General features: G+C 34.6%; 4 protein-coding genes across 4 annotated transcripts; 1 reads left to right on the plus strand and 3 right to left on the minus strand.

Annotated features, from left to right (window-relative positions):
- Positions 1 to 24,353: 24,353 nt before the first annotated feature.
- Positions 24,354 to 26,773, minus strand: K441DRAFT_543388 (uncharacterized protein; the record flags this gene model as incomplete). The annotated part of the gene is made up of 3 exons (XM_067642732.1): positions 24,354 to 25,470; positions 25,737 to 26,676; positions 26,722 to 26,773. The coding sequence occupies 3 exons, from the start codon at positions 26,771 to 26,773 to the stop codon at positions 24,354 to 24,356; spliced, it is 2,109 nt and encodes a 702-aa protein (XP_067507726.1).
- A 715-nt stretch (positions 26,774 to 27,488) lies between these two features.
- On the minus strand, positions 27,489 to 28,241 carry K441DRAFT_316063 (uncharacterized protein). Its single transcript, XM_067641137.1, has 2 exons — positions 28,134 to 28,241; positions 27,489 to 28,083 (listed from the first exon to the last, which is right to left on the minus strand). The coding sequence occupies exons 1-2, from the start codon at positions 28,205 to 28,207 to the stop codon at positions 27,657 to 27,659; spliced, it is 501 nt and encodes a 166-aa protein (XP_067507727.1). The 5' UTR covers positions 28,208 to 28,241; the 3' UTR covers positions 27,489 to 27,656.
- A 14,341-nt stretch (positions 28,242 to 42,582) lies between these two features.
- On the plus strand, positions 42,583 to 43,599 carry K441DRAFT_684819 (S1/P1 nuclease; the record flags this gene model as incomplete). Its single annotated transcript, XM_067651821.1, has 2 exons — positions 42,583 to 42,820; positions 42,887 to 43,599. 2 exons carry the CDS (start codon positions 42,583 to 42,585, stop codon positions 43,597 to 43,599), a joined length of 951 nt encoding a protein of 316 aa, XP_067507728.1.
- A 23,261-nt stretch (positions 43,600 to 66,860) lies between these two features.
- Positions 66,861 to 68,677, minus strand: K441DRAFT_316133 (uncharacterized protein). The gene is made up of 4 exons (XM_067641138.1): positions 67,895 to 68,677; positions 67,605 to 67,835; positions 67,106 to 67,429; positions 66,861 to 67,033 (listed from the first exon to the last, which is right to left on the minus strand). The coding sequence occupies exons 1-4, from the start codon at positions 68,408 to 68,410 to the stop codon at positions 66,947 to 66,949; spliced, it is 1,158 nt and encodes a 385-aa protein (XP_067507729.1). The 5' UTR covers positions 68,411 to 68,677; the 3' UTR covers positions 66,861 to 66,946.
- Positions 68,678 to 72,089: the final 3,412 nt, after the last annotated feature.

Raw genomic sequence — 72,089 nt, forward strand, 5'->3', positions numbered from 1 at the left:
GATTTAGTTAAACGCAGTAATTATATTAAGTTTAGTAAAGTACTTAGCACAATAAAGTGCGTTAAGTATCTCGCGGATTAATAGCAGTAGGTATTAATTCTTAATAGTAACTGTGTTTAGGCCTTGGTAGTTATAGTAGATTTATATACTACCGCCAGGCTTAGCAGCGAGGAGAAGTAGTATAGTAGCTAGTAAGGTTAATTCGCGAATAAAACCCTTATCTAGCATCTTATTAATCCACTTCTTTATATACCTAAGTTTAGCAGGTAAGAGTGGTCTATTTTTATAGTACGGGGCCTGGTTTCCGGGGGTGATCTTAATTTTATAGTCCTATAGTTGGTAAGGGGGCAGCTTATCTACATTTTTAGAGAGGAAGTGCTTAATATATTTACTCAACTCCTTTAATAGGCATTATAGAATATCTTTACGGGTTAATCCTAGTTTGCTTTTTAGGAATTTTTTAATATTAATATTAACTATCTTCCGATATAAAAGCTTGGGTTTAGTTTTTATATTTATCTTAAGAAAGTTATAGAAATAGGGGGGGAGCACTTTACGGGCTTCCTTTATTGTATAGTCGCCTTCTACTAGCCAGCGAAAAGACCTTTCTAATAGGTTTAGTACTTCTATTAGGCCTATAGGCAGCTCTTTAAGCAGCTATTAGTGCTTATCTTATTTAACCAGTTCTACTAGCTCCGCTATATAGATCCTTATTACCTTTATATCTTTTTATTTATAAAACTGGGTAAAATTAATAGCATAAGTGCATTTAATATCGTCTAGGTTAGGGTATATCTAGTTCTCTAGTGCTACAGCTAGGCTAGCATAGCTCGGTTGGCCCAGGGGGGCGAAAATAAGGCGGTAGCCCTATACGGTACGCGCGGGAGACAGGTGTAAGGTTGGGCGTTACGGTGGCGCGGTTTCTATTATCCGGGTTTTAGTAGTTCTATAGCTAGTCCTTGCTATAACGCGAGCTATAGTGTGCGTATATAGCATATAGCTTAGTTTTAGGTGTTAGGCTAGGCGGCTAGGGTTTAAATAGTGCCTAGGTTAGGGTTAGATTCTTAGTAGTGGCGGCGTAAAGCGGACCTTCTTCCTTAGTCTCGGCGGGGCTGGCTAGCCCGTTATTTTAGTCTTAAGTACTAGGGTAGTCCAGTCTTCTACTATCTTATTTCTTTGCAGCTGTATAGGCTCCCCTTTATCAGGAACGTCTTCTACTATTAGGGCTTTGTATATAGTCCTAGGCACTAGGCTTAGTAGTGCTAAGTATCTATATAGGGCGTCCCTACTAACGTTAGTTATCCCCTACGGGAGGCAGTGCCTAGAGTAGTAGTCTAAGTTAAAGTGGATCTTAAGTTTCCTAAAGCTAGGACAGGGCTTATGCTTCTAAAGCCAGGGCATACCTAGGATAATTAGGGTAGTAGGTGAGAGTTTAGTAATAAAAAAGAGCATAGCTTTAGTATAGAGGCCGATTAATATTTAGGCGGTAAAGTAGTCCATAATAAGTAAAGTTAGGATACTATCTACAAGGCACAGTGGCCTAGGTGCTAGTAGCTTCTTAATTATAACGTTATACTTTCTTATAATAGACTCTACATTAGTAAATACTATTATAGTACTACCAGAGTTCACTAGGCTTACTATATTAATATAAACTTGGGGGTATAGGTTATATAATAAGGAGAGTTGGGTTTAGATAAGGATTGATTTCTTATTACTATTTGCTAATTTAAGATTAAGTAGCAGTTTACTAATAGAAAGGACTAATTAATCTAGTAATAGGGACCTAATCTTCTTATCTTCCTCCTTATATGGTTTAGACCCTTAGATATAACTTAGTCTAAGGGTTTACCTTTTAACGACTAGGGTACGGGGCTGTCTTAGTAGGGCAGTCTAGTGTCCGTCTAGCTAGCAGTGTCGGTCTTAGTTTTGGTTAGGGTATAGAAAGACAATACCTTGCCAATGACGTAGCTATATTCGTATTCGCTAGCGCAAAGTCGCTAATACTAGGCGTTATTAATGGGTTAGGCTCCTATATAGGGCATGGTTTAGAGTAACTAAGCCATAGGGTTAAAGGGGGGGGGGTCATCCGCCGTGGCCATAATAGGCTCCGTAGTTACCACGTCTATAATGGACTCTACGGTCGCCGCATCCGCGGTTATTAGTTCGCGTTATTTAATAGGGTGGCATTAGGACTAGGTTTACTATTTTAGCGGGGTTATAGGCATCCTTTTAGTGGCTAGGTAGGCTATAGGTAAGGTATAGTCTATTATTAACGCGGCACTTGCGCTCCATATCTAAGATTCTATTAAGGTCCATAGGTTCTCTAGTTACTACTAGGGTTAAAGTTAACATAGGGGCAGGGGCTTAGGCAGGTAGGCGGTAGTTAGCGTTCTTTTTAAGGTTGGCTTAATATATATGGTTTATAAGGTTTTTAGCAAATATATCTATCTACTTACTCCAACCTATATAGTTACTGTTATTAATTTTATAGGCAAGTCCAAGTACTAGCTCTTCTATCTTTAGAGAGATAAACTTTTAGAGTAGGTCTACCTTCTATTCGTCTGTCTTCTTAGCGCGGACTATTAGCTTACTAAGCTCTCCCTTCTAGGACTAGTAATTACGCTCGCCCTAGGGGAAATGGTTAAGCTTATTCTTTACGACCTAGGTTATATTAAGGACCTTATAGTAGGCAGTAAGGTCTTTAAGCATATCTTCCTTAATAGGCCATTTCCACGTAGATGTGTTGTTTAGGTTCTTATGTATAAGCTCTAGGCCCTACTTAATAAACTTATAGGCCTTATCCTTTAGTATATCCGAGATGTAAAGGATCTAGGACTAAACTGTATTAAAGTAGTCCTAGTCCTAGTTAAAGACTCCCTTAATCTTAATATGCCAGGTCTTAAAATTAGCTTATTGTTCTAGCGGGGTACCTTTTCCGCTAAATATTAGCAGGTCTTTAGATCTCCGTTTTTTCTGCTAGGTTACTACCGTTATTATAGGGGTTAATTGTTTTAGAATGGTAATAGTCTTTACCTAGGAGTTAATAGTTCCTATCTAGGAAGCGATAAGGGTACTAAGGTTTTCGTTAGCTTTTTTATTAGCGGTATTTGTATTATATATATACTATAGTCCTGCTTTAATATTGCTAAGGAACTCATTGGTATAGTTAATAAGGGTAAGGTAAGCTTTACTAGGCTTAAAGGTCTTAGGGTATAGTAGGAAGCGGCGGATTATCTACGCGATATTAGGGTATGTCTCTATAAAGAGGTCTATAAAAATGTCGCGGGGGTTTTAGGTTTCGGCTATTTCGGCGTCGTTAGTGTTACCTATCTAGGCACTAGGTAAAAACTAAGGATCGTTCTAGGACTATGCTGGGGATATATTAGTTTTAGCAGGGGCGCGTATAGGTCGCGATTACTCTAAGGCGGAGGTTAATTGGCTAGGGTACGGGGAATCAGTAATTGCGATAGGGCGTAAATTAAAGATACCACAAACTGTTACAGTGCTATAATAAAGTAGACTAAATAACTACGTTATGGTATAAAGAGGGGAAGAAGGTGGAAAGGGGGTATTATATATAAATAGTAGGGCCGGCCGCCAAGTCGCTAGTAGTGGGCTAGCTAATAGTAGGAAATAGTACGAGATAGTATGAAACAGTATGCGTCAGGTTAGTGCCGTAACAATTAGTAAAGAAAGTATAAAAGAGAATAAAAAGGTATTATAATACTAAGAGATCTAAGGGACTAGATTTTAAGGAGGGTGATAAAGTATAGCTACTATACAAATTTTTTAAAAGTTAATAACTAAGTAAGAAGTTAGACTACGTTAGACTAAGACCTTTTAAAATTACGTAGAGGATTTTACTAGTTATATTTAAGTTAAACCTATTAGCTAAGATAAAGATCTACCCTATATAGTATATCGCGATGCTAGAACTAGCATATAGGAATATTAAGCTATTAGTTTATAAGGTAGATATATATAGAGGATAAAAGGAAGACAAATAGCAAGTTTTAAAAATTGTTAATTATAAGGATATTAACGATAAAATATAGTATAAGGTTAAGTAGATAGGCTACACTAAAACTACTTAAGAGCTACTAGAGAATCTAAAAAACGCTATAGGAAAGGTATAGGAGTATTAGAAGAAATTAGGTTAGATAGTATTAATAAAGAAAGATTGTTAAAGAATAAGTTACCTAAAGGGGACCTAAGAAGAGCAGTTGCCGAACTACTTAAATCTATTTCCTTCTTAGATAGAAGAGAATCTATTTTTTTATTACTAAGTTCCTATAAACCTTATTTTATAAGTTTTTACTTCTTAAGACGGATTAACTAAGCGGACGCAGCGAGATAAGACTTAAGGGCCCGTTACTAAGTATCGGCCGCCTCTTATTTAGCATTATAAGAATAATATAATTCCGCTAGGGTAATAGATAGTTTATTATCTAGCTATATAGTAATAGATTAAATATAAAACCCTAAGATAAATTAATTAGGGAACTAGACAACTATTAAAAGTAATAGGTTGTGTATATTTAGCATTAGAAACAAAGCGAACGTTATAGGATAAATAAATATTTACTTTAGTGCACTCTAAGTAAAAGGACAGTTATTAAAAAGATAGACTCGCTAACGCAATATAAACTAACCCCTTTTTTAAATAATAAGAACACGGAGATAGTATAATCTCACTAAGAGATAATATTATAGTAATAGTGCGAATATAATAAATAGTTAAAGAGAAAAAAAGAGCTTTAGATATAATAAGTAACAATATTAACTAAATTAATTAGACGGATATTACACCTTTAGTAAACGACTTAGAGATATTTAGAATCTTTAAGGACAAAGATAAAGAGGAGGGAGATAGTGTTATAGACGCTTTAAATACAATATTATAACTACTTAGAGAGGAGTTAAAAGAAGCTAGTTAGTTAATTTAGGCATAGTCTAGAATAGAGCCGATAAAGCTATATAATAAGAAATGGTAACTAAGGTTATATAATGTAATCTATATAATTTATAAGATCTATAGGATTTATAATAGAGTAAGTAAAGCACACGTACCTTATATATAAAGGGGATTTCTTAGGAGTACGGTTATATATTTAAAGGACTACAGTCCCTACCTAAATAGTTCTCTCCTTTGTAGTGAATCTTAGAATATAATTAAAGTTAATATATTAGGCAACCACTCCACTAGTTATTATTACGTTGTTAACTTCTTATTTACCTACACACCCAGCCTATTAATAAGTCTACTGTAGTTCCTGCTATAAGGCTTCGTTATAAATAGTAAGCGATATAAAAACGCGCTTTAGATAGAATCAGTGTGTTCGACAGGCAAGCCGCTCGACGAGCGCGCCTGCGATTGATTGATTAATAAGCAATCAATCGCAACCAGGAATTCTCATCAAGTAATCAATCGCAACCATGAATTCTCATCAAGCGCCTGCGATTGATTGATATAAAATCTCACCAATAGAGGGGTGGTTCGTGATAGACTTTTGGTGTTAAGGTGTCCGGTTTTAATAAGGTGTGCAGTATTAATCTAATTAGATCGCTTAGGAATGCAGCAATTAAATACGCTAAGATTAATAGGTTTAGCGTAGTCTATAGAACGCGTTTTATTAGCTGTATTTACTTACGCCTGTCCCTATAGAGTTTTTTAATTGTCTTCTAACCTCCATTACCTTAACCACCTCCAATACTATGCCTCTTAATCCCTTCCAACGAGCCAAACGAAGGCCTAGAACCTCGCCCTTACCCTCAGTAGAGCTCTATGCGGAGCCTTGGCAGAGCTTCATGCAGAGCTTCAAGGGATCTTCGTAGAAAGCCTCTGGCAGAGCTTCGTGCAGAGCTTTCTAGCAGAGCTTTCTGGCAGAGCCTTTAGTAGAGCTCCGTGCAGAGCCCGTGTAGAGCTCCATGCGGAGCCCCATGCGGAGAGGGTCCAGTAAAGATTTGGTAGCTAGGGAAATTAATTATAGGGCCTACCTTTAAGCTAGAATTATTATAGATTAGTAGACTCTTAGTTAAATATAGCACGGGCTAAAACTGAGTCAGAGGCTCTACCAAAGGCTCTGCTAGAAAGCTCTGCGCGAAGCTCTGCCAGAGGCTCTCTACGAAGCTCCCTCAAAGCTCTACACGGAGCTCTGCTAAGGCTCCGCATAGAGCTCTACCAAAGGCTCTGCACGAAGCTCTGCCAAGGCTCCACGTAGAGCTCTACTTACCGTCTTTATTATCATTAAATTTAACACCATTAATACGTAATTCCCTTATTCTAATTAACAACGCGCAATAGACCTCTTTTCTATACTAGCAATAAGCTCTAAGTGCCAGCGTAAGTTTAGCTCTGCTAACGTAATTACTAATAACCGAAACCGCCTGGCTAATAAGATAATTAAGGCGCTAGAGCTTTAGAAGAGCTGGTTAAATAAAAGGCATATAGAAAAGGATAAGGATAAATAAGAAGTATAGGAAGGACTTATTTTTAGAGTGTATATTTATTATATAAGGCGAAGCTCTGCTAAAAAAATGTTTAGTACCTAGATTCTTTATCACGGATTACCCAATGGGGTAATTCTTAGCAATCAATCGCAATCACTTCAATCAATTAGCTAATTCTCATCAGTCGATCAATCGCAACCAGGATTTTGGCCAATCAATCGCAACCAGGGGCCCCTGCCTGCGATTGATTGCCTGTCGAACACACTGGATAGAATAGAATAAGTCCTATTACTTAAAATCTACTCTTAATATTTTACTTTAAGAAGACTAACGTGCGTATACGTGGGTAAATATTAAGAAACTTATCCTTATTAATATAAAAGACTCTTTAATAGGCGAGCTCCCTAACCTTATATCCATACGCTATCTTAAGAGAAGAAAAGCAGCCAATATTAAGAGGCTATAGGAGATAGGACGTATGCGTAGGTATATAGAGACTAATAATCTTATTCTCTATACAGTACTAGTTAAACTTAGGTATAGCGTAGCTACTATAGCTATTAAGGGTAAGTAAATAATAGACTCCTATTATATAAGGCGTTATATATCTATTAAAGTACTTTAGCCACTTAAATCTAAGCTTATTAGTCGTCTAGCTATTATTACTTAGCGCGATTACCTAGTTAGTAGGTAGACTGCAATACTAGCTTATTTAGTGGAGCTTTTTAGACAGGATAATAATGGGTAGGATAGACTAGCTAGACGTATTAATAGCTTTAATTACCGTTACCTAGTTGCGATTACTAGGCTATACAATAACTACTTAACTAATAGTGTTAAAGCTTGTAATAACCTTTAATATAGTAGCAACGCCTATTATAAATTTAGTCTAATTAAAGTTGTAGTTATCTTAGTTAAGGATGCTGTATGCCTAACGCGTTTTCTATATAAGCTTAAACCACGCGTTAATCGTAATAGGATCCTTATATTATGCGCGCTATAAGTAGAATTTCCTATTCTACTTTATTTAAAGCTCTAACTAGGTCTTAATAAAGCGCAATACCTAGCACTTACTAATAGGTTAAGGCGGAGGATTTTAGCTATATGCGGTAAGTAGAGCGTCTACTATTTATTATACGTTAATAATTTAGGGGGGAAATCCTCATTAATTAAGGTTTAGGATCTACTAAACAAGAGACTACTCTTTAGTAGAGAGTAGCTTCCGTTTCTTTGCATTAGCTATAGCTTAAGGTAGAGCACCTATAAGGCGGTCTTAAAGAGTAGAAAGAGGAGTATTATATAGCTTTATAGCGCTAAAGACATATTAAATTTATTTCTTTTAAATAGCAGCAATATCTAGAGATAGTCTTCCTTCTTTTTAAAGCGATTAAGATTGTAGTATTAGGTCTATAGCTAGTTAAACGCGCTAAGACGCGTTAATTTTGGTAGGGCTATTAGATAACTAATATTACCAGATAACTAATAGAACACGTTAAGAAAGGGTGCGGCGCCTACTAAGAAAATCTGGAAATTTAGACCCTAGCGTAGCTAGGGGCCCGAGCGCAGCTAGGCTAGTGTTACGGGATACCCCTATAACACCTTATACACGTCTACCTATTTCCACCAACTTAGCAACCAGAGACTGACTACGAGACGGCAATCTAATAGCAATCTGCGGCAATCTAACGGCAATCTGCCGCATTTTACTATATTCTACTAAGTTCTACTAAGTTCTACTAAGTTCTATAAATCCTGCCAAGTTCTGCTAAAACTACTACCTAAGTTCTATTCTACTTTATATATATATTAACTAAGCAACTAAGTCTATAATATATACCCTTTCTTTTTATTTTCTTAACTTTTTTCCTTATATAACGTCTTAACCTTATTATATAGTTTATATATATAGCTTAATAATATCTACCTCATTATATATTATTGTTACTTATACTTACTCTATAATACTATATTATATTAACTACCTATACTACTATTAAAATATAAAACGTACCTAAAGCTCCTATAACAGTAGCTAATATACTTACTATACTTAAAGAGCAAATGGTAGGTTTATAGATATCCTTTATAAACGCTTTTACAGAATAAAAGGCCTAATACTAATAATTAATTAAAGCTCTCTAAGAAGAAATCTATATCCTTAAGATACCTATACTAGGACCCTAAGACCGAATGCTATCTCTAAAGGCCTATATATAAAACGCGACGTATAAGGGAACTAGGAGTTCCTAAGGTTAATATAGTAGAAAAAGGCTTAACTTGGCATAATTAGTTAATGGAGGATACTATCTATATTTAACATATTATAAATAGCTATCCCCCTACTAGAGTAGCTACTTATAGTTTTATCTAGCGCCATCTAGTTAGGACTTTACTAAATTAAGGTAAAGCCCCTAATTAGTCTAATTTTAACTATAGCTTGGACTAAATATACCTTATTATTCTAACTTAGGTCTACTTAGGCTCCGTATAAGGTAATAAGTCCTTATCTACTCTAATTATTACTAGATCGTTGCTATTTATAATAAAGCCCCCCTTTTTACGGATTTTAACCCTAAAATCCTTAATATAGCTCTTTAAGAATTAAGCTTTCTTAGCTAAGGAACTAGGGACTAGTGGCTTAGCACTATTTTATATAATAGTTCTAAAATATAAAAAATTTTAAACTCTTTAGTCACTCCCTTATTAATCTTAATAACTTACTCTTAGGCTTTATCCTACTTTTTAGTCTAATTTACTCCTCTCTAGCCCTTTATAAGCTCTTTTAGTCCTTACTAATAATTCTACTAATAATTCTACTAATAATTCTAACCCTTATAGTCCTAAATATTCTAACTAACTTTAATTAGCAATAGTCTACTCCTTTTTTCGTTTCTTTTCTCTTCTTTATTTAGGACCTACTTACCTAAGTCTATTATCCTTTAGCCTAATATAGTAGTAATAGGAAAGAGTTATACCTAAATTTATAATAATAAATTAAAATAGACCCTAACAACTAATAGTTACTATAATTATTTCTCTACAGTGATGTGCACGACTAGCTTCACCCCCCTCCCTTAGCGAGTTGCAGATTCGGTACGCGCATCCAATTTCGCCTGGTTGCCACCAGCTGTACATAGTAATTGTAGCGAAGCCGTATGCTTGGCTACAAGAACATTACTTCTGGCGGCCTTCCGCAGTGTCGTGATCTTCGTCAAATATCGTGAGGTTTCCACCCGTACGATATTGCCAAATTTCGTCAACCTCTCTGCAGAGACAGCGTTGTATTCGTGTTTTGGCGGGCACAATGGGAGGGCATAGCTAAGGGGAAGAAAAGGAAGCGTCGTCTTCAATTTGATTCTCCTGGCCAACNAAGGCGATTCTCCAGGGCAACCAAAAAGGTCCTTGCGTGCAGCCACAGCCGTTCGCTACAATTACGATGTACAGCTGGTGGCAACCAGGCGAAATTGGATGCGCGTACCGAATCTGCAACTCGCTAAGGGAGGGGGGTGAAGCTGGTCGTGCACATCACTATAAGTTCCTAAAGTAGCTTAAATAGTTCTAGAATAGGGAGGTTTAACAGTTTAATATAGTTTATTCTATCTCTACTACAGCCGGTTTTAATTCGGCTTAATTTATTTCTAATTTTTACTATCGCAGATACTTTAGAGATAGTTCGCTTTATTATAGCTAGGTTAGTTCCTATTAAATCTAAATTATACCTTTTTAGTTAAGTGTTACACTTATTAAACTAACTAGTCCTATAAAATCCTAAACACTTATTTAACTAATCTATTAAATTTTAGAAGCTCGCTTAGGACCTAAATTTAGCTATTAATTAAGAAAATGCGGACTAAATTAAGACTCTTTAAGGTGACGTAAATAGTGCTTATATAGTTTTAATAAAGGCGCTTTATATATAAGTGATTTCTTCTAATCCTTTTAGTTTCCTATTAACCTTAATAGCTACTATATTCTTAAAAATAATAATCTTACGGCCTATATAGGCACTTATTACTTTAATAGGTCTAGTAAAGAACTTCTACGTTATAATTGCTTTATTAGGGCCGCTTTAGCTAAATACGGTATTACTAAGGCATCTTTTAGCTCTATTGCCTTTAGTGCCTTATTTACTACTCCCACGCCCTATTTATTCTTATTTAGTAGTAAACGGTGTTATAAAGCTATACCTAAACGCAAGTAGGTTAAAATTAACCTTAATTTTTCTAAAGAGGACCTTCCTGGAGTTAATAAGGTAATTATAACTAAGGTGCCCCGTTTTAGTACTATAAAGATCTATTCTAGCCCTTTGGCTAGATTTAGCTCTACTACTACTAAGAAGTCTTATACTATCTTTTTTAACCCTATTACTCCTACTAAGCCTAATAAGTTAACCTTTACTCTATAAAAAGATATTCTAGCTCTTATCCTATTCTTTCTATAAAAACTAGCCCTAACTTCTTCTAATAGAGTCCTATCTATCTAGTTAAATAGTATATTTAATTTACTAAAATAAAACTTAGAACGTCTCTAGGAAGCTCTTACCACTATAAGTTTTATTAATATCCTTTAGTTGTTCTTAATGCTAACTAGTCTATTTTAGGTATAATATACTCTAGTTACTCTTTTTAAGGTTATTATAGAGCTTAATAATTATACTAACCTCCTTTAGCGCCTTTCTTATAACGTTAAGGACCTAGGGGCCCGGCTTAATTTTCTTAAAGGGAGTATAACTAGTATTAACACTACTTTATGCTATATTATTAACTATTTCGATAATATAGAGCTTATTAGCAGCACTCTAACCTCTATAGCCCCTCCTACGCCTTAAGCTAATCCCCTTAGCCATTTTAAGCCAGTTAGTAGCGATATAACTTCTCCTAATACTTTAGGAAATCTAAAGTGTAATCCTAGTACTAATATAGCTTATTCTTCTTTAGTTAGGGATAATTTAGCTAATAGCTTTAGTTTAGCGGGATTTGGTACTAGCGCTTTATAAGTAGTCCTTTTTTAACCCTTTTTAGCTAGGTTAATATCTTATAGGTCCCTTTAAGCGGCGGCCTTCTTTAGTTTAGTTTCTTTTATTATATTTAGGTTAGTTAACGAAAAATAGTAATAGGTTAGCCCTTTTCTTTTATACTCCTTACCTAGGTAGGTATAAACTGGCTCTTTTAGCTATAGGTTACTATTAGTGCTCCCTAAACCAAATTTTACTATATTAGTTCCAATTCGTTCCTAATTATATTATTATCCTAGTTAGATTAATTAAGTCCTTTTATGGTCTTACTAAAACCTATAAAACCCTATTTAGGGGGAAATTAAAAAAGAGTTACTATTTAGCACCCTTTTTCTTCTTCAGGGGCCGTCCTAGTTTATTATAGTTTTTACTTTTAAGGTCTAAGTTATAGGTAGTCCGTAGCCTATTTTATCCTAAAGTGCGCTTATAAGCTTTTACTATAGTTTCTAATAGGTTTTTAGCTAGTTTTTATATAGTGTCTTTTAGACTATATCCTTTCTAATATACTTAATACCTTATATTTCTATTTTCGTCTTTTATTTAGCCTAAAATAGCCTTAATATACTATTATTCTAATTTGGGTATATCTATAAAATAAGGTATAAGCTATTATCTCCTACTAACTATATCTAGTATATATTTTTCTAAGAGGGACATATAGAACACATTATAGGTATTTTAATTTTCTAGTAATTTAAGCTAATATACCTATATATTAATTACCCTTATAACCTTAAAGAGTCCAAAGTTTTTATAATCTAGCTTTTCCTTAGGTCTACTTATCTATATATACTTACCCGCTAGCTATATATAGTCTCCTTCCTTAAATTCTATAGGTTTATGACCTATATTATAGTATTTTGCTTAGAATTCTTAAGCCTTAACTAAGGATTGCCTTAATTTATCGTAAATTATCTTTAATTTATTGGCCAATTCTTTAGCATACTTTAATATACTACCTCTATAGGCTTCTCTTAGACCCTTATCTCTAAATAGCGTTTTAGCCTTATTTACCTAAAATAGGGTTATTTCTATAGAGGCGTGGATTAAGTTATTATAAGTAAACTCCGCCGTAGTAAGGAGACTGGCTTAATTTATCTATTTAAAGTTATAGAATGCCCTAAGGTACTACTCTATAGTTTAATTTTACCTTTTTATCTACCTATCTATCTAAAGGTAAAACGTAGTAAATAAGTTTTACTTGTAACGGGACTAGCCCAGTTATAGTAGGAACGTCTCGGTAAAACACTTAACAGATAAATTCTAACACTTTATCTAAATTCTGCCGAATTCTACTAGCTTAATTAACTTCTGCTAAGTTCTGCCAGATCTATTAAATTTTACTAAAGTCCATTAAAGACCGCGTGCGTATATACGCATGCATTAACCACTAAGCCTCTAACTATTTAATTATATAATTCTCTTATTATTTCTTTCTCTTCTTTACGTAACGTCTTGTTCTTAGTAAGAGCTATATACCCTTAGATTTAGATAGAATTTATATTATTCCTTTAAATCTTCCCTAAAGTTTCTTCGCGCCCTTATATTATATTATATTAAAAAAACTACTATTAAAATGGTAAACAAACTTGAACCCCTTACGTTAACTATAAGTATTATAGCCCTAGTTAGGGAATAGTTAACTATAATATAACAGTCCTTTATAGATACTTTAGCCTAATAGCGAGCGATATTAGAAGCTTAATAGGAGCAATAAATAGGAGCAATCCACGAAGAACTCCGTAACCTTAAAGTATTTATATTAGAGACCCTAATAGCAATACCTATAAACAAAATTAAAATAATTATATATGTTAGGAATAAAGGTAAGTGGTCACCACATAAGGCAAATTGCCATCACGTATGGCAAGTTGCCGTTACGTGCGGCAAGTTGCCGTCACATGTCGCCGCGGCACTAGCGTGGCGAGGAGCCTTAAGCTCCTCGCCCTCCCTTATAAAGATAGAAAAAGAACAATTATTATACTATCTACGAACTATAGCTACGTAATATTACCTTGTATAACCAACACTAATTAGTGGTTAATATTACTGTTATACTATAGAGCAGCTAGGTATTCCACTAAGAAGAGATAAGCCACTATACTAGTACTACTTATGCTAAAGGGAGCTGTCTTTTAAGGTTAGAACTGGTCCTAAACCTTAAATAAAACTCTTCTATAAATTTAAGGATTTAAAGGCCAGAACTAGTCCTAAGCCTTTTTAAGATTACGGATTTTTGCGTCTATTACGCAGAATAATACGCTTTATAAGTCTTTGCAATTTAAGGCTAGAACTAGTCCTAAGCCCTATAATCGTAAATATATATTATAAACGCGTACTAAACGATAAACGCGTACTAAATAATAAGTATATATTATAAACGCGTACTAAACAACAATCCCTATACTAATAACACTTCCCTCCCTCTAAAAATATGGCTACGCCTACTTTAAATAACTAGGAAGACTCNTTACCACTAGGGGTAGCTTTATACGCGAAACTTATTAATAAAAATTAGGATAAATTTACCTTTAATATAATAACTTATACCATAAAACAAGTTAATGGCTTTCTCCTACACTATACTAATTTATAGCTGTGGGAATATTTTAGGGAGGATTTTATAGGATGGACCGCTAATACCTAGGCACTTAGTAATTTTAATATTGTTTAGGATTTTTAAGACTTCCTCTATAGAAATAGGGTATATATTGCTAAGAACGGTAACCTAATTACTAGTAATATTTAGGCCGTTATTACTAGTATAAAAGAACTAGTATAGACGGAAGCTAAGATTATATATTAACTATAGAAACCTAGAACTAACCTATATTCTTTAAAAGGCAACTTTAATTTAGAACAAACCCCCTAAAACGCTACCCTCCCACCTAAAGATACTCTCCTACCTAGAGGTACTCTTCCTCTACCTTTGCTGCCTTTAGCTCCTCTACTCTAGCTAACCGGTAACCCTTTACTATAAGAAGTTACGAATCTAATAAAGGTATATTTAGACAAAGAGAAGAAGTTTAAAGGAGAATTATATAATATACTTAGAGCAAAACTATAGGTTTTCTATAACTGTTATAATAAGGTTAGAATTTAATACCACTAATACTACTACGCTTTCTCTATTATGTTAAAAGAACGGGTAGTAATATTCTATTATAACTATATTATAGGTAAAAACTATAGCTTTAATATAATACTTTAGCTTACTAAAGCTCACTTTAAGACTAATAAGAATCGCCAACTTTATATATTTAAATAGCGGGAAACTACGTTTTAGAAAGTTATTACTTCTAACCCAATAAAGACTTATTTAGAGTACCTTTAACTACTCTTTAATAAACTCTAGAAAATCTAACGTGGCCTTATTAAAACTTACTAAAATAAGAACAGCCTAAGGGACCAGGTTATTTTAGCATGCTATAGCGTTCCTAAGTGTAACTTAGCGCTATATAAACCTATAAATACGTTTAAAGAAGTATATACTAAGCTACGCTCCGCTATAGGTACTATAATATAAATATAAGAATCTTAACAGTTCTATACTAAAAACCCTACCTAACTAAGTATTCCTAACTAATACGATTATAACTAGACTAATTAAATATATAGTGGCCGTAGTAGGGAATATAGAAGAGGGTATAATTAACGTTAACTATAAGGTAATTATAGAGGTCCTTATAGAGGTTTATTTTAAAGTAATTATTAAAAAAAGTACTATATTTATAAGAAGCCAAATTACTAATTAACTAGATACTTCCTTAATAAGTAAAAAGAGGTATATAATAAGTTTCGTTAGAGTATAAAAAACGTTAGAAATTATAAGGTTACTATAGCCTACTTCTAAAGCTTCCTAGTTTAATATAAAGGCGTAAAAGATCTTAAAGGTAAGGTTAATAAGGTTAAATAGCTCCTTATAGATATAGAAATTAAGGACTACTCTCTTAACTAATACTTTACTAAGTATAGTAAGGTAGATAGCATATAAACCATCGCCGTTCTTAATAACTAATCTACGCTCCATTCTATTATGAAATTAAATATCTTTAATAAGCTAAAGGAGAGTTCCGCGTTTTCCTTTAACGACAAATACTTAATAAACATCTTTTATAGTATTATACCAGATACTAGGGCCGTAGGAGTATCTATAGTAGGAGAACCTTAAGTTTAAGCTCTCTAATAACTTAATACTTCTATCTAGATTAACTAATTAATGGCAGGCTAATATATAATACGTTTTAGCAAGGGTACTATAATCTCTTTCGGCATAATTAGGGTCTAAACCCCCTTAGGATACATTACTTTCTATATTATTCCTATAAACACTCTATTTCTATTTTATATTAAAGATATAAATAAATTAGGCGTTAGGCTTAATAACCTTAAAAATATACTTATTTAGGGAGACAATTAAGTGCCTATTATACGCAAGTAGGGCCACCCCTAGTTGCTCCTTTATTAACTAGAAAAGAGTATTATATAAAGCCACTTAACTAAGTTAGAATTACGCCAACTACACTATCGTTTTGGCCACCTATCTATTTATTAATTACTTAGGGTCCTTTAGCAAGCAGGCTATAAAGTTAAGGTTAAGGTAATTAAGCATTTTATAAAGTATAACTATTACTACTAAATAAACCAGAAGTCCCCTAGCCGATTTAAGTTTACCCTTAAAAATAACTACAACTTTAACTTCTATATTATTATTAACGTTATATATCTTAGCGGTAAGCCAGTACTCTAAGTTATTAACTTCTTAACCTCCTTCTAAGCCGCGCGTTTTTTAAAAGATATATTAGCCAGAAATATATAGGATACCCTTTAATTATACTAGATTAATGTCTATTTAGGACCCCCTAATTAAATCGTCTATAATGTAGAAAAGAACTTCTTATCTATAGAGTTTTAATAATAAATAAAGGCAATAGTAATTAAGGTTAAGGAAGTCCCTATTAAGGTATATAATAGTATTAAAAAAGTAGAACAATATTATACGCTATTACGCCGCGTATATAAGATTATCTCTTTAGAACTAAAGGACGCTAATAAAGAACTTACCTTATAAATAGCTATTAAAGCTATTAATAATTCCGCTAGCCTGGATAAACTTATACCTATATTACTAGTCTTTAGCGCCTACCTTTAAATAACTAACAATTTTCTATTATCTCCCTTTATTATATAATAAGCTAAGGCTATTCATAAGGCAATAAAGGAGGTATAATGTCTCTACGCTATATACTAGGTTAACAATATACTAGGAATAAGAAATAGCCTAAATATCTTAACTACGCTTAATCTACCACTCTAGTCTAAGGTACGCGTATAGCGTAAAAAGGGAGAATAGTTAGGCCTATATTAACTTATTATAATTAATAGTTAAACTTATACTATTTAGATGCCTTATAGACCCACTTAATTCCGTTTAACTATTATTAAGCCTTACTATAAAGATAACAGTTCTAAGCCTTTACAGGATGCTATAAAAAACGCCCTAAAAGAGAACCACGATTAACGTGCTCTAAAAGGCGACTATAATCCTAATATAATTATAGTAGATACACCGCAGCTATAACGCAGTAGAGGCCGCCTAAAGGGATCACAGAATTACTAATATCTTATTAATTTTAAAGAGCAATTTGTTACCGCTATTAAGAATAGAGTTAAGCTATTAATAGCCTTTATAATAGCTAAGGAGAAGGCTAACTTTAAACTCGCAAAACAGCTCTAAAAGGAAGGTCATATTATAACTTTAGGAGTTCCTTTCTAAGCATCTAATAAGTAGGAGATTAATAGTCTCATTATAAGGGGAGTCTTTAAATTTAAGAAGTATAACCCTACTAAGTTTAATAGAGTTTGCATCTTTAAGTTAAAAATAGTTAATAAGATTAAGGGTAAAGCTACTAACGCCCTATTTAAGAAATTAAGGCTTATTATCTAAGGTTATAACAATAATAGTAAAGAGATAATTCTTATATAATCTCTTATAATTTAATAAGCTAGTTAGCAAGTTATTATTATATTAGCTCCCTCCTTAATAAAGAATAGAATAGTAGTTTATTTATAAGATATTACTTAAGCCTACACCTAATTAGAGACGCACCTTTAGCGCTTAATATTAGCATACCTTCTAGAGCAAATTCGCCACTAGTATCCTAAAGATATAATTATAGTTATGCTTAAGCCATTATATAAAATCGCAAAGGTAAGAACTTACTAGTGGGCTACCTACAGCAAGCACTATAAAGAGAAGCTTTTAATAACTACTTTTATATTTAATCCCTGCTTCCTTATTATAACTATAGGAACCCTATTTAGAATCGTTAGTATATAAACTAATAATATAATTATTTTAGGAGATAACCAATTCTTAGCTCTTAAAGAAGATAAACTAGTAAAAATAAATCTTATAGCAAAGCTAAAGGAAAAGCTTAATTTAATAATACTATTACTCTTTAATAAATGCATCCTCTCCCTAAATAAGGATTCTATTACTTTACGCTAGAAGGGTTAAGGCAAGAAAATTAACGTTATTAATGTTAATTCTCTAAAGTAAGGATATATAAAGCAACGCGCTTACAGAGCTTATATTGCTTCTATCTATTAACCTAAGGCTTTATTTAATCTCTCTGTTACCACCTAACACTAGGAACTAACTAAGAACGACATTCTTACCCTAAATAAACGTCTTTTCTGGTAAATAAACCATCTTAACTAGGGACTACACTATATGCCTATTAATCTTCCTACTACTAAGCTCTTTATATTTGTTAATAAATCGTTTATAAATAATAAAGATTTTAGCTCCTAGCTAGGATATAAGATTATTATCGCGAATAAGTCTACTAGAGAAAATAACTTTATAATCCACAGCAATCTTATCTATTAGAGCTTAACTAAGAGTAAGCGCGTTACTTAAAGCGTTCTAGCGTTAAAGATATATAGAATAGTTGGTAAAGTTAATATAGTAATTATAATTAGAACTACCCTAAAGATAATTATAGATTAACTTAAACTTCCCGTTATTCCTATAATCGTATATACTAACTTATATTCCCTCTATAAGTATTTAGTTAAGCTTAATACTACAAAAAAAAAGCGCCTTATAATTAACATTATAGTACTTTAGCAATCCTACAAGCATTAAGAACTCTTTAAAATTTAATAGATTAATGGCTAAGATAACTCGGTAGATATAATAATAAAGGCGAACCTAAATAAGGCACTAAAGACGTTTGTTAATATAAATACTCTATATATATAAGTTAAAGGTTAGGTTAAAAGGGACTCCCTAGAAATTTCTTAGTTACGTAAGGTCTTAAGATATCTAGGAACTTTAACCGGCGGTTAAAGTTGTCTAATTAATTAGATTCTCTTGCTAAGACTTTTTTTAGAGGGGGGAGTATAATATTTTATAGACCCTAACTTAACCTAGCTAATTAAGATTTTCTATCCCCGGGATAAAAAATCGCTATTAGCTCGCTTACTACTAGCGCCTTAGCGGCCCTCTAAATAAGATATCTACCTACAACTCCTAAGTAAGAAAGCACCACGTACTAAGGGGCAAAATTTTAGGACAGTGAGACTTATATTATAATAGCAATAATAAGTAAGGAGGATTAATATTTGTTACGCTAGTTAAGCGGTATATATATATAGATAGCAACCATAAAAGAAGAGTTGCTAGTATTAGAAATAAAGGCAAGTAGTTACTATATAAGGCAAATTGCCATTACGTATAGCAAGTTACCGTTATGTGCGGCAAGTTGCCGTTACGTGTCGCCGCGGCACTAGCGTGGTAAGGAGCCTTAAGCTCCTCGCCCTCCCTTATAAAGACAGAAAAAGAATAATTATTATACTATCTACGAACCGTAGCTACGTAATATTACCTTATATAACCAACAATATATAAACCTAACCTATTAAATATAAACCCTAAACTAGTAATAGTAGCTTAACCTATACCTATAATAAACCTAATACCTACTATAAAATTTAAAAAGCTCCCTAACCCTTTAATATTTAATAGAAATTAAAATAACCTACATCCCTTTATAACTAAGCTCTATCTTAAACTTTTAATAAACTATAACTAATACCCTACTAAAGCTAGTAAAATTAACTATAAAATGTTTTATTTAAGTAAAGACGCTATATAAACTATAGACCTATTCTTCTATAATGGCACCTTTATTAATTTTAAAATCTTTATCTCTCTATTAAAATAAATATATAATAACGCCAGCCGCGAATATATAGCTATTACTAAACTTAAAAACCTATAATAACGGAACCAAGACTTTACTAGCTTCTTTTTAGAATTTTTAGGCCTTATTAGTAAACTAGATTAAAATAAAGCCGCTAGAGTTACTACTCTCTATTAAGCTATTTTAGATAAAATTAGAGTATAGTTAGTAGGTAAAAAACTGCTAAAGGACTTACCTAAATTTGCTATAATATATTAACAAATTAATAAGGACCTTTAATATAATAAATAGATTTACTTTCTAAAGCTATCTATACCTTATATTTAAAACTCTATAAAACTAGTATATACCCTAAAGCGCGATTTATCTTTAAGACTTAAGAGCCCTATATATAACCTTATAGACCTTAATATAACCCAATTTTATACACCCTTAGGAACTAATAAATAAAGAACTTAAGCTATAAATAGAGAATGCTTTAGATGCGGTAAAAAGGGATATATTTAAAGGAATTATTAAACTTACTTTTTAAAAAAGGTCTACCGTAGTTCCTCTTAATCCTTAAATTATACCTATTTTATAAATTATACTTAGTCGCTATAAAGTATCTTACCTTTAGTTAATTTAGAAAATAAATTATCCTAGGGCTAAGTTATGCCTTAGGATAAAAAGTGGAAGAGTATAAGTGTCTAGGCTCTTTTAGCGCTAATATATAATAACTCCTTTAATATACTTAGCAAAATTTAAATACTTAAAAAATAAAAGGAAGTATAAATCCTTATAGATAGCGGAGCTACTAGTATAGGCTTTATTAATATAAACTACACAAAAACTTAATGCTTAAATTTAAAGAAACTTAATAGGCCCTAAGGCCTATAAGGCTTTAATGGTAAGCCTTTAATATATAGTAAATTAACGTACTACGCTCTTATAAAGATATAAATAGGCAAATACCTTAAATACGTTTCCTTATTTATAATACCCTTAAAGTATTATAAGGTAATGCTTAGATATAGATAACTAAAACAATATAACCCTTTAATTAGCTAGGTTAAAAAAACACTAAAATTCCATATAACCTACTGCTAAAGTTATTACTTAAAATACTACTTACTCTATAAATATATATATAACTATTTAAATTTAATATAATATAAATTACCCTTACTATAAACCCTAAACTAATATAATAAAGTTATAACTACTAATTGCGATAAAGAATGCAAAGATAATATATTAAAACCCCTTAAAATTTATATAATATAAGCCGCACCCTTTTATTTATTAGCAAGAAAACAAGACTATAAGATCTTTACTATAACACTAGAAGATATTAAGAAGGCGTTAAAACTAAAGTAATATATTAACCCCTAACCTCTTATACCTAAAAAATATTATAATCTAATTAATACGTTTAAAAAACGATTTATAAATTAACTACTCCCGTATTAAGACGAATATAATTTTAAAATAGAACTTAAACCTAATATAACGCTAAAGTTTAGCCCGTTATACGGTATATCGCAAAAAGAGCTACTTATAATATAATAATACCTTAAAGAGTACCTAGAGAAAGGATTTATTCGCCCTAGTTAATTACTATTTACCTTATTTATACTATTTGTTAAGAAACCTAGAGGAGGCTTAAGGTTCTATATTAATTATTAAGCCCTAAATGCGATTATAATTTAAAACTAATATTTAATTCCTTTACTTTAAGAAATACTTAACTACTTAGTAAAAGTATAATACTTTATAAAGCTTAACGTAGTTACTACCTTTAATTAAATCCGTGTTTATAAAGGAGATAAAAAATATACGGCTTTTTGTATATAATAGGGACTTTTTAAATACCTAGTAATGCCAATTAGTGTAAAGAATGGTCTTAGTATGTTTTAGTAATATGTTAATAATATACTTTATAAATTCCTTAATATATTTGTTACCGCGTATATTAATAATATCTTAATCTATTTATCTTTACTTTCTAAGCATTAAAGGCATATCTAAATAGTCCTTAAACGCCTGCGAGATGCGGGCTTATAATATAATATTAAGAAATACAAGTTCTACGCGTTTAAAGTTATATACTTAAGCCTAATTATATCCTATAATAGAATTAAAATAGACCCTAAGAAAATTGCTATAATTATAAACTAGGAAAGTCCTAATAGTATATAAGATATCTAAGGATTTCTAGGATTTGTAAATTTCTATTATTAATTTATTAATTACTTCTTAAAAATTATTTAGCTATTAATAAACTTAATAAGGAAGAATATAAGATTTAAATAGACTACTAAATATAAATAAGCTTTTAATAACCTAAAATGTTGTTTTATAACTGCTTTAATTCTTACCTACTTTAATCTAGACCTTAAATATATTATTAAAATAGACTTATCTAATTATATACTAGGAGGAGTGTTATTATAATATAATAAAAACGGCAAGCTACGCCTAGTAGCCTTTCTCTTCCGGAAACTTACCCCTACTAAATTAAACTATAAAATTTATAATAAGGAACTGCTTATAATTATTAAATGTTTTAAACAATGGCGTTTAGAACTTAAAGGATCGTTATTCCTAATATACGTATTAACGGACTATAAAACCTATAGTACTTTATAACTATAAAGCAATTAATATAATACTAAATTCGTTAGGCTAAATACCTTTTATAATTTAACTTTAAGATTATATACTAACCTAGTAAACTTAATTAGAAGCCTAACTTATTAATATAATAATTATAGAACTTACCTACTAATGCCTTTAACGAATAGATTATAAATTAATTATAAATTCTACTACCCCCTAAACGCTTTAAGAAACTACGCCCTATATTTTTAAACGCGGAGCTTAATAGGAATAAATTAGAAATTAATAAATTAATAGAGTATAAATGTAAAAACGACCCCTGGATAGTAGATATAATAAAAGCAATTTAAATAGGGAAACGGTAATATAAGGATATTATACTCACTAAATGCGAAATCTATAATAATTAGTTATATTATTAATAAAAGATAGTAATCCCGAATTCCAAACCCTTATAATTTAAAATACTCAAATTTGTATACAATTCCCCTATGGTAGGGCATCCCAGCTATATAAAGACCTATAAGATTATCTAATAAGTATATTACTGGCCTATAATGCATAACTATATATAAAAATACGTTTAAGTATACAGAATGTGCGTATATAGGAAGACCTCTTATATAAAGAAATAAGGAGTACTTTAACCGTTGCTAATTTTAATGCAAAGATGGCAAGATATCTTAATTAACTTTATAGTTAACCTGCCTAATAGTAATAGGTTTACAAATATTATAACGTAATCTATCACCAAGTGGTGGCCATCACCATATGGCGCCGTACTAAAAATTGGAGAATCCGCACCCCAATATCTTAACAACCACTTAATAATAAATGTTAAAAATTTAGATTTAGATTTATATATATACTCTACAGCTGCTATTAAAGTTACATAGTAAATAGTTTAGTAGTATTTAAGATATAGTAATTTGGCCTTATTTTAGCCCCCAAAATTTAATATTTTAAAAACTACTGAACTATTTACTATGTAACTTTAATAGTAGCTATGGAGTATATATATAAACCTAAATCTAAATTTTTAAAATTTATTATTAAGTGGTTGTTAAGATATTAAAGTACGAATTTTCTAATTTTTAGTAAGTTTTGATGGGGCACCACATGGTGATGGCCACCACTTAGTGATAGATTACGTTAGTAGTTATTAACTATCTTATAAAAATGCGACACATAATTCCTATAGACTTAATTAATATAATATTAGTAGCCGAATATTTTATTAAGTACGTCTTTAAGCTATATAAACTTTTTAATTTAATAATATCCGACTATAGAAGCTAGTTTGTTTTAGACTTTTAGTAAGCCCTATATAAACAATTAAGTATATAAATATAACTCTTAACTGTATTTTATCTGGAGATAGATAGTTAAACTAAAATTACGAACGCGACTATAGAATAATACCTATAAATGTACTGCTTCTACCTATAAAACAACTGGAAAAAGTGGCTACTTTTAGCTAAGTTTACCATGTAGGTATAGTAGGATTAAAACGAGCTATAAAATGAATTAAGGTATTCGTTCGGCTATTATTTGACGCGTTAGTGGTAATAGAACTAATATTATTAGTGGGCAGGGTAATAGTGTAAACAACGGGCAATACTTAGGTAAACTTTTTCTAAAGAGGGAAACTAAGAAAAATAAGGTTTAGAGTATTATTATATGTTAACTCCAGTAATATTAAAAGTTTTAATATTTCTCAACCGATTTAATTCATCTGGGACTTCCAAATCGATTGAATTGAAAAGCTAGCGAACCTTCAATCGGTTGAATTAATTGAATCTTGGCTCTCAATTCAATTCAATTCAATACTGAAATCTCGTTGATTGACTTGCAACCCTGAAAAGGATGCTGTTGCTGCTGTTTGATAGCAGACGGTAAAAAGCACGGTTTTATGCTGCCGTAAACCTCTAGCGAGAGACATAATAGCTCGTTGATCTAGCCATTTAGCAGCAGACCTGGTGCTTGACTCTTTCACAATCCGTAAGCCCTCCGTCCACTCTCAACCACCAAGCGCAGATTCCAAACCGCATATATCGCCACCAACAGGCTCCCTAACTTCTCAACAATTGCGTCGTATCCTCCTCCCCTCTCACCTCGGTCGATCCCATCACTCTCCCTTCCACGATCTCCTCATCCCCATCGCCATCGTCCATCCCTCCTCTCATCTCCCTCAGCTCATAGCTCTCCGCACGACTCCACCTCCCCTTCATACTACTTCCCGTTAGGCTGAACAAATGTCCATATTCCACCAGCATCGGCACATCCTTCTCTCTTCTGGTCCAAGGCCCTACACCCCTACCCTCAGCCGCCATTCTCTGTAATTGGAAGAATCCATTCTCGATCCATTCCAATCTCTTATAATGACCCTTCCCCGAGTAGTTCTGCAAAGCGCCAACAACCTTCGCTAAAGTGAGGTTGGTGGAAATGATGAGCAGACCGAGCGAAATTGTGAGGAAGAATCCGAGGACTGAGAAAGATATGTGTGATTTACTCCTTGCTTTGACTTCGTGGCAAAGGAGTTGCGCTTCCGGTGTTGAAGGGGAGCGAATATATTTCAGAGAGCTAATGCCTGGGCCTGCATCGAATTCAGGGGGTCGGGCGTATAACAGTACAGAGCGTTGCATAGCGGCTAGGGTGATGTTCATCCAGTTCGCTATTTCGATCTCCCATTGATTGTCGGGGAGCTTGCCAGAGACCGCGAGCCCGAAACCGTCAGGCCAGAGGTATTCGTTTGCTATCAAGCTATCGAGGCCAACGAAGCCGAGCTGAAAATTGAGTTGTGTGCCGTAGATAACCTGCCACAGTAGTTCGAACACTGCTTGTTGGTTCTTGTTCAGTGCCTTCCATGTCTCGACCTTGTTCGAAATCGCGTAGAGGCCAGTGAGTGGTGTACAGTGTTCCTCATTATGAGTGCAGAATTGGTAGCGTTCTTGACATCCGATCCAGGATAGCATGTTCGTTGCTTTGCAGCCAGTGGTTAACTCATTGATAAGGGTGGTGTTGCTGCAATTCTGTGCGTCATACCAAGGGTCTCGGATGGCGGTCCGATAAACCATGCGGTTCATGAGGCCAACGATAATCGTGTCTGAATCATTAGACTGAAGTTCGGGAATAGGTTCGAAGGGGTGTTCGGTGAGAGTACGGTTATTGAGAAATTTGGTCAACCATCTGTGATGAGATCAGCTTTGAAGTTTTCATCGGTCTGAAGAGACTGCAAATCGTGGTGGGATGGTCAAAAAGAAAGGATGCGCGATTGGTGGCACCTTGAATACACCAACTATACAATATCATATGTATATTAGGAAGAGTATTAGCGAAATGTGGAAGGGGAGATGAAGGTGATGTTTCTCGCGCGAGCACAATGCTCGATCCGATGCTGGCAAGCTTAAATTCCGAGGATTGGGAGTTAGAGACAATGAAAAAGGGAGACCAACATCATGTTATACGCTTTGTCGCCTGACCTGTAGAAAGGTTCATCTATGACGAACGTGTATTCCGACGCAGTGTCTTCTAACCATACGCTAGGCCCAAACTTCCAGCCTTGCCATAACGTACCTGACGGATAACCGGGGCCAAGAATTAGGCCTTCTGGAATTGTTTGCAATCCATCGCTGTAGTTCTCTCCGGCCAATGGAGCGCAAGTCAAGACCTTTCTGACAGAGATTCGATCCTTGGGGCGCGTGTTTAGGCCGAGATGAAGGTCTGAATGTATCAAACCAGGGTCGAGTTCAATACCTGGCCCGATACATATTTTTGAATCGAAAGGGCAAGGAACTGATGTGAGATTGTAAGGAATGGCCTGGCGGACGTATATGTTACAGACCGTGGAATTACCTCCAGTCTGGCTATAGCAGGCTCGGGAGTAGCTGTTAGCCTTTCGCCACCCGTTGCCAGCCATGATCAGAAAGGCATTTGCGGATTCAAATATTGCGTCGTCGGTGATGTTGGAAAATTCAGATGGCTCTGCCATTAACCCGCAGGACTTGCTCCTTGTTCTAACCCCGTCATTTCTAGTAATCACTTGCGAGGAAAAGCTACCAGCTCCGTAGAAAGCTAGTGTGTGAAAGCTAGCTAATATGACCAGAAGTAAGGACCGCCTGTATGCCTCGAATCTAGCACCCTTGTGACCGTGACCGAGTTTGATGGAGTTCGAAATGAGAGTTGCTGTACTTTCAGTGTTTCGCAATATGAGCTGAAGCTGGTGATACATGTCGTCCTGCTTCTTCGGTGTCGAGTTGAGCTGATGGATAGCAAAACATGAGATTCCCCAGAGGTGGTCGCCGATTAGTTTCAGGAACATAGCCAGAACCGCGGCGAGCACTAAGCCCCATGAGGTTGGAAGAGTGAGGGTTGAGCCATAAACTGCTCCTTTGCCTGTAAAAGTCAGTCGATTTGGGTGTGAGGGCGTGGAACACCCACTCCAGTTGATCCAGAATCCACAATGTACAACATCACAACCTACCCACCGCATGCCGCCTTCCATACTGCGTGGCTTGAGTAGTATACTGAGAGGCCGGTGTTTAATATCAACTATGAGCAATGAACTTTTTAGTTAAACTTCTTGCAAGAGGTAGGTGCATAAGTGGAGTACAGATGATGGCGTGAGGGTAGAAGCAGGAGGAAATCTAGAATCGGCTGAACGCTGTGCTGTGCTTTGAATCCACAAAACCAAAAGTTGTTGTCAGATGTTCAGCTGTCGACTTGGCTTTGGGCGGAAAATGCCGCTAAGTTTCGATTCGGTCTTCTATATGGCGAGTCGTTCGCCAGCCGCAAGCCTTCGTCCTTGGCAGCAATGCACCTGAGTAGTATCTCACAAAAGCAGCGGTCTGGACCATGGAATCCGCATCGCTGAATTGTTCAGGGAGTTCTGCGACTGGAGGTACTGCTCCGACTTCTAGCGCCGATGCTCTGACTCAGCGGGAGATATTGGCTAATTCTGGGGTATGGACGCCGCCAAGGGGAGGAATAAAGAGGGGCCTCATATCCATGATCGTAAAGATGGTGGTCGAAAAGGGATGAGTTGCAGAAGAAGTGATTGATGCTCTCCAAGCCGTAGATGTGGGCTGAAGATGACCTCAGGCTTCACTGACGCAGTTTCGGATTGTTCATGCCCCGGCTTCTAATGCGGCTCGAGAAAGTTGCGAGCCAAATGACTAGACAATCTTAGTTGCGCGCTTATTCCCAGAATGTGTCTAGCAAATCATGCAAGGTAAAGCAAAGAGCCAGTAAAGTAAGTCCGAGTACATCTTTTAGAGGATAATAGAAACGCGAGCTGGGCTATGAACAGCATACAGCCCGAACAATAAGAATCAATCTCATGAAGTGGACTCGTCACAAGCCCGTCACATACTACATCAGCTTCCAGCTCTTATCGGTGCTTCACTATTCATGGAGTTAGGAATGCCAGGCGGAGTGAGGTAGGAAGTAGGATCAATGGTCCGGATGGATACAATACGAGCACCGGTAGGTTGAGAAGAGATGCACGCGACCGCTAGCACAACATCAACAACTACAAGTTCTTCTTTGCAGGGATCGAAGATGGCGTTCTGTCCGACGGTCATAGCAAGCACGATGACAGGAGGTTTGGCAGCCTCGCTGTCAGTAGAGGACTTTGCGCTTCCCTTGGGATAGAGAGACATAGATGCATCCCAGTCGTCGTCGAAGAGCGGATCTTCGTCTTTCTCCGACTTCAGCGCAGGCAACCTAGAGGTGAGCAGGGCGAGGTGAGTAGTCATAGACAGGAGCAAGAAGATAGGAAAGTGGGGGAGACAGAAGAAGAACCTGTGACATAATTAGAGGAACCCGGAAGATAGAAGGGAATTCAAGCCTACATCGAGTGGAACCTCCTGTTGATATACAGCCTATATTTTAGCTCCCCGCGAGCGGGCAGGGACTCGGTGAGCATAAGCCGGGAACACGGACAATGCGTCGTCGTCGCGGAATCCGGGGATCTCAATGTTCATTTCGAGCCATGAATTCTGTCCCTTCTATGGTGGGCCATACGCACCAAACCGCCAACGCCCGAAATCCGAAAATTTCAGAACATCAAATTCTTAGTCTTGATCATGCAAAAGCTCTACCTGAAGCTCTATACAAAGCTCTACTTAAAGCTTTATACGGAGCGGTAAAGCTCTTTTAATATACAGTATTAATACACTAGGANGTCCCTGAGAACGCTCGCACGAACGCCTGCACGAACGCCCGTACGAACGTCTCTACGAACGTCTCTACGAACGCCTCTACGAACGCCTCTACGAACGCCTTTGCGGTTGCCTCTACGAACGCCTTTGCGGTTGCCTCTACGAACACCTTAATAAACAGACGCCTGCACAAAGCTCTATAAAAGGGGAGGTTAAGGGAGCTCTGCCTACGGAGGCTCTGCGTATAGAGGCTCTACGTATGGAGGCTCTATACGACGCTCTGCATTGAAGACTCTGTGTATGGAGGCTTTGCGTATGGAGGCTCTACATACGGAGGCTCTGCACGACGCTCTGCACGACGCTCTGCGCGACGCTCTGCACGATGCTCGAAGACTCTGCATTGAAGACTCTGCATTGAAGACCCCGCGTACGAAGGCTCTGCGTATGGAGGCTCTACGTACGGAAGCTCTGTACGANGCTCTGCACGATGCTCTGCATCGAAGACTCTGTATCGAAGACTCTGCGTGCGAAGGCTCTGCGTATGGAGGCTCTACCTACGGAGACTCTGCACGACGCTCTGCACGACACTCTACATACAAAGACTCTGCATACGGAGGCTCCGCGTACGTAGCTTCGTGCAGAGCCTCTATATGCAGAGCCTCCGTACGCAGAGTCTCTATACGCAGAGCCTTTGTATGCAGAGCCTCTATACGCAGAGCCTCTATACGCAGAGCCTCTATACGCAGAGCCTCTATACGCAGAGCCTCTATACGCAGAGCCTCTATACGCAGAGCCTCTATACGCAGAGCCTCTATACGCAGAGCCTTTATACGCAGAGCCTCTATACGCAGAGCCTCTATACGCAGAGCCTCTATACGCAGAGCCTCCATACGCAGAGCCTCCATACGCAGAGCCTCCATACGCAGAGCCTCTATACGCAGAGCCTTATACGCAGAGTCTCTAAACGCAGAGTCTCCGTACGCAGAGTCTTCGATACGGAGCGTTGGTGCAGAGCGTCGTGCAGAGTATCGTATAGAGCTTCCGTACATAGAGCCTCTATATATAGAGCTTTAATATAGAGCGTCGTGTAAAGCGTCGTGTAGAGCATTGTACAGAGCCTCCATATATAGAGCCTCTATATATAAAGCCTTTGTCTATAAAATCTTTTTATATACAGAGTCTTTAATATAAAGCGTTGTATAGAGCCTATATTATAGAGCCTTTATTATACAGAGCCTTTATACGCAGAGCCTCTATATATAGAGCCTCTATATATAAAGTCCTAAATAGAGCCCTGCGTAGAGCCTTATATATAAGCCTTTATATAAAGTACCTATACGTAGAGCCTCCGTATAAACTCTATGCGAAACTTTATATAAAATAGAGTATATTATTTAATATTTAATAACTTTTTTATCTATAACTAAATTTTAATTATTATAATACTATTAAATTAGCTCTTAAGCTTTATATTTTATATCTTAAAAGTATATAGATAGAATGCGTAGTTAAAAAGTTATTAGATATAAAAGTTGGCTATAATATAGTCGCTTTAAAAAAGGAGAATTAAATATTAGAAATTATAATTAATAATAGCAATTTACTAAAACCTTACCTATTTAAACTATTTTTCTACTTATATAATATACTACTTGCCCTTATACTATATTACTATTATCTATTCCTTTAAGAAAGTTATTTAAAAGCCATACTTTTTCTTATTTTAGTTAGCACTATAATATATAAGAGGGGAGCTAAGGTACTTAAAAAATACTATTAAAAACACTTCTAAAGCGACTAAAGAAGTAGACCTTACTATTAAACCTATACTACCTATATAAACGCCTTTTAACTATTAGAATAACCTAAAGGTTTTTAAACATTTATTCTAAATATAACTATATATACTAATACTATAAAGACATTTATTAATATTATAGTTGTCCTATTTAAAGTCTTTAAATACTAAAAGTTTATTATTTAAAATATATATTAAGCTAATAAATATTGCAGCCTTTATTCGTTTTAGCTTAATTAATTAACTACTATTATTATATTATAAAGTTTAAAGAATCTTATAATACTTAAAGAAGTAAATAATATAGATAAATAGTATAAAGCAGAAGGAATAATAGAGGTATGGTTAAAATATATAAAAAGACTTAATAGGTTAATCTTATAATTAAATATAAGGCTACTACTATACCTATNAATACNTCTACTAATACTATAATTATTAAAATTACTACAGCTATTTAAGCANCACTTTAAATAGTAGGTATTTTAACTAAAGTAGTAGTTAATAAAGAGGTAGAGTTCTTTAATAATTATTATAAAGGTATAGTAAAGAAGCTATTAGTAAAAAGAGACTACTAAATAGAGTAACTATATACACTATTTAAACGCTATTACTATCTTTAATAATACTATAAGAATAAAANGCATAATATTATATACTGTCTTAAATTTAAATTAAAGTACTACTTAATATAACCCTACTATTTAGCGTGTTAATTAGACGTAATAGAACAGAAAAAAGTTACGCTTAATATATTAGGTCTATCTTTACTATTACAGATTAAGTATAGTAAATACCTATAGAATAAGGAGGATAAATATATAAATATCTCTCTATATAGCTATAAATACTATTAAAGTAACTCTTATAGTATTAATTAATTAATAAGCTCTCCTTTCTAATAATAGTAGTAATAAAAGACTTATATTATAGTTGTATAATTATTAGCTAATTATATTTAATAGTAAAAACTATTAGTATTAATAGTATAGTAGCTTTTAATAAACTAGATGTAGTAGTAGAACTAGTAAATATTATAATAGGTATAAAATGCTATATAAATAGCAATACTTTCTTTTATATTACTAATTATTACCACTAGATATTTTATAGTAGATCCTATATTAAATATAAAATCTTCTTTAATGCCTTCTTTATAAGGTACTTTATTAAATTTTGTTCTATTCTCTATAGCGCCTATTAATCTTTACTATTTAATTTTAAATATATCTTCTACTAGCCTACTACTTAGTAGCCATACCAATAGTAGTATTAAATAATTAAATAGTAAGCTTAGTATCTCTATTAAATAGCTATAAAGCTATTATCTAGCTTTTACCTATATCTCTACTAGGGTAGGATTAGTTTTAGTAAATATGTATTATATCTTTAAGATATTAAAGTATATATATATATATATATATATAGGCTTATTAATTATATAGAAGATAATTTAAAGGACTTTAGAACAGATTAATAACGTTATAGTACTATAGTAGAGACTTTATTTAATATATTAATTAATAGGCGCTTTATATAATCTTATTCTTCCCTTTATCTAAATATATTGTATATTATACTACTAAATTCCTACTTATAAGAAATACCATTTCTACTACTTTATTAAATCTTTATTATTCTACTATATAGTTTAGAAAGTTGCTAAAGTTATTTTATAATTTAGATTTAAATTAATAAGTATATAGCTACTACTTTAAGTTTTAAAAAAAACTTTAATTATATAACGGAACCTTGTAGCAGGAACTACGGTGGGCTCGTTATTGGGCTAAGTGTATAGGAAATGCAAGTAATAATAATTAGTGGAGTGGTTGCCTAATAGATTAACTCTAATTATATTCTAAAAATCACTATAAGGAAGGAACTATCTAGGTAGGGACTAAGGGTCCTTAAATACATAACCATACTCCTATAAAATCCTCCTTATACGTAATATACGTGTACTCTATCTACTCTGTTATAGATCTTATAGATTATACAGATTATATAGATTACATTATATGACCTTAGTTACCATTCCTCGTTACATAGTTCTATCGGCTTTATCCTAGACTATACCTAAATTAACTAACTAGCTTCTTCTAACTCCTCTCTTAGTAGTTATAATATTGTACTTAAAGCGTCCGTAACACCATCTCCCTCCTCTTTATCTTTATCCTTAAAGATTCCTAACATCTCTAAGTTATTTACTAAAGGTATAATGTCCGTCTAATTAATTTAGTTAATATTATTGCTCATTATACCTAAAGCAATTTCTTCTTCCTTAACTGCTCGTCGTGCTCGCACTGTCGCTGCGATACTGTCTCTTAGTAAGATTATACCGTTTTTGTGTTTTCGCTGTTTAAAAGAGGGGTTAGTTTATATTATACTAGCAAACCCATCTTTGCGATAACCGTCCTCTTACTTAGAGTGCACTAAAGCAAATATTCGTTCGTCCTATAACGTTCGCTTTATTTCTAATGCTAAATATATATAACCTATTACTCTTAATAGTCGTCTGGTTCCCTAATTAATTTATCTTAAGGTTTTATATTTAATCTGCTACTACGTAACTAAATAATAAACTGTCTGTTACTCTTGCTAAATTACGCCATTCTTAGGACGCTGAACGGGAGGCTGCCAATACTCAGCAACGGGCCCTTAAGTCTCGTCTTACGGCGTCCGCTTAGTTAATCCGTCTTAAAAAGGTACGTAAGAAGGTATATTTTAAGGAGTAAAAACTTATAGAATAAGGTTTATAGGAACTAGGTAATAAAAGAACGGATTCTTTTCTAACCGGGAAAAAAATTAATCTAAGTAGCTTAGCAACTGCTCTTCTTAGGTCCCCCTTAGGTGACTCATTCTTTAGTAATCCTTTTTTTTTAATACTACCTAACCTAATCTCTTCCGATACTCCTATACTTTTTCTATAACATTCTTTAAATTTTCTAGTGGCTCCTAGGTAGTCTTAGTATAGCCTATCCACTTAACCTTATACTATATTTCATTATTAACGTCCTTATAACTAATAATCCTCAAAACTTACTATTTATCTTCTTCTTATCCTCTATACGTGTCTGCTTCGTAAACCAGTGGCTTAATATTCCTATATACTGGCTCTAGCATTGCGATATACTATATAGGGTAGATCTTTATTTTGGCTAGTAGGTTTAACTTATACGTAACCAGTGAAATTTTCTACGTAATTTTAAAAGGTCCTAGTCTAACATAATCTAACTTCTTACTTAGTTATTAACTCTTAAAATTTTTATATAGTAGCCATACTTTATCTCCCTCCTTAAGATCTGGTCCTTTAGATCTCTTAGCATTATAGTACCTTTTCATTCTCTTTTATACTTTCTTTGCTAGTTCTATAAGGTCTATATAGAGGTTTATTAGCGTCTTTATTCTTTCTTTAGCTATACTACTTATTTTCTTTACTTACCGTAGTAATAATAATATTTTTAGCTTATATCCATAATTTGCCTTAAATAATAATATGCCTATTCCTTTTTAAGGTGTTATATTGTATGCAAACTATATAATTAGTAATAGCGATACCTAATTATTCTATACATAATTAATATAATGCCTTAGATACTGCTCTAGCGTCTAATTTAATCTTTCCGTTTAACCGTCTGTCTGTGGATAATATACAGTAAAAGTTGCTACTTAAACTCCTTACTCCGCCAAGAATACCTCCTAGAATACTGCTATAAATCTTAGATCTCTATCTAATATAATCTTACTTAGTGCTCTATATCTTATAAACACTTCTTTAATATAGATTCTAGCGATATCTTCCGCTAAGATTTCTTCTGTGTATGCTATAAAGTATCCCTACTTTATAAGCTTGTCTACTATTACTAAGATTACGTTATAATCTTATCTAGTAATAGGATCTCTTAACTTTAGCAACTTAATAATAAAGTCCCATAATATAACCTCCTATGGTCTCTCTAGTATTTTAATAGGTTGTAGCCCTCTATACAGCTTATACCTTATTAGTTTATTCCTCTAGTAATTTAGACACTCTCTAGTAACCTTTTTAGCTATCCTCTAGATTCCGTTAATAATATACTCTTCTTAAAGTCTTAACACTAAGCCTATAGCTCTATTATGTCCTTAAGTTAATCCCTTATAGAAGTCCTCTACGAACTACTCTGCTATATTTCTTAGGATATACTTTACTTTTTAATTTTTATATATATCCGCCTATAGATCTTTTAGTTATACTTCTAGAATCCTTTATTCCTAAAAGCTTTCTAGTATTTTATAAGCTTTCTCTAGTTCCTTGTCTTCTTAAGTTGCTGTAATCTTTAGATAATTGTATCTAATAAATCCGTCTATATCTTTTCGTAGTAAAGCCCCTAATGGCTTTTCGTTATTCTGCAGTTTAGCTTTATAGCTTAGAGTATCTGCCTACGTATTATCTGTACCCTTAATATACTAAATCTTAAAATAGTATTCTATAAGCATCTCTGCCCATCTAACCTATCTTTAGTTAAGTTTCTTTATTATTAGGAATCCTATTAGGTTCTTATAATCCGTCTTAACTATAAATAGTTTCTCTGTGCCTTATAAGAATGCTCTCTATTCCTTTAATACTACAACTATACCTAACAACTCTTTATTATAAATGTTATAGTTTAACTCTAGTAGTATTATCTTTTAACTATAGTATACCACTAGGTGCCATCCATCCTAATATTTCTGTATAAAGTATACCCCTAGTGCATAGTCTAATATATCTATTTCTATAACCGTCTCTAGGCCTAGTTAATAGATTTTAAGAACTAGCTCCTAGGTAAATAACTCCTTAACTTTTTTAAAGAGTTTTCTTTATTCCTCTCCCTATGCCTATAGTTCTTCTTTCTTTATTAACTACGTAAATGGCTTAATATCCTTTAACCACTACGCTATAAACCTTCTGTAGTAATTGTAAAACCCTAGGAATAACCTTAACTATATAACGTTCTCTAGTTCTTACTAATTTACTATAGCCTTAATCTTCTTTAGATCTATGCTAAGTTGGCCTAATTTAATAATAAATCTAACGAAATTGGTCTTCCTAGTAAAGAACTCACATTTCTTAATTGCTACTAGCATCTATTCTTCTTATAGTCTCTTTAAGACCCATTTAACGTGTTCTCCGTATTCTTCCTTAGTTATTAAGTAGATAATAATATTATTAAGGTATACTATAATAAATTCATTTAAGTGTTCTTCTAATACATTATTAATACGCTTCTAGAATGTTGCTAGTGCGTTTATAAGCCTAAATTATATAACTAACGGTTTATATAGTCCTTCCTTTGACCTAAAGGCCGCCTTCTATTTATCGCCTTCCTTAATTCTAATCTAATAATACGCCTATCTTAGATCTATCTTTATAAAGATTTGCGTATTACCTATCCTATCTTAGATTTCGCTAATTAAGGGTAAAGGATACCTATCCTTTCTAGTAATACTGTTTAACTGTCTATAGTTAATACACAGCCTTAGTTTGCTATTCTTCTTTAGTATAAACAGTACTGGATATCCCGCTAATAACTGTAATGGTCTAATATATCCTTTTTGTAGATTCTCCTAAATAAACTCTTTTAGTGCTTTACCTTTTTCTTTAGTAAGCTTATAGATTAGAAAAAACCTTAGACTTATTCCTAGTTCTAATTCTATCTTATAGTCCCATGCTATATACTCTAACAGCTTTTTACTTTCCGGTGACCATAGTTTCTTATTATACTTATGGTATCTCTTTAGTATATAACTTAGTCCTTTCTCTATTTCTTTATATATTGCTCCTACTTAGTACTATACCAACTTGGCTTATTATTATATCTTATAGCATTAAGTATCTCTAATATTGACCTAACCTGTAATCTAATTGATCTTTAGATTATATTTCTATAGCTAAGGTATACCTAATACTGCCTTATCCCGTCCTAATAGTAGGATATTAAAAGATATCTTAATTTATCTTCCTTTAATAGTTATCTAAATTAGTCCTATTTTAAGATTAATGATTCCCCCTCCGTAGGCTATTGGATCTCCTAAAATCGTAACTAATAGGTAAGGTTGCTCCTTCTATCTATAAGGTAGCCCCATTCTTTTAACTGCTGCTAGTAAAATATGGTTTCTTATTACTCTACTATCTATTAGCGCCTTAAATTATTAATCTTACCATTTAACTTATAAATTTAGGTGTTGTCTTTAAATTCCCTTAAGGGTCTAAGGCTCTACTACTGGCTCCCTCTGGTCCCGTAGGCCTCTACTTTTCCTAACTATTAGCTACTTAATCCTTGTATACTTAGCTTACTCTTTAGCTAATATCTAGTTCGCTTCTTATCTTTAATATACTATAGACACGTATTCTCTAGGTATTCCCACCACTATTATCCATCTAAGCATTCTTCTATAAGGAATCTTCCTAGTTAAAGTACTAAACTTTCTTCCTCTTAGACCTCTACTGGATGCCATTTATGTATATATTTGGCATTCCTATACTATAACTCGTCTATTATCCAGTATATCCTTATAGGGTATTTCCGATTCTTTTCCTTTAGATTCTTATGTATCTCGTATATATCGTCCACGCACGCAATCTATAATAACGTATAGTGTGCTAGATGCTTTAGGTTAACTCTTAACTCATCTTTATCTTTAAGTTTAAACCTTTATCGTGCTAATTTAAACGTTGCGACTTCATTCGTAGGTACTAAGATGCGTCTCTCACTTCTCTAGTTCTCTAATTATTCCTCTAGATCCTTTAACATCATAATTAAGGCTCCTTTAATATAATTTATGGCCTTTTTTATAATTAGGTGGTTCTAGATAACTTTTTTATCTAACCATATATAGAAATCTTCCCACTTATTATTGTGCCTTTGCCTATACCACTTTTGGTATAGCTACTAGAGTGTATACGGCTTGTCTGTAAGGAAGTATCTTCTTATTACTGCATTATAACAGCCCTTTATATATCGTTCTTCGAACCTAGTTAAAATCCCTAAATCCTCTTTATTTTCCAGTTTAGTAAGCCATTTAGCTCTTAATGTGCCTATTTTCGGCCTATTAGTAATCCTTTGTACTAGCACTCTATCCCTTATACGTCCCAATATACTAGATCTCTTATCTAGTTTCTGTTCTTGCTATGCGATGATTCTTTGTCTAAACTCTTTTATAGTTTCTTTTAGTTTACGTCTTGCGCTTAGATCCTCGAAGTTCTCTTACTTCTTAATCTTAGTATTAACTTTTTAATCTTTAGTCCGAATAATATATTCTACTAGTAAGTCCTCTAGGTCTATGTATTCGTCTTCTAGTCTAATTACTATTTATGCCGCAGATTCTCTAATCTGTAAAGAAGCTCCTTGCCTCTTGCTTATAGGTGTCCTAATTCGCACTCCGAATTCTTGACCCCTTAGATTCTTTAATCCTAAGCTTGCTTCTAGCTTAAGCTTAGCTCCAGCCTTAGTCTAACTAGGCTTACTTAGTGTTCTTATCTCGTCTTAAAAGTCTTATACCTTTAGGAAACTTCATCCTAAGCTTATTCGTATGTTATTGGACTAAGCTATTACTCTACTCTATCGGTTATCGTCCGTTATAGGTTCTTAAGCTTGCCTTATCTTATCTTAAGAATCTTAGTCGCCTCTTATCTCGCTATAAGAATCTTATGCCTTTGGCCTTTTGCCTTTATTAAGTACCGAAGTAGTTCGCTGTTCTACTTCTCTTGCGTCTTATAAAGCGATAGACATTGTATCTAGTGGGGTTTTGATCCCTACTAATGTTCCCTATTCCGTAGTGGAATTATCCTTTACCTCTAGTATAATATCTCCGAGGTTTACTCACTTCTAGTAAGCGGCCCTTATTGCCTTATCGTCACGGAATGTTTTGCCTACGTTAAATTTATCGTCCTTAATATCCGATCTACGAACTGGTTTATTAGTTCCTCTACATCCTATAGGTACTGGCTCCTATAGCTAATAGCTTACGCTATACTTAGCGTCTTTATAAATTTAGTATGCGTTATTATAACAAAACGCAAAACTTTTAATTAAATATTCTTTTATTCCTTATAGTATATTATCATCCCTTTATACGTGTATATTGTCTGCTAGTCTTATGCCTCTTACTATATAGTAACTCTACCCACTTCTATAGTCTCTAATATAATAACCCTGTTTTCCGCAATTTATACAAGCTCCTTTTTTAAACTATTTTTCTTACTATAGAGTCCGCCTAAATGTCTTCTGCTGTTAAGATCCCTGATTTAGCCTCTGCTCCTTAGACCTTTAATTACTCAATTCTTATCCTCTAGGTTTTTATAGTTTCTTACTCCATCTCTTATAGGCTTTTTTAGTACCACTTAGGTCTATTAGCTCTGCGCCATACCATAGTTTTTAACTTAGCTTGGGTTATTGCGTACTCTGCGCCTTATATAACTATAGAACTCTATCCTAACCTCTCTTAGCCTGTTCCCTTTGGTAGATCCTATTATTAATCTTTATTACTTAATCTATTAGTTCCCTTAGGGTATCCGCATCTTCTATTAGGATAATCGCGTCCTAGACTTTAGCCTTAAGTCCCTATTTATACTGTGCCATAAGCGCCCTATTATTCCACTTAACTTATATTGCCAATGTCTAGAACTATGTTATATACTTAATTGCTAAGGTTTGTTACGTAATATCTTAGAGTTTTCTTTCCGCCGTGGTTACTGCCTCTGGGTCTCTAAATATTTATATAAGTCGCTTAATAAATCCATTCTAGCTTAAGAATATAAACCGTACCTCTTAGTTTGTAGTTGTTATTCCGTTTACCTAGATTTCTATTAGGTAAGGCTTAAACCATTTAAGTGCTCTTCCTGTTAAGAACAATCCTGCGTATGCTATTTAATCCATAGGTGTTACCAGCTTTGCTTCTTCCTGTGCTACCTTAAAGTGCATTTACGTTAGGAATCCTTTAAGCTTCGATCTCTCTCCTAAGTACCTTTTAATTAATGGTAACTTAACCTTTGCTGCACCTATCCCGTTAATCCTATTTTCCAACATTATATTATTTTCTATCAACTAGTTGACTATCTCTTATAGCTATCCGACCGTTATAGGTTGCTATAAGTTAGTGTCTGCTATACTGGTGTCGTTACCTGACCCCAATGTAGTTGCTGCCGTTAATAGCGTTATAGTGGCTGCTTTTGGTGGCATATTGTCCGACTTACTGTTATTAATACTATAACTAGGTAGTAATTGTGTAATAAAACCTTGTAGCAGGAACTACGGTGGGCTTATTATTAGGCTAGGTGTATAGGAAATGCAAGTAATAATAGTTAATAAGTAATAACAACTGGTGGAGTGGTTGCCTAATAGATTAACTCCAATTATATTCTAAGAATTACTACAAGGAAGGAACTATCTAGGTAGGGACTGAGGGTCCTTAAATACACAACCGTACTCCTATAAAATCCTCCTTGTACGTAATATACGTGTACTCTATCTGCTTTATTATAGATCTTACAGATTACATAGATTATACAGATCACATTATGTGACCTCGGTTACCATTCCTCGTCACATAGTTCTATCGGCTCTATCCTAGACCGTGCCTAAATCAACTAACTAGCTTCTTCCGACTCCTCTCCTAGTAGTCGTAACATTGTACTTAAAGCGTCCGTAACAAATTAGATTAAAATTAGGTAAGTAAAGAAAAAGATATTTAAGTTTACTACTAGCAGTATTATAGAGGTATTGGACTTCTTAGGTTTAAGTAGGTAGTATTATTAATACGCCTATCCTTTAATATATACCTTATTATAATAGATTAATAAATTATCTATTACTAAAACTAAATAAGGCTATATATAAGTAAAAACCTTATTCTTTATTTATTAATAGCGCCCTAGTATATTAACTAACTAAGTATATTACCTTATTAGGTATATGTTAGTAATAAGCCCTATATTTTAAATATTTTTAGTTTTAATATTTCTTTAATAGGCTTCTTAATAGGTACCTACCTATACTTCCTACTTATTATCTTCTTATTATAAGCCAATTTATTAACAAAAATAAACTAATTGCGCCTATAGCTATAGATTTAAATATTTTAATTATCTCTTAGACCTAGGCTATATTATTACATTATTATCCTTATAATCTTTTTACTTTATCTCCTTTATATTAATCTAGCGAATAGTATACTTTATACTACTACTATATTATAATTATTACATAAAAACTAGAGTATCTCTTTATAATAGGCGTTTAGGTTATATAGTAGGCTATATATACTAAACTACTAAATACCTAAATTATAAAAGCTTTAAAACTTTAAANTTTTAGTTATAATCTTATAAAAGCTCTACTTAAAACTTTATATAGTACTTTAAAGCCTTTTTAATATATTATATTAGTATATTAGGGGGTCTCTAAGAACGTTTATATAAATATTTCTATAATTACCTCTATAAATACCTTTATAATTGTCTTAATAAACGCCTCTATAAATACTTTTATAAATACTTTTATAATCGTCTCTATATACGCCTCTATAATTATCTTTATAAATATTTTAATAAATAAACGCCTATATAACGCTCTTTACTAAAGACTCTCTATATAGAGGCTTTATATAACTCTATATAATACTATATAACGCTCTATATTAAAGACTCTCTATATTAAAGACTCTCTATATTAAAGACTCTCTATATTAAAGACTCTATATACGGAGACTCCACGCACGTAGCTTCGTGCAGAGCCTCTATAAGCAGAGCCTCCGTACGCAAAGCCTCCGTATATAGAGCCTTCGTACGCAGAGCCTCTATACGCAGAGCCTCCGTACGCAGAGTCTTCGATGCAGAGCGTCGTGTAGAGCGTTGTATAGAGCCCCCGTATGTAGAGCCTTTATGCGCAGAGCCTCCGTATGCAGAGCGTTGTGTAGACTGTCGTATAGAGCCTTCGTACGCAGAGCCTCCGTACGCAGTCTTTAATGTAGAGCGTTGTGCAGAGCGTCGTGTAGAACCTCCGTACGTAGAGCTCTATACGCAGAGCCTCTATACGCAGAGCATCCGTATATAGAGCCTCNGTACGTGAAGTCCCTAATGCAGAGCCCCGCGCAGAGCCTCGTGTAGAGCACCCATACGCAGAGCCTTTGTATAGAGCCTCCGTGTAAAGCTCCGCACGAAGCTCTACGTAGGTATAGAGTCAAAAGGCCCCAAATCAAAGCATTAAATTAAGAGAAACTTCAAGTTAAGGCTTTAAATCAAAGCTTCAAATCGTGGTTCAAATCGTGGTTCAAATGGGGCGATATTTTGATGAGGCGAATTTTGACGTTGGCGGTTTGGTGCGTATGGCCCACCATACCTTCCCTTTGTGTTGCTCTGCTCCTGAGCTGTCGCTATCCGCCATGATCACGTCCCCAGCTGCCATAGAGAGGCTGCTCCCCCGGCCGCCCACTGTCGCTCGCCATTGAGACCTCTCGAGCTCGGCCTTAATTCCCACCAGAGCCTCGGTATCGTCTTCCAGGGCGATTCAGGCGCTTCCGTTTGCACCGGGCAGGACGTCATACTCGGCGCGCATAGAACGAAAATCTTTGGGTCCTTTCGTATGATCGAGGCGGATCGGCGAGGTTTGCGACAGCGCTGGGCGCAGGTACGAGAGCTCTGCTGTGACAGACTCACCTGGAGGGCCAGCAAGGGAGCCATTGCTAGCAGCGGCGGCTATAGTGTGGTGGGTGGGCGTTTGCAGAAGCTCTGGTAAATTTCTAGAGTATCCTTGGGAAGAATTCAAACTTATCGTACATGCGCCTCATAAGCCAATCTAGGGGCTCTATACTGTATAGGGCTTGGTGTTGAAGCCTCTGGTCAGAGCAATTGCTCGTTTTCTTGATGTGGTTTAGCGCGATGGTAGAACTTCGGTAGAAGGTCCGGGCCAAGATAACCTTATCGGAAAACGTAATAAACGTTGGAAAAGTGCCTCAGAGGTGGTTAGTCATTCGCTTGCGGGCCGATTGACTCCGCACCAACGGAATCGCGTCTGAGCTTGCTGAGGTAAAGCCCGCCCTCAGCTCTTGGCGAGCAGATCACAGCAATCAGATCCTGATTCAACCTTCCACTCCACAACATCAGCTGGGCCAAGGCAGCAATAATTCGCACATGCGCATTTTATTCGCTCACAGCCTCTCCCGCCCGCTGTCCCAGAAAAGGCAATTCTTACGGCTGAAGCCGGCCAAGGGCTGAATGTTTGCACAACGAGAGACTCAAAATAAAGCTTTGTGCTTCAACCCCACGAACCGTGAACCTCAACATCTCTCCGCTTTCCCATTCATAGCTCTTTCGTCCAGCCGACCATGCGCTTCTCCGTTGCTGCAGTCGCTTTGCTTTCGCTTCCCCAGTACGGTACTTGCTGGAGCGACCTTGGTCATAGAACCGTCGCCTACCTCGCACAGAAGTACTTGACAGAAGGAGCGGCTGAATACATCGGTGGCATCCTCGCGGGCTTCGAATTCTCAGACGCTGCGACGTGGGCCGACACCATCAAGCGTGGCCCCCACTCACGGCCATTGACGAAGGAATGGCACTACATTGGTACGGCAGATGTACTTGATGGTGCAAGACACGGACGGCAAGAAATACACTGACAGAAAGCCAAAGATGCCCTCGATGCTCCACCTTTGGAATGCAATGTCAACTATGATCGTGACTGCTTTAACTCTGAGCACCATGAAGGTTGTATTATATCTGCCATTACAAATCAAACCTCGCTCTTCCTCGACCCGAACGCCAAGGATATTGTGCGGAAAGAAGCACTGATGTTCATCTTTCACTTTATCGGCGACCTGCACCAGCCTTTACACACTGAAAACGCCTTCAGGGGAGGTAACAATATTTCGACATGTTTCCGTCGCGCTTGCGCCCATAACGAACTGCACGCCGTCTGGGACAAGTACATTCCTCACAAGATCTGCGGCATCTCTAACGCTGCCAACAACGATGAAGAGAGGGCGGCAGCTGCTGAATGGGCAAACAAACTCTATGCCGCGAATCAGAAGCGCAGAGTCAAGAAGCAGTGCGCCGATGTGACTAACCCCCAGAAGTGCACTATGGATTGGGCGACAGAGGCGAATAAATATATTTGCAGTTATGTGTTGAATGTTGGCGGGCTCACAGATTTGGAGGAAATAAAGGATTGGTTTGCTGACAAGGACTTAAGTACCGATTACTATAAAGGTGCTGTGCCGATTGTCGACTATTTGATTGGCATGGCTGGCATAAGGCTTGGTGGATACCTCAATTCTCTGTCAACGGCAGCTCAAGGCGCTGTAGTGCTAGAGGAACAGAGTCCTCTAGGAGACTTTGAGTTGTAAGACGCGATGAACGTCCGAAATTTATATAGGCAACACTTAGGACCATTGGACGAATTAGAAGAACGTGTGCAGCACCCGTTTGAAATATCTGCTCTTTTCAGCATCAAGAGTTCACTCTCCAGCCAATTTCTTGGGTAAATTGCATGTCTTCCCATCCCCTTGCCGCTGGACCTTTCTCGTGCTTGTTCCCCGACCTTCCTTCACCTCCCAGCACCTCCTTGCTGTTCGCATAAAAAGCGTACACCGATCCTTCCCCCCTCAAGTCCGAGCGCTAACCCGATCTAGACCATAACATCCATCCGCTGTTTTTCGCATTGCTGATCTCTGATCATGCCTGCTACAACTGTGCTAGCATCACGGCCTGCGGAGGTTCTGGAATCTGCCGAGGCCTTCAAAGAAGTCGATGGGGAGTATAAACTTGCGGGCACGCTTACCGTCTTTCGAGAGGATGATAACACGTACCATGCGCGCTCGAAGGCTCGCTACTCATCTCCTTCCGAAGTCAAAGTTGAACATCTCACGGAGGTAGGCGTAGAGACTAATATTACTATTACTAGTATTAGATTTAGCCTAGCAATTAAGTTTGATATATATTTAGAACCTATAGAGAAGGTCTATATATTATTGAGAATCTAATTAAGTTATTGATAAGGTAGAACGGAGGTCGTTACCTAAAGTTTTTGTACCTTCCTAATTAGGAAGTTAACTTACTAACTCTATTAGTACATTATTAAATAAATATTTTTATTTTTATATAAAATTTTATAAGAGTTATATAAATTCTAAATTAGGATTATTATATAAGTAATAGCATTAAAGTAGTTATTATAACTTAAAATTTATTAAAATTTATTAGTGCCATAATTTACGTAGCTGGTATTGTGGTTTACGTAGCAGTACCAAAAATTACGCACTTGTAGCGAGACCGTGTCTAAATTCACGCGGGGTAGGCTGATAGCTGCGTACGCAGTCGCATAACTTCCCAATTAGAAAGGTATAAAAACTTTAGGTAGCGACCTCCGTAGCTAGGAAGCGATTAATAGGAATTTTTAGAAATTAAAGTTCATTGTAAAGTTTAAAGTTTAAAGTTTAGACCCCCTATGCTAAGCCTAATTAAGCGATTTCTAAATAAAAATAATATTAAAAAGGGGCTTATAAAAGCTCTTCAAAATACTTTATACTTAATTATAAAATATTATTCAACTGCTAAATATATACTTATTAAGTAGATCTTTTTATAGTGGGGTAATTTGGCCCACTAAATTTAATATCTAGATTGGGTATAGTTTCGGGAGAGCATATATAAGGGAGGCAAGGTGCTTCGGGGCAGCTTCAAGGAAATAAGATTCTATTGAGAGCTAAATTAGGTAGACCTTGCAAGTAACAAGACGTTCGGACAAGGAACAGAACAAATTCGGGTCGACGTGGTCAAGATAGGGGTAACCGTGGTACGTGCACGTGCTTCGAGAGGCTTTGACAGAATTCCGCTATCGTCGAGTGTTCACCGAGACGTCCTTTACTGTAACGGGACAGTCCCGTTACGGCATAGACCTTCCACGGATATAGATTGGCCTGTAGCCCTAGAGTCTTCAACTAGTACATATTTAGCGGCGCTTAATCTGGTAGTTGTACTTAATCTAATCTAAAGCCGAGTGTTCGGTTAAGCGCTCTAGAAATATAACCGACTACCAGCACTGTATTAAGACATAAGATTAACGCCTAAAGGGCCCCGAGACAGGATTAGCACCACCCTCGTATATCTTGGATATAGTTAAAGATTGGGTTATAGGTTTCGGAGTTAGGGGTCTACTTTTATGTATTTATATCACTTAATTTCCATAGATTTACAATTAAGTCGTTTATATAATTCCCACACACTGTAAAGCTTACAAGAAAGCTTTAGATAAGAATTAGAATTAGCGAAGTCTTTATACATTAATTACCACTCACCCAGACGTCGCATAGGGCCTGCAGCTGCAGTAGCAATATTGTTGGTGGGAGGGGTAGTGGGGCATACTGGGTAGGGTGGACGATTGGGTGTATACACAAGCAGAGCTCCAGATTTAGTCTGGAATCTAAAACTGAAACTAAGGGCTCCTTATTAATCTGACGCTAAGAGCTTTAGTTTAACTACTATATACAGTATGGCGTGCGAATTTGACGCGCTTGCCGATCTGGAGGAGCTTTAGATTGAAAAGTCGCCAGATATACCGAACACCCGCCTCCAGATTAGATTGGAGCTCCAGATTAATTCTGATCTAAAGGCTCTAGATCGCTTCTAAACCCTAAACCAAACACTTCCTAACTGACCGACTAATAGTACCGTAACTCCTCATCTAAGAAAGACTGTACCCTTCCACAATATAGGCTTTATACGACAACTATTTACTATAATAAATAAGGTAGAATTAAGTATAGAGTAAAGGATCTAAGGGTTATTTTAATAGATTTAAATTGTATAGGTATTAAGGTTTTTTTATATATAAAAAAAACCCTAATTATATTATACTACGTATAATACTATATATAATACTATATATATAGCTTCTTGGCTATAGCGCTATAGCTCTATTTAATAACTATAGCCTAATAGTTTATCCCTTAACCTATTGGGGTCCGTTAAGTATATAGTCTATACACGAACACCAAGATTAAAACTACGCGTGCTCTATATAGAATTCAACCATTGACTTAATTTAGCTGTAGTATCTACAAGATACCGTTTTGCTAGAACGATTCCTGCCGGCAGCGTTATATTAAGCGACTTAATTCTAAAGGATAAGCTTATATAGAGATTTTATATAAGAATTAAGTAATATTAAAGGCTTTAAATATCTGAGCACGGCTATAGAATCTAGTTAATCTAATTAGCTAGCGCTTATTGATAAGCTACGGACCTAAGCCAACGGGTTAAGGGATAACTCCTTAGTAAAATACTAAGTTATTTATAACTATTAGGTAATGGGAAAACGTTAGAAAAGACTATAAGAAATAATAGATCTTAATACCTATCCCTATCCCTTTATAATTTATTTTCTATTCTTTTACTCTCTATTATCTATCTACTAAAAGCTTAGTAGGAGTTACCTCCTTTTAAAGATTCTGCTACTATTAGCTATATTTTAGTAGCTATCCCTATTCTATTTAGGAATAGAAAAAGCGCTTATTTTTCTTTCCTTATATAAAACAACTTCTTTAAAGAGAGAGAAGAACCTAATTACCTTTATGTTTTCTTTCTCTCTTCCCTGTATAGACTATAGTCTAATTGTAGGTACTTAGTGGTTTATAGAGCGTTACATTCCCTAAAGAATCTGCCTTCTTTATCCTTTCCTATTGTTTTAAAGAAGGATTTAAAGTAGCCTTTTCCTAGCTTTAACTGAAAGAAAACCAATTATAACTTTTTGAGATATCTATCCTTAGGGGCTTTAAGAGAAAAGGAATAGCTTTCTTTATAAATCCTAGTATACCATTTCCCTTTATTCTTATTCTGCTGCAATTATAGAGCTTATATTAGTAATAATATAACCACTAAGAAGAGATATAAATAGGTTAGTTAAGATAGTATAGAAGGTGCTAGAACTAATTAAGCTATAAAATAAGAGGTAGCTAAGTTACGTGGCTAGTTATGTTATAAGTTTAAAAAAAATCCATTGTATTATACTACGTACAATACTACGCATGCAGCCTCTAGGCTATGGCGCTATAGTTCTATATATATAAATCCTCTCTGGCAGCTTAATATGTACTAGTAGCTATATCCTAATAGTTTATAAACCCTTAGGGTTTATAACTCTCTAGTAAAGTACTAAATTGCTATAACTATTAAGTAGTGAAGGGAAATAGTAAAAAAGACTTAATAAACGAAGAAGAACCTTAGCGCCTATCCCTATCCTATTTTGGTTTAATTCTGTCCTTTTACTCACTAATATCTATTTACTAGAAGCCTAGTAGGAGTTACCTCCTTCTAAAGATCCTACTGCTATTAGCCACTTTCTAGTAGCTATTTTTAAAGTTTAAAATATAAAAATATAGAAACGTAGGAGCATAGGTAACGTACTAACGTACTAAGTATATTTCTTAGGCGTAGTATTATATATTTAAAGGACTATAGTCCCTACCTAGATAGTTCTCTTCTTTATAGTAAATCTTAGAATATAATTAATGTTAATCTATTAGGTAATCTACTCTACTAGTTATATTTACGTTATTAATTTCCTATTACCTATATACCTAGCCCACTAATAAGTCTATTATAGTATTTTCTATAAGGCTTTGTTATATATTTACTACTAAAGTTATAGTATTAGTAAGTTAAATAGTATACTACTTAAGATAGTACCTATAACGACGCTAAGGTTAAGCTCTAAATTTTAGGAAAATATAAGTATAAGAGAGCTTGAGGACTTATAGATAGTTATAATAGATAGACTTAGAGAAGTAATAGATTGTATTAATATTAACTAAGCAGGATTTAAACAGAAACTTAACAATTTTGGTATAATAAAAATTAAGATACTATCTATTAAGCGATTCTTAGAAGAAAAGTTAAAGCTTAAGGGTTTTTTTATGCAAATAAGGTTTAAGATACAATATAAAGGGGCTAAGTTGCCTATATTATTAGACTAAGTCGCGTACACAGAATTATTTTTATTAGGTTGGGCGTTAATAGCGTAATACTAAAGAGGATTAAAGGTTAAAGTTTAAATAATGATAATACCTATAGAAGACGCAACAACTATAAGAAAATTGATTAACTAAGTAATTAAAGTTAATAATAGATTTTACTAGTCTAAGAAAGGCGGTAGAAGTATAATTGAACTAGTATAGATAAATTAAGCGTTATAGTAGGTATTAAAACTATAGTGTAGCGCAGAACTAATAGACTTAAGTAATACTAAAGAATTAAAATAATAAGATAGAAGACTATAGAAACCTAGAGGTTAAGAATTAAGTAATTAAAGGACTAAGGAGCAAAGGCTAAACTAAGGATATTAGTAGTAGAACACGTTTAGGCGGACTCTATAGTAATAAAACGCGAAACTCTTAATTAAACATCCTTTTATTCCTCGCAGTATTGTAATAAATACTTATAGGAAATACTATATAGTGGACTTGTTATTAAGCTAGGTATATAGGTAAATAGAAAGTTAAATAATAATATAACTGGTAGAGTAAGTTAATTAATAGATTAACTCTAATTATATTCTAAGATTTACTATAAGAAGAGAACTATCTAGGTAGGGACTATATTCCTTTAAATATATAATACTGCGCCTAAGAAATATACTAAGTATATTAGTATATTAGTACGTTAGTCTATCCTATATTCTAAACTTATAACGTAACTAGCTATATAACTTAGTTATCCCTTATCCTATAGTCTAACTAGTTCTAGCGCCTCCTGTATTATCTTAACTAATCTATTTATATCTCTTTTTAGTAGTTCTACTACTGCTAATATAAGGTCCATAACACTACCCCCCTCCTCTCTATCTTTATCCTTAAAGATTTCTCCTATCTCTAAGTTATTTATTAAAGATATAGCATTCCTATCTTTAATTTAATAACCTTTATTATTTCTAATACCTTTTATTAAATCTTTTTTATCTAATTATTATAGTTAGCTAGTAACTACTATATTATCGCTTAGTAAAGTTATACTGTCCTATTCTTATTATAAGGAGAAGAAATTAGTATATATTATAATTATAGCTCTATCTAGTCGCTAATCTTCTTCTTATACTAAGTATTTGCGAGTAAATATGCGATTATCCTATAATATTTAATCCGTTTCTAACGCTAAGTATATATATTTTATAATTTTTTATAATTATCTAGTATCTTACCTAATCTATTATAGGGTCTTGTGTTTAATCTACCGCATTCTATTTTAAGGATTAGTTAGCTATAGCCCTAGCTAAGGTATAAAAGCTCTAAGATAATAGGAAGCGGATTCGCGCTAAAGGGCGGAAAGTATTTAAGGCTTAACTAGCTATCTACGCTCGGTTACTCCGTCTTAAAAAGGGTTATAAAAAGGTGCGCTTTAAGGAGTTACGTCTTGCTAAGTAAGGTCTCTATAAGCTTAAGGCTAAGGAGGCTAAAAAGGATTCTAATTAAGAAGAGGCGGAAACAGTTTATACGCTAGTAGTAGATCCTATAGATAATTTAGCTCGTTTATCGCCTTTAACTAATCCTTTTATCTTTAGCTTTTTTTTGAATATTACCTAACCTATTCTCCGTTAATACTCCTATACCTATTCTATAGCGTTTTTTAGGTTCTATAATAGTTTCTAGGTAGTCTTATTATAGCCTATTCACTTTACTTTATACTATATTTCGTTGTTAATGTCCTTATTATATCTCTAACTCCTTTATTTTTTATAGGTCTTATATAGTAACCGCTTTAATAACCCCCTAATAGTAATTGTTTTTAAAGGGTTTATAAGGTTAGATTGACTAGCTATAGCTTCCTAGTTTACTCTTTTATAAGTAGAGGGTATACGCTCCTCTAAGGAGACTCTATTAGCCTCTTATAGTAAAGGCATTATTTTAGGGGGTAAGGTAGTATAGCCTATTATTGTTAATTAATAGCTATACGTTCCTTCCGTAACGGATTATAAGTAATTAAAATTATAAAAAGCTAGTCTAATTAGAACGTATAATTATCTAATTAATAGTATAGAGTAAGAGTTATAAATAAGGAGAAGGTAAGTTAAAGGTAAGTTAAAGGTAAGTTAAAGGTAGAACGAGCGTTATATATTAAAGGATAAATGCTTTCTAACCTCTTCTATTTAGAGACTAATTACTAGTTCTTCTCTAGAGGAGAACTAGCTCCCTTTATAATCCTTCTAAGACACTAGTAAAACCCTTTACCCCTTATTTATCTAACTATATCTTCTCTAGGACATTTATAGGATATTAGTAAAACTATTATCTATTTTATCTAATATATACCTTTTAGGGGAGCCTGTTACGCTAGCTAATAGATAGTCTCTAAATTTGTTTTTTTACTAGCATTATATTTTATAATCTACTATAGTAGTAATATAAGCGTTAGCCTAGTAAGCGCTATAGCTTCCGCTTTATCTTTCTATCTTTTCCCCTCTATTACTTTACTACCGCTACTATAGCTATAGTAAAAGCCTAAGTTTAAGCTTAAGCTTAAGCTCTAGCTTAAGTAGCCGCCTATATATTGTATATGCTATATAATAAAGTTCATATAGGCCTTTTAACGTAAGTAGACTAAGGGGCTTAGAGGTAATCCTTTTATAGTAGTACCAGATTCTAAATAGGGTAGTAAATAGCGGGCTATATAACAAAGCCTTGTAGGAAATACTATGGTAGACTTGTTAATGGGCTAGGTATATAGGTATAGAATAGTTAATAACGTAATAATAACTAATGGAGTGGTTGCCTAATAGATTAACTTTAATTATATTCTAAGATTTAATATAAAGAAGAGAAACTATCTATAGAGACCGTACGTCCTTAAATATATAACTCCTCCCTATAGTAAAGGGTTTAGTACGTTAGTATGTTAGTACGTTACATTTCTATATTCCTACGTTTCTATATTCTAAACTTATAACATAACTAGCTATATAACTTAGCTACCCCTTATTCTATAGCTTAATTAGTTTTAGCGCCTCCTATACTATCTTAACCAACCCATTTATATCTATTTTTAGTAGTCGTACTACTACTAATATAAGGTCCGTAACACTATCCCCCTTCTCTTTATTTTTATCCTTAAAGATACCTCCTATCTCTAAGTCGTCTATTAGAGGTATAGCATTCCCATCTTTAATTTAATAATCTTTATTATTCCTAATACCTTTTATTAAATCCTCTGCGTCTAATTGTCGTAACTAGCTAGTAATATTTATTCTTTTACTTAGTAAAGTTATACCGTCCTACTCTTATTATATAGAGAAGAAGTTAGTATATATTATAATCGCGGCTTTATTTAGTTGCTAACCTTCCTTCTGTACTAAGTACACATAAGCGAATATACAATTATTCTATAATATTTAATCTATTTCTAACGCTAAGTATATATATCTTATTAATCTTTATAACCGTCTAGTTCCTTATTTAATTTGTTTTAGGGTTACGCGTATTAGTAGCGGCTAAAAAACTAGAGAGTAAGCTAGCTAAGGCCCTTATTAAGGTTTAACGTTATTTTAATAAGGCGTTTTAGGCTCTAAAAGCTTAACTAGATACTTATACTCGCCTAAGCCATCTAGTAAAGGTTTATAAAAAGGTGCGCTTAAAAGAGCTATGTTTAGTAAAATAAGGTCTATCTAAACTTAAGGCTAAAAAGGCTAAAAAGAATTCTAATTAAGAAGAGGCGGAAACAGCTTATACGCTAGTAGTAGATTCCTTAAATAATTCAGCTCCTCTATTACCTTTAACTAATCCCTTTATCTTTAGCTCCTTCTTAATATTACCTAACCCATTTTCTTTTAATACTTCTATATCTTTCCTATAGCGTTTTTTAAATTTTATAGTAGTTCCTAAGTAGTCTTATTATAGCCTATCTACTTAACCTTATACTATATTTTATTATTAATATCCTTATAACTAATAATCTTTAAAACTTACTATTTGTCTTCTTCTTTTTTTTTAATATATTTTTTTTTATCCATTGTATTATACTACGTACAATACTACGTATGCAGCCTTAGGCTATGGCGCTATAGTTCTATATACATAAATCCTTTCTAGGCAGCTTAATATATACTAGTAGCTATATCCTAGTAGTTTATAAACCCCTAAATTAGGAGTTTATAGTTTCCTAGTAAAATACTAAGATACTACAACTACTAGGGAATGAGAAAATGGTAAGAAAAACTATAAGAAATCCTAACCCCTNTCCCTGTCCTTTTGCAATTTATTTCTGTTCTTTTGCTCTCTAATATCTTTTTAAGAGCCTAGTAGGAGTTGCTTCCTTCTAGAATCCTATCTGTTTTTATTCTTCCATAGAATCTTCTTTACGTACTAGTTTAGCAGCTTTAAGAGTCTTATAGTCTTTACTATTAGCAAAGTGTTTTCCTTTACAATTAATACAAAGAGGGGTGGTATGCTAGTAAGGCTTGCCTATTATTATACAGGTAAAACAGGAATGGTCTTTAGATAAATATGCAGCCGCATAGTATCTGCAGGCCCTAGTAGAGCACCTGTCTCCTATATAGCCAAATTTTTGGCAGCTCGTACACTGCGTAGTAGGAGAGACTTCGAGGTATTTTACTACCTTAGTAGCTGTACCTGCAATTAATATCTCTTTTTGCTTAAGGATTTCTTGTCTTTTTTCTTCGTTCTTTATAGTAAAAACTATAGAGCCAAATCTAGTCTATAGATTGTGTCTTTTTACACTAGATAAGATCTATCTAGGTAGTCCTTGTATCCTTATAGGATTAAAGGTCTTAATTTCTTCTTTTAGAAGCTTAGAGCCTCCTTCTCCTAAGAAAGGTAGGGTAGGAACCCTATAGGCTATAATTTAAACCCAAGGTTCTAGTTTTATTCTCTTTAAAAGGTAAAGCAGTTATGCCAGATTTCTTTATATTTAACTAGGAAATCCGCATTATACTCTTCTATAGTCATAAGGAGAATATTTTGTTTTCCTTTAGTTCTAGCTATGGATACTAAAACAGGTTTTTCCTACTTGCAGTTTTAATGCAAATAGTTAATTAACTTTGTTTCGTATAGAGAAGATATCTAAAGGTTAGTCCTTTTAGTCTGTAATTAGGACTAGCTTTCTTTCTTATAGCTGCTTTTCTTACTTCTAGTAGAAGTAGAAGGAGTAGGAAATGGTAGTAATGAGGAGGGTAGAGAGGAACGAAGTAGGGAGGTCCTTCTTTAGCCTCTCTGCGTAGGTTTCTTTAGTAGGGGGCCTACCTCCTTACGGAGAGCTCTTACTTCTTCGACTAGTCCTTTAGGACATTATTTGTCTTTTCTTTTCCTTTTATAAAGGGGTTTACTCCTACTAGGATACTACCGTGTATAGTCCTCTAGCTGTTTAACTTGTCCTTTTTATTTCTTCTCTTCTTCTTCTTCTTCTTCTTCTTCTAGCCCTTTATAGGCCTGGGTAGGCTATCTAAAGCCTTTTATAGGTGTTTGTTCTGGAAGAAGGGGAGAGAAAGATATACTAGGTTATACCAGCCATAAAAGTTATTATTTTGGGTTGTCTTTTTTGTAGGTTTTAGTTTTCTTTTTTAGTAAGAAGACTAAGGAATATCCTCTTTTTTTCACTGTCCCTCAAATAGGCTAGGGAAGGAGAAGGGGTAGAAAAAGTAAGTGTAGATATAGCTCATTATCACTTATTTCTATAGGGTCTTTTTTAGGCCTACTAAGCCTTGGAATTTTGTGTCTTATAGGGAGGTTTTTCCTAGTTTTTACTATTCTTATACCTCTTTCTCCTTACTCTAATAATCCTACTAGAAGATTTCGGGGAGATTAGGCGACTATGTATAAGCACTTGGATATAGGTCAGAAGTAACTAGCACCTTTTTAAAGTTAGGTATAGTACTCGGTAAGGCTGCATTAGTAGATAGTAGGTAGCAAAGTTTGGTAGCGTACTTAGTTCGTATTATATGCCTTAACTACTAGCTTAGATAACCTAGCTTAAGCACGCAGGCAAGATCTCTCCATTAACCCGCATTAACAATGTTAGAACCACACTCAAAAGTATAATTTGTTCTACTTGAGAAAAATAAAGGAGGTAAATAACAAATAAATCCACCTCTAGCTCGCTTAGGCAGTGGAGCTTAATGGTCGATTTAGATTTTAAGAGTATTAAAAATATAGATTGTAGTAATGGTAAGAATGGGTAGCCTCTAAGTATAACAGTTATGAGAGCCGATACTTTTTGGGTAAAGGTTGCATTAATATGGGAAAACTTTTCGTCTTATAAACTTCTTATCTCCTCGTAAATAGATAACTAGCTTTTATAAATTAACAGTTTAACTGCTTGCTATAATAGGAGCTTTGCGGGTTAGCTAGGATAGATGGGTTAAGGTACTACCCTATAGGTGGGAGGGAAAGATCACTATCTTAGCTATGAGGTCTTGCACTTAATTGTAAAGATATAACCGTCTAGGGTATGAAATTCCCTTTATAGTTTTATTTAGTAAAAGGTTCCTAGGTCTGCTAAAATTAAGTCTAACTTTTGCTTCAGTTGATTAACTCTTAAAATTTTTATATAGTAGCTATACTTTATCCCCTCCCTTAAGATCTGGTCTTTAGATCTCTTAGCGTTATAGTACCTTTTTATTCTTTCTTATACCTTTTTCACTAATTCTATAAGTCTATATAAAGATTTATTAATATTTTTATTCTTTCTTTAGCTATACTACTTATTTCTTTACTTGCCGTAGTAATAATAATATTCTTAGCTTATATCCATAATTTGCCTTAAATAGTAATATACCTATTCCTTTTTATAGTGGTTGCGCTATATATAAACTATATAACTAGTAATAATAATACCCCAATTATTCTACGCATATAATTAATATAAATCTTAAATAATATTCTAGTGTCTAATTTAATCTTTCCGTTTATCCGTCCGTCTGCGGATTAGTATACTATTAGTATTGCTGTATAAACTCCTTATTCCGCTAAGAATACCCCCTAAATACTACTATAAATCTTAGATCTCTATCCAATATAATCTTATTTAATACTCTATATCTTATAAATACTTCTCTTAATATAGATTCTAGCGATATCTTCTACTAAGATTCTTTCTGTGCATGCTATAAAGTAGCCTTACTTAGAGGCCGTTCGGTTACAACTTTATATTCAATATGGAGGCTCCATATTTAACCGATATGGAGCTTAAATCTAAATATGAGGCTGTCGTTCGGTAAATCTGACGACTTTTGAATATGGAGCTCCTCCATATCGGTAAGCGCGTCAAATTTGCAAGCTATACTATATACGGTAGTTGAAATGAGGTTCTTGGCACCGTTTTAATATGCTGCCCTTAAGCCTCCGTTTTATATTCTATATTAATCTAAGCTCTTATATACGCGCTAAAGTAACGACTTCTTATAATATGGCGACTCTACACACCCTAACCGCGATACTGCTGTCGCATTTACAAGCCTTATCTGATGTTATTATCTTAACCTTTATAATCGCGATAAGCTTGTTTCCGGGGGGCGTCTGTACTTAGTATACTAATATATGGCGAGGAACAAGGTGGACGTTTTAGTTGCTCTACGGCTATAAGCAACGACTTGTAAATCTAACTCGTATAAAGCCTAAGGTGTTTAGGAAGCTTCTTAATTGGTTATAACTATATAGCGACTTAAAGGACATGAAGCTTTTATTAGCGGCTAAGAAGCTATTAATATTCCTAATAATATTTAGTAATAATTCGTTATATAGATTACTGAGTGAGGTAACTTAACACTTATCTGCAATGATCTACTAGTAAGTATTTACCTGCTAGCTATAAACTTCTAATATTAATTTGCTGCCTTGTAGAGCCGTATATAAAGTCCTTCTTAGCCTTCTAAAATTGCATAAGGAAGTCGTTTGGCTTCCTAAGAACTGTACTCCGGAAGAGATTACTGATAACCCTAAACAATATCCTTTTTTTGCCAATTGTATTAGAGCTCTTAACGGTACTTATCTACTAATTTCTATACCCGGCGGGTATATAAGGTAAGCTCCATAGTATAAAAGGAAGGGAGGATTATTATAGAACGTTTTTATAGTTGTTAATTTCTAAATAAACTTCCTCTATATTCTAGCCGGTTGGGAGGGCTCTACTTATAACTCTAGAGTCCTTAATTTAGCGAGAGCTAAAGGATTTAAAGCTTTACCTAGTAGATACTATATTGCAGATGCCGGGTACTCTAATACGCCTATAACCCTAACTCCCTACTACAGTGTACGATATTATCTTTGTAAGCAATTGTAGGTAAATATACGGCTATAGAACGCGAAGGAGCTCTATAATCTTTGGCACGTAGCACTAAGGAATGTAGTAGAGCGTACTATAGGAGTTTTTAAGCATCGTTTCCGGTACTTTAAGGCCGGTAGGCGTAGTCTCCCTTTAAGTATATAGGTAGATGTAGTATACGCTTTAGCTACGGTTTATAACTTTATTAATATAAATAAACCGGATAATTTAGATAATAATCTAGAGGTGGAGGATAAGGTTATAAATAAAGAAGACGTGGAGCTTGCAGAGGTAGAAAGTAATATAGTTATAAACTAAAGACGTAATGAGATTACAAAGCTTATGTAGGAGAGTTACTGCTAGGTAATTAGTAAGCCGATTGCTTAAGAATATATAGTAGATTTGGGTGTATTTATAATAGAAATTTATATAGTTTCCCTCTTTATATTGCCCACTAATTGCCTATATATAACGGCTCTAAAGAGCGACTTGGATCTTACCCAAAATCTTACCCAAAGCTTGCTCTCCTACACGTCCTCCTTCCTGCTAGCTAAAATATCGTTAATTAAGCTTTGCCGAAGCTCTGTAACTCTAGCTATTATAAGAAACAATCTAGTAGTAGACTCTGTCTTAAAAGCTTATAAAATAGCTAGCTGCTTTATAGGATTTAAGTTACTAAACTCGTAGATAAACTCTGCGGAGGCCTTCTCTTAAGGAGACTTCTAGGCAATTAACTCTCTTATAGCCCTTATCTCTCTCATTACCTTCTCTACCGTCTCCTCTAGTGCCTTTATAACTCGCTGTCTTCCTTACTGGCGCTTTATACTAGATTTAGTGGCTCTAGTAGCTTACTTAATAGCCCACTTCCGTATAGCTAGTAAAGAAGGTTAACTTAGCGTTAAGAAAGATTTAGAAGGACTAGGGCGCTCAGCTAAAGGTAAGCTTAGTTAACTGCCTTTAATAGAGCTTTAAGCTGACTCTAACTTAAAGGCCTTATCTACTTCCTCCTCGGTCTCCTTAGTCTCCTTAGTCTTCTTAGCCTCCTTAGCCTCCTCCTTATCTTCCTTATTTACTAAATCTAATGCCTATAAGGCCGCCGCTAAGAGAAGTTTGGGGTCTATAGAGCTCTTAATTACTTTATTAATTGACCTTACATAACCGCCTGTCGCTAGAACTCTGTTAAATAGCTCCTATATTAGATCTAGGAAGGCAGGCGGCGTATTACAAAACTTCTTAGCAGTAGGATTGGCTTTAAAGTAGGCCTTTATAACTTCCTTACTGGCAATAGGCACGCCTTTATCTTTATCCTACCCCTAGCTAAAGAGGCTATAGAGCTCCTTCTACAGCTTTTAGTCCTTCTTATGGTTATCATACTTGCTCTTAATTTACTTAAGAGTAATAGGCTACTAGGCAACGGCAAGCGTATAATTAAGAGCAATCTTCTAGCCGTTAGATTTGTAAGAGCTATCTATATAAAATCCTTTCTTAACAGCCTTAACAAGGCCTTCTAACATCGCCTCCTCTATCTCGCCTATCTATCTTATACGCGCGTTCCTGTGCCCTACGGGCGTCGTAGGAGTCATAGGCGATGCGGGCGTTGCTATAGCTCTGCTACGGCTCCTACGGGAGGTAGGCGAAGGTATAGCAAGTGTTAATTACAGAGGGGGCGTTGGTTGAGGAGGAGGCTCTATTACTATACTAAAGTAGGGAGTCGCGATAGAGGCCTAGTGGCAGAGAGGGGCTCACTTAAATCGCTTATAAACGTTAATTACGGATTATGCGAAGCTAAATCTGGAGCCTTATATAGAGGCTACTAAATGATCGACTCAATTACATATTTAAATGGGCCGCGGTAGTAGCCGCCACTAATTACAAAACGGATGACACTAAAAGGCGCACGGATTGAACAAATATAATATAGAGCTGATTTGCAACCGAACGGCCTCTTAGTTAACTTATCTACTATTATAAGAATTGCGTTATACTTCTGCCTAGTAATAAAATCTCTTAACTTTAGTAACTTAATAATAAAGTCCTATAATATAACTTCCTATAATCTCTCTAGTATTTTAATAGGTTATAGCCCTCTATACGGCTTATACCTTATTAGTTTATTTCTTTAGTAATTTAGACACTCCTTTATTACTTTTTTAGCTATACCCTAAATTCTATTAATAATATATTCTTTTTAAAGTCTTAATACTAAGCCTATTGCTCCGTTATGTCCTTAAATTATTTCCTTATAGAAATCTTCTATAAAATGCTCTGCTATACTCTTTAGGATATACTTCGCTTCTTAATTTTTGTATATATCTATTTATAGATCTTCTAGCTATACTTTTAGGATTCTTTATACCTAAAAGCTTTCTAGTATTTTATAGACTCTTTCTAGTTTATTATCCTCTTAAGTTACTACTAGCTTAAGGTAATTATATCTAATTAATCTATCCTTATCTCTGCGTAGCATTACCCCTAATAGTTTCTTATTATTCTATAGTTTAGCTTTTTTGCTTAGTATATCTACTCTTATAATTTTAGTTTCTTTAGTATACTAAATCTCGAAATAGTATTCTATAAGCATCTCTGCCTATCTAACTTATCTTTAATTAAGTTCTTTTGTTATTAAGAACCCCGTTAGGTTCTTATAGTCCGTCTTAACTATAAATAGTTTCTTTACGCCTTATAAGAATACTCTCTATTTCTTTAGTATTATAACTATACCTAATAACTTCTTATTATAGATGTTATAGTTTAACTCTAGTGGTGTTATCTTTTAACTATAGTATACCACTAGGTGCTATATATTCCTATATTTTTATAGTAAATATACTTTTAGTATAAAGTCTAATATATCCGTTTCTATAACCGTATCTAGCCCTAGTTAATAAATTTTAAGGATTGGCTTCTAGGCAAATAGCTTCTTAAGTTCTTTAAACAGCTCCTTTTATTTATCTTCCTATACCTATAATTCCTCTTTCTTTATAAGCCTAGTAAATAGTTTAATATTCTTTAACTACTATGCTATAAACCTTCTATAGTAGTTGCAAAACCCTAGGAATAACCTTAACTACATTACATTCTCTAGTTCTTACTAATTTACTATAGCTTTAATTTTCTTTAGGTCCATACTAATATAACTTAGTTTAATAATAAATCTAACAAAATCGGTCTTCCTAGTAAAGAACTCGCATTTCTTAATTACTACTAGTATTTGTTCTTCTTATAGTCTCCTTAAAACCTATTTAACGTATTCTCCACACTCTTCCTCTGTTATTAAGTAGATAATAATAATATTAAGGTGTTCTCCTAATACACTATTAATTCTTTTCTAAAATATTACTAGTATATTTATTAATCTAAATTATATAACTAATAGCTTATATAGTCCTTCTTTTAACCTAAAGGCTGCCTTCTATTTATCGCCTTTCTTAATTCTAATCTAATAGTACGCCTATCTTAGATCTATCTTTATAAAGATTTACACATTACCTATCTAGTTCTAGATTTTGCTAATTAAGGGTAAAGGATACCTATCCTTTTAAGTAATGCTATTTAACTATCTATAGTTAATATATAGCCTAAGTTTTCCGTTCTTCTTTAGTACATATAATACTAGATATCCTGCTAATAACTATAATAGTCTAATATATCCCTTTTATAAGTTTTTCTAAATAAACTCTTTAAGTGCTTTTAACTTTTTTTAAGTAAGCTTATAGGTTAGAAAGAACCTTAAACTTATTTCTAATTCTAACTCTATTTTATAGTCCTATACTATATAATCCGCTAACTTTTTACTTTTTAGGCTCTATAGTTTCTTACTATACTTATAGTATTTCTTTAGTATATAACTTAAGCCTCGTTTAGTCTCTTTATATATCGCTCTAACTTAGTACTATACTAACTTAGTCTGTTATCGCATTTTATATTATTAAGTATCCCTAATATTAACCTAACCTATAACCTAATTAATCTTTAAATTATATTCCTATAACTAAGGTATACCTAATACTGCCTTATCTCGTCCTAATAGTAGGATATTAAAAGATATCTTAATTCGTCTCCCTTTAATAGTTATCTAAATAGGTCCTATTTCAAGATTAATAATACCTCCTCTATAGGCTATTGGATCTTCTAAAATTATAACTAATAGGTAAAATTATTCCTTCTATCTATAAGGTAATCCTATTCTATTTACTACTACTAGTAAGATATAGTTCTATATTGCTCTACTATCTATTAGTACTTTAAACTATTAATCTTACTAATTAACTTATAAATTTAGGTATTGTTCTTAAATTCCTTTAAGGGTCTAAGGCTCTACTACTAGCTCCCTTTAGTTCTATAGGCCTCCACTTTTCCTAACTATTAGCTGCTTAATCCTATTATACTTGGCTTGCTCTTTAGCTAATACCTAGTTCGCTTTTTATCTTCTATATATTATAGATATATATTTTCTAGGCATTTCTACTACTATTATCCATCTAAGTACTCCTCCATAAGGAATCGTTCTAGTTAAAGTATTAAATCTCTTAACTCCTAAACTTCTACTAGATATTATTTGTATATATACTTAGCATTTTTATACTATTACTTATTTAGCGCCTAATATATTCTTATAGGGTACTTCCTTTTTTTTATTATAGATTTTTATATATATCGTATATATTATCTATATATATAATCTATAATAGCGTATAATATACTAGGTACTTTAGGTTAACTCTTAACTTATCGTTATCTTTAAGTTTAAACCTTTACCNTATTAATCTAAANGTTNTNACTTTNTTNNNNGGTANTAAGATNTANCTCTTACTTCTCTAGTCCTCTAATTATTCCTTTAAATCTTTTAATATTATAATTAAGGCTCCTTTAATATAACTTATTGCCTTTTTTATAATAGGGTAGTCCTAGATAACTTGCTTATCTAACTATATATAAAAATCTTCCTACTCGTTGTTATATCGCTGCCTATACTACTTTTAGTATAGCTATTAGAGTATATACGGCTTGTCTATAAGGAAGTATCTTTTTATTACTATATTATAACAGCCTTTTATTTATCGTTCTTCGAACCTAGTAAAAATCCCTAAATCCTCTTTATCTTTTAGTTTAGTAAGCTACTTAGCTCTTAGTATACCTATCTTAGGTCTATTAGTAATTCTTTATATAGGTACCCTATCCCTTATATAACCTAGTATACTAAATCTCTAGTCTAGTTTCTATTTTTACTATATAAGGATTCTTTATCTAAATTCCCCTATATTTTCTTTTAGTTTTCGCCTTATAAGTAAATCCTTAAAGTCTTCTTACTTCTTAATCTTAGTTTATTTAATAGTCCTTATTCGCGTTTAAAAATCTTAGTCCTATAGAATTCTTAATCCTAAGCTTACTTCTTTTTTAAGCTTAGCCCTAGCCTTAGTCTAACTAGGCTTCTATAGTATTTTTATCTCGTCTTAAAAATCTTAAATCTTACTTATCTCGCTTTAAGAACCTTATACCTTTAAGAAACTTCATCCTAAGCTTATTTATATATTACTAAACTAAGCCGTTACTCTACTCTATTGGTTGTCGTCTATTATAGGTCCTTAAGCTTATTTTATCCCGTCTTAGAAATCTTAAGTATCTCTTATCTCTTCCTAAGAGTCTTAAGCCTTTAGCCTTTTACCTTTATTAAGTGCCAGAGTAGTTCACTATTTTACTTTTCTTTCGTCTTATAAAGCAATAGATATTATATCTAGCGGGGTCTTAATCCCTACTAATGTTCCCTGTTCTATAATAGAATTATCTTTTACCTCTTTTATAATATCTCTAAGGTCTATATACTTCTAGTAAGCTACTTTTATTACCTTATTGTTACTAAATATTTTGCCTATATTAAATTTATCGTCTTTAATATCCAATTTATAAAATAGTTTGTTAGTTCCTCTAAATTCTAATAATTTTAGCTCCTATAGCTAATAGCTTGCGCTATATTTAGCGTCCTTATAAATTTAGTATGCGTCCTTATAATAAAACGCGAAACTCTTAATTAAACACTCTTTAGTTCCTTATAGTATACTATTATCCCTTTATATATATATATATCTTCTACTAGTTTTATCCCTTTTACTATATAATAACTCTAACTACTTTTATAGTCTTTAACGTAATAACCTTATTTTCTGCAATTTATATAAGCCCCTTTTTTAAACTATTTTTCTTGCTATAAAGTCCGCCTAAATATCTTCTACTACTAAAATCCCTAGTTTAGCCTCTACTTTTTAAACCTTTAATTACTTAATCCTTATTATCTGGGTTTCTATAGTTTTTTATTTTATTTCTTATTTTTTTAGTACTACTTAGGTCTATTAGCTCTGCGCTATACTATAGTTTTTAACTTTAACTCTATTATTACGCCTTATATAACTATAAAACTCTATCCTAACCCTTCTTAGTCTGCTCTCTTTAGTAGATCCTATTATTAATCTTAATTACTTACTTAATTAATTCCCTAAGAGTATTCGCATCTTCTATTAGGATAATTACATCCTAAACTTTTACTTTAAGTCCCTATTTATACTATGCCATAAGCGCCTTATTATTCTATTTAACTTACATTACTAATATCTAAAACTATATCGTATACTTAATTACTAAAGTTTGTTCTACTAGGTTTTAAAGCTTTCGTTCCACTATAGTAGTTACCTTTAGGTTTCTAAATATTTACGTTAGGCGTTTTATAAACCCGTTCTAACTAGTAAATATATATTATACTTCTTAGTTAGTAATTATTATACCATTTTCCTATATCTCCGTAAAATAAGGCTTAAACTACTTAAGTGCTCTTCCTGTTAGGAATAACCCTATATAGGCTATTTAATCTATAGCTGTTACTAGCTTCGCTCCCTCTTATATAACCTTAAAGTGCATCTATATAAGGAATTCTTTAAGTTTTAACTTCTTACCTAAGAATTACTTAATGGATAGTAGCTTAATCTTTACTGCTCCTATCCTATTAATCCTTTCTTTAAATATCCTGTTTTTATCTGTTAATTAATTAACTATAGCTTATAATTGTCTAACTGTAACTAGCTATAAGTTAGTATCTACTATACTAGTGTTGTTACTTAATCCTAATATAGTTGCTGCCGTTAACGCCGTTATAACTACTGCCCTTAGTGGCATATTGTTTAACTTCTTTTACTATAACCTTAGTAGTAAATATATAATAAAGCCTTATAGGAAATACTACGGTAGACTTATTAATAGGCTGGGTATATAGGTATAGAATAGTTAATAACATAATAATAACTAGTGGAGTAATTGCCTAATAGATTAACTTTAATTATATTCTAAGATTTACTATAAAAAAGAGAAACTATTTATAGAGACCGTATGTCCTTAAATATATAACTCCTCCCTATAGTAAAGGGTTTAGTATATTAATACGTTAGTATATTAGTACGTCGCGTTTCTATATTCCTACGTTTCTACGTAACTCGGCTACCCCTTATCCTATAGCTTAATCGGTTCCAGCGCCTCCTATACTATCTTAACTAACCCATTTATGTCTATTCTTAGTAGTCATACTACTGCTAATATAAGGTCCGTAATAGGCTAGCTAATAAAATAAGCTTTAATAGTGCTCCCTATAGCTTAAGGTTATTAAGAAAACTAAGCGGGTTATATAGGCTTAAAAGGTTAGTAAGGAAGTAGATATAGTACTTACTAGATTAGGTTTATAAATAGCTTTAAGCTAATAGAAAAGCTTTAAAATAGTTATATATATTATCTATATCTAACTTCTAATAAGATATTAAAGAGCCCTATTAAAGCCTTTATCTATAGCCCTTTATAGACTTGTTTTAGTATAGTATAAGTTTAGTATAGTACTTATATAAGAGTAATACCTAACTTAAAACACGAATGTTTCTATTAACCTATAGCTAATTCTTACTATTATAGTTTAAATAAAAAGCTTTTAGCTGGCTCTATATATAGTGCTTAATAGGTATTAAAAGCGTAGCATTACTAAGGATCTAGGATCGGCATTAAATATAGGGTAATATCTATATACCGCTGAGCGCACGGGCCTCCTACTTGCTAAATTATAACTTAGTAGCTAATTTAGCTATATAAACCGAACCGTAAATATACTATTAATATTTTTAGTAGCGTAGAGTAGATTTTAAGGCTTTAAAGCTCTAAGAACGCTAGTACTATATCTAATATAGTAGTAGCTAAGCCTAGTAGAGTTATAATTAAGCCTAATATAGTAATAGTAAGTATGTACGTAAGGGAGAGGGGCCGAAAAGGAAATTAAGAAAGGGGATATAGGTACGTTCCTGATATATACACACGTGACTTCACGTGATGTCACGTAGAAGTCATGTGATGATAAGATAAGAGAACTTCTGCTTTAACCTAACTTTGTGCACGTGCCATATGTCGACACTGGAGCTCCGCAGCGCTCCTGGCGTTAGATCGTTATTTTAGTGGACGGAGTGGATTTGCCTTCAGATCTGCTCCACTCCGATCCAAATAGATCACTGGCGCCGCACAGGCATTTGCTATGTGGGTATTGGAATAAAAACAAGTAGAACTGGGTCTGACGAATGTAAATTGGGTGCAGAGAGGTTTACTATGGTTGAAATACCAGTCGAGTTCCAAGCAGACGGCAGTGTCAGGGAGGCAGACTAATACATGCATTGATGTAAGGCCAGAGAAGTTCTAGATAGCTAGTAAGGGCATACGTCTCCAATCTCGACGAGGGAAAGGAAAGGGGGTGCCATAAAAGTCACGCTCTTGACACATTTCTCATAATGCTTTCTCTTCGTTCTGGAAGCGTTTGTCTCGTAGTACGGTCGTAGGCTCAAGATCCGGAAAGAACCAAGCCTTTTCCATATTAACGGGTGACAGTCACTCAAAAACTGGCAAATCCAGCCGGACTTTACGTATCTTATCAGGCTTGCCAATCATTCAACGAGGCTTCAATATTGAATTAATTGAAAAATATTAAAGCTTTTAATATTATAGAAATATTCTAAAGTTTATATATAGTAATGCCCTAAACCTTATTTTTATTAGTGTTCCTTACTAAAAAAGGTTTACCCGAGCATCACCCGTTATCCATACTATTATATTAACGCTAAAGTCTTCGTGGGAAGCAGAGTTTTACTACTAGATTCGCCCTATAGCTTTTAACGCGTTAGATAATACCTTAACCTTTTCTGCTGCTCGCATGGCTCTTGATTTACTGATAATTCCACTAATATCGTTAGACCCTAAACATATATTTAGCCTTACGGGCTTACTCCTTACTACTAATCGCGCATAACTACGACCTAATATAATTGGAGCTTTAATGGCGGTAGGATAGTGGGATAAGGAAGGTATAATTAATATAGTAGATGGATAGTTAAAGCACCCGTAAAAGGAGTGAACAGGACATATACGGTAGGAAGGTGACTCAATATTATGCTAAGACTCGCGATAGGCCTATATTAAGGGTAGGGGCGAAAGAAACGCTGGCAGAAAACGATCTAGGTGTTGCTAGGTAGGTCCTCCTGCATTAACACCATGCCAAGACTCGTAATAGTTACTAACTACTACGTTAGTTGAATTTAGTTGTAACCGTTGCAATATTGATTTAATTTATTTATTTAATTGAGCCCTCCGCTTACAAAGCTTTCAATTCAACCAACTCGAGGCGTCAATTGAATTGAATTGAATGATTGGCAAGCCTGTATCTTATCGGCTGAGCCAAAGGTTAAGCGCTAGACTACGTTAATCGCGTGCGAGGTAAAACGAAATTATCCGCCACGTCGAACGCTTTGCATTAGCGTAGCTATACAAAGGCCAATAAGAAAAACATGGTATCCCCGCAATGAGCTTTAAAACCATAGCGAAGAGGCGCCAGCACAAACCATTATGTAGGGACAGGTAGTACACAGATACAACAATCCCGACGCCATTATTCCAATTCCTCGCTTCGTTTAGGAAATGACGGTATGGAAACGGTCAGCCTCATAATTCGGACCGCTCTCTCGCAGTTCTGCCCCGTCTACGCAACGAGTGTTCCTCACTAGTTGTCGAAGTAATGGGCGAGCTTTCGGATGGCGCAGGCGTCGGATAGTCTGAGATATCCTGCTCATAGTTCGCACTGCTAATGACGGGTGACTCTGTGGTGGACGACATGTGGGGATGTCTTGATCTCCGATCTCCGGATTTGGCTTCAGGTGGATGACTTGTATCACCGACCGGGGGAAGGACGGTGCTACCATCTTTTACGGTGATAGTGTCGTTCGCCAAAACTAACTTGGTCGAGCAGTCGTTGACCAATAGCTCACCTAGTAAGGAAAATGTCGCATTTGTTTCTGAAGGTAGTGATCTTTTGGTCAATGGGCACCAGTCAGGCTTGACGTTCAGACCGCTTCTGTATCTGAGGAAGTGGTCTCACATGCGGGCTTGTTGATCCGGCGTGAAGGCTAACAGAGATGTCTCCAGGTTTTCTACACTTTTTTGACCTCTGCAGGAGGAATACTGGGAAACAGGGTAAAAAGGTCAGCGCTCAATGAATGATACGACATGAAATGTATAAATGGGTGGACTAACACTCATCCAATTTTTAATCATAAGACGTTCGTTAGTCTTCGAATTGCAGAGCTTCTGCTTGCAGCTGTACACGTCGCCTGACTCGTCAGAAGTAAATATTTTGTTGGATGTCCAAGCGGTGCCCATGAGCCCATCGTCGGTAATGCAGTCGGTATCGCCGAAGGTATGAAGCGAGCCCATCCAATGTCCCGTTTCGTGTATCGCGGTGTCTCCCTTCGGAAAAGGAAATTTTGGAGATGCGGTAGTTTTAAAACCACGCAACCATTTTAATGCTAAGATAATGCCGTCTTTGTTGAAATTTCTCTCACATGGAAAACCGGCGTACTAGAAGGGTTGAGAGTCAACTGACATCCGATACAGCGAGTTCCTCCTCCCTTGCACACGGTTTCGAAAAGTTCCGTGCTAGCAGGGAGGAATGGTAATTGCAGAACATAACTGAAAAGACATGGAAGATAGCGCTATAGCTACACTCAAGATAGGAATTGGTAGATGGACTTACCCCTTTCAACTCCTGCGGTTTCTCCCCTTCCCCCCTTAGTACAACAAGGGTGTCAACGATCCAAATATTTAGGACGTCTGGGCCGGGAATCCGTGTTTCAATGAAGAACAAGTCATTCGTTGGAGCGTGTTTCACATGCTTCGAGAACTTGTCGTCCTCCCAATAGTAGACGTGTGACCGGAGGTGTAAGAAGATCCTTTGAGCATTGAAGACATAATTCATATGTTTCAACTGAATACTAAGACTTAGTCCAAATCCTAATAGAAGAGCAGCATCATTCTTGTGGTTACCTGGTTTCGTACTCTTATATCCAGGTTCGATGGGATTGCTTTGCCTGTCTGACCGACATAATGCACATATACATCGATGTTAAGGCTCGTCGGAGTACAGGGGCGTAGATCCGGCATAGGGGGTCGACCTCCGCCACCGAAGATATGGCTGAGCACATTATACCGTTTCCTCAGCGGACCGAGCTCAGTTTCGTTCGGGCAGAAAGGTATAACGGGAGGCGTTACGGACTCCCCATGATCCGGTGTTGGTGGTGGATAATTGGTGATAATGTCCGCGAATAGTTGAAGCTGCAGAGCCTGACTGTCGATGAGTTCTTCTGTTGTTAGGTTTTCAACTGGGGCTGATATGACATCAAATCCGTAGATGTGGTCGTCCTCCTCCGGCACCGCTTCCTCTACGAAGTTAGTGGTAAAGGTTTCAAGAGAGGATATTTCTTCATCAGGTGCTTCAGATTCATAGGTAGATGCAATTTTGGCAAGAAAGCCAATCCATAAGAAGCATGAAGTTAAGTGCATGACGACGGCACACCTATACAAAGGTCGAAGGGAAGTGCTCGGTATTTCTGCTGGCTCCCAACGATGTAAATTTATTGGCGGAGAGACAGGGCGATATAGCACACATGCATCGCCCCAAAACGGAGAGGCGGATGCTTGTGTTAAGTAGCATCTCCTCACATCGCTTTACCCAGCCCAGCCCAAACTCCAACCAAGACAAGATGGGCCAAGCATGAATCCTCCACAATGGGACAACGCTCATTCAATGCTCGGTTGGCCACTAGATGTTTCATGAGGAAGCTTTCGACGGGGCACATCTACCAACACCACAGTGAGCTGAAACGAGTTCAGAAATGCCATCTGTACCGATCTTAGGAGTAGTCCCAAGTCTGCAGACATTTGATTTGCCAAGGATGTGCAGAAGCAAGAGCGACATGATTGCAATACGGTGAAGGAGGGCTGAAGTTTGCAGCTTGTGCGTTGGCAGAGCTGTAGAACTGGTGAGAAAAAGGAGCCACGATCGCCTAACCCAATGGCAGAAGTTCTGTGATATGGTCAGCGGGTCAATTTGTCATTATCAGATTTCTCGACTGAACCCTTTGGGGGACAGTGTAGCGGTCTAACAGCACTGGGTATGGAAAACTTGTTGGTTTGTCTGTGTTGAGCCGGAATTTTCAGCTTCGACTCAGCGTGGTTTTCAATATTAATACTGCCAATAATTTACCTCAGCGAGCTCAGACGTGAATTTGATTGGAGCGGATATTCCTTCGGCCCGTCAACAAGTTGACTAACATCCACCAAAATCACGTCTGAGAGCGTTTGGCGAGTTTTGTTAAAAGCATAAGCAAAAATCTTAGTTTTGGCAATTTTATAAGGGGATTTCCTCCATAATATAATAAAATAAAGTCTCTAAAAGTTAATACATAAATTTTAGGGCGCTACTTTATATATTAAAGGGCTTTAAATTGCATTATCCCCTCCCGAATCTAAGATTAATTTCGTTAAAGTTAAAATTCCTATTATTAAAAGCATAAGCACTTTTTGTATAGGCCCGTACGGGCCTATATAAAAATATAAAAAGCCTAAAATCTCATAATCTATAGAGCTTAATCTCCTAAGTAATTTAATATAATTTTTACCTTAAAATATGTTATGGGGATGTTGATTAATTTTGTTAGGGTTTGTGAGTTTTCCTTACTAAAAGTGCTTATGTTTCCATATAAATCTCGCCAAAGTACCTCAGACTAAGAAATCGATCAAATATCCGAAGGAGATTAGCGCGCCAGCGCAATCGATTTCTTAGTCTAAGCTTCTGAGGTAAGCCAATAATATTGATCAATATTGTTACTAATCAATATTGGCGAGTATTGGCGAGTATTGGCGATATTTGTAATATTTGCAGATCTTCTTGGCACCCCATCAAATTTTGGCCCTGCTAGTTGTATACCCTCTTCCTAGTATATAGCTTTTAGCGTTCTATCTAGATCGTGCTAATAGACTACTAGAGTAAACGCAGAGACGTACGTACGGCTGCGCAGCGCCGGCGCTGCGACGTGGTGGTGCGAAGAAGTCTTTACTGGGAGGGTGAGCCCTAGCGGAGGCCTACGAGCACTACTACGTCTTTTTATATAAGTCTAGTATACTTAAACCACGGCATCTAAACCAGCGTTACCCCTTTCTCCCTTTCGTACGGTATATAACTATATATACAGTAAAACCTATACAGCACGGCGCTGTAACTGAACGTATACGGCGTAACCGAAAGTATACGGACTAAATATATACGGCTGTAACTAAGCGTAACGGTATATAACCGAACGCGTATAGACTAAACGTATACGGTGTAACCGAACGTATATGGTATAGTGGCTAAATATATATATATACGCCTTAGGAAGTCTATAATAAGCCTCTTATTCCCTATCTTACCTAATAGCCTAGACTTACCTATATAGTATTTCGTCTTCCTCTATATCTTTAGCTGCGGATATATATAGGGGACCTAGGTTAGGGCCCTAGGATAAGATACTTAGTTCTATATTCGTCCCGCTAGCTTCTTTAGGGTAGAAATTATACTATAAGTAGAAGGACCTAGGCGTATATATATAGGGCAATTAGGGGAGTAAGGGGTAGGCATATAAAACTATACGGCAATTTAACTTTATTAAGAAGTATAGTATAAGCGGTAGATAGGGTAAGATAGGCAATTAGAATACTCCCGTACGCGTACGCGTATAGGAGTCTTAGAGTAGCAACCTAAAGGTACTTTTTCTCCCGTTAATATAGTATGGATACTATCTAAAGTACTACCCCTTACGTCTCCCTACGGAGGTTTTTTATATCTATATTATGGTAGTAGTCTATATAGACTTATAAGAGAACCGTATTAGACGTAAAATAAGAATTAATAATAATAATATATATACCCTCTAAATAATATATATATACTACCTACCTAAATAAACTTAGATCCTTCCTCTTTACATTAAAATATTATATATATCCGCGAGTAACTATTATATACCTATATCTAAATTAATACCTTATATCTACTCTATTTTTCCTATATCTACTATAGCTTTTAATCTACCTCTATTAAAGCTATATAATTATATAAGCCTTACTTTTAATAATATCTATAAGTTTATTAAAAGGTAGGGCTATATAATATTAATTTTCTACTAAAAAACTAATAAGTAATTACTGCCTACTATATATAAAATATAGCTCTATAGGCGTAGGTATAGGTAATAAGTAAAGGTAGTAGTAGCTAAATTATTAGTGACTTAGTTAATTAAGGCACAAGTATAGTAAGAGGGACGCGTAAGCCTATACAATTAGTAGTCTATAAATAAGGATCTAAAGCTAGAGAAAGGAAAAGAAATAAAGGGTAGCGCTGCTCGAACGTTATATATAATCCTATAGTTATATAACGGCAACTATATAAAACTATAAAACTATCTATAATTATCCGCCATAATCTACTAATATCTACTAGCTATAATCTACTAGTTTCTACTAGCGCTGTAATATAAATTAGTTTATATACTACTTTATAAGTTACTATATAATTTAATTGGCCGTCAAAACCGGACTCTGCACCTGTACGTGGTGACGGCTACGAACCTAGTCTTCGAAGTTCAGATCTAGAGCCAACGCAGAGACGTCGCACAGCGCGTGCTGGTGGGCCTGGTGGTGGTTGTGTGCGTTGTAGGGCGTAGTGAAAAGTTTTCACATGGGATAGTGAGATCTCGAAAACTACTATAGACGGTACCCCTTTACAATACAGCTATTACTGTTCCCCTACTAAGCACCTATATAATCCAACATGGATATACAGCATTTAATAGTATCCCCTAACCCCTAACAGAAAGTATTAACGACCTTATATTAACGAACGAGTAATTGCAAACGAGCAACGAGTAAATATACGGCCCCTCCTAACCCTTAGGGCGATCGCCCGCGGAGCATGCGGTCACTTGCCGCCTTACTGCCGTACTAACTGGCAGCTGGATTATAAGATATGGTTTTCCTCGTCTCCTCTTAACGGAGTGGTAACCCTTAGAGAGGGCCTAGTAACCGGGGCCTAGGTATAAAAGATACCTGGAGTATACATACACACATCCCACTCGCCGTTTAGTATTAGGTGGTTAGAACGAATGAATCCCCCTTACGCCTTTAATAGGCCCTAGGGGGGGGG

Source organism: Cenococcum geophilum, assembly GCF_001692895.1.
Source record: "Cenococcum geophilum 1.58 unplaced genomic scaffold K441scaffold_7, whole genome shotgun sequence".
Classification (NCBI taxonomy): domain Eukaryota; kingdom Fungi; phylum Ascomycota; class Dothideomycetes; order Gloniales; family Gloniaceae; genus Cenococcum; species Cenococcum geophilum.

Bases quoted from the DNA above. Each gene is read 5' to 3' on its own strand.
- K441DRAFT_316063 (XM_067641137.1), bottom strand. From the start codon at position 28,207: ATGCTCACCGAGTCCCTGCCCGCTCGCGGGGAGCTAAAATATAGGCTG. The intron at 28,084-28,133 runs GTAGGCTTGAAT...ATTATGTCACAG, and splicing joins AACAGGAGGTTCCACTCGAT to GTTCTTCTTCTGTCTCCCCC.
- K441DRAFT_316133 (XM_067641138.1), bottom strand. From the start codon at position 68,410: ATGCACTTAACTTCATGCTTCTTATGGATTGGCTTTCTTGCCAAAATT. The intron at 67,430-67,604 runs GTAAGTCCATCT...CAACCCTTCTAG, and splicing joins AACCGCAGGAGTTGAAAGGG to TACGCCGGTTTTCCATGTGA. The intron at 67,034-67,105 runs GTTAGTCCACCC...CCTGTTTCCCAG, and splicing joins TGATTAAAAATTGGATGAGT to TATTCCTCCTGCAGAGGTCA.